Here is a 72,089-nt window from a genome sequence, read left to right on the forward strand (position 1 = left end):
TAAAATAATGAAATACATGGAAGAAAGTATACGTACTAAACGTATGTACCTTGGTCTTGGAGGGGATTTTGTGAACTTGTTCCCAAGGGCAAGAGAAGTAAAAGCAAAAATATGAATGGGACTACATCAAACTAAAAGTTTCTGCACAGCAAAAGAAACCATTAACAAAACAAAATGTCAACCAACCAAATGGCAGAAGATATTTGCAAATGATACCTCCAATAAGGTGCTAATATAAAAAATATATAAAGAACTCATACAACTCAATAATGAGCACTCAATAGACCCTACTCAAAAGAAAGATAAACAATCCAATTTAAAAATGGGCAGAAGACCTCAACAGACTCTTTTCCCAACGAGACATAAGGATGACCCATTAATTCTCTTTAAGTAGAAACCCTGAACGATGCTATAAAACCACTTTCTGGAAGTGAAGAAATACTTTGCATAGCTAGCATCCTCTATAGGACTATGTTACAAGTATATCATGCAAAATGAGGAAATAAAATATTTAATTATGGCTTAAGACCTTCTTTTGCCTCTAGTTGTCGGGCTAGTTTTTCCTAACATGCTGGGTAGTCAGTACAGCTAGATGCCATTCTAGGACTTCTTTCAACCTATGATCCCTATTACCCTTGGCAGCTTCCTTTCTCCTATCTGATTGCAACCAAAGACTTCTAATTGGTAAACTAGAAACAAAATGGAATTGATCAATTCATATAATTAAAATATCCAGAGGTATCCTGGCTACTGCCCAGTCTGTTCCATTGTGACTCAGTTTCTCCATCACTGCTCTCTGCTTTCTTCTCTGTTGTCTGTATTCTCAGATTCTCACTCTGTGAAGGCAGAGATATGACCTAAACTCTGGGCATAGATTTCATGAGTTTAGCAACTTCAACAAAAAGCAAGACACACTTTAGGACTGAAACTCAGGGACTGGTTTAAATGAAGAGCAATCCCTATACACAGGGGAGAAAATGCTCTGTTTGAATCACACGTTCACCTTGAAGCCATAGAACGGAGTCAGGCTCATATCAACCAATCCATGAAGAATGGAGGAAGAGGAATTATCCAAAGAACATTGAAGTGCTACTACCAAAAAAATAATTTCTAAAATGGACACAGGGACATGGGAAGTAAAAACAATCAAATAGCTATCCATTACACACTATTTAACAGGAAATATCTTAGAGTTTAGCCAAATACATGTAATTTTCTACGCTGGTACAAGGGATGGACAGCTATTACCCAACACACTACTGAAGCATATTCTTCACTGTGTCTTCTGTTGCCCCACCAGACCCATTCTCCAACTTTGCTCTTCCCTAGGAGGCTGACTTACATGGATTACAACCACTCTCTTTTCCCCTGGCTTCTATTTGGATTCAACCAATGGGCAACCCTGTCAGTAGATTGGAAGCTTGAAAGAAAGTAAGGTTGGGGTATTTATTCCCCCCGCCCCCGGCTCCCTATTGAAGGGTTTCATGAATCAGCTATAGCCATTGATGTAAGGCTCCTCTCTGCAGTCCTCTCCATAGAGCCTTCTCTCCAGGTCCTGCTGTCGACTCTCTACTCTTGTATCCTCAGGTCTAGGAGTGGTAGTAGTATCCACGTGGCTAATGGTCCCAGGGAAGTGCTCATCCTTTGTAATTTCTTTCTTGATGCCTTGCCCATGTCTTTATAAATATTCCCTTTAGTAAACCTTTTCATAATGCCATTTGAATATGCCATTTATTTCTTGCAGAAATCTGATTAATAATAGTGGTATATATCTACGAATTAGTCATTTGTAGAACTATTGCCTCAGATTTTATCTCTTTTTTTTTAAATGGAATCTAGGAAGAGGTTACCAATGTAGCAGGCCTACCTGATAGTATACCCAAATAATGAGCACTCAATAGACCCTACCTCTAGTTCATAAAAATGATGTAAGGTAGTTTTTATTCCTTCTTATCCACTTTAACCTCTTTTATCCTGGTAAAGTCATCTTTATAAAGAAACCTAAGGATCAGAGACAATGGCAGCTATTGCTCTTCACAGAAGAAAATGAAGGAAAAAGGAAAGAAATTTTCTATCTCCTGTTTCCCTCTCACAGTTTTCACCCTGCAGTCTTCTCCTCCTGTTTTAATAACAGCTAACACTTAAAGAATGTTACTCTCACCCAGCACCATGCTAAGTGCTTTATATTGATTAGCTCATTTAATCTTCACAACAAACATATAAGGTTGGCAATATTTTTACAGATGAAGAAACTAAAGCACAGAGAAGCTAAGGGAGTCACCCAAAATTACCCAGCTAATTAACAGCACAGCCAGGTCTTTCACCCAGGCAGATTGACTCCTGAGTCTATGTTCCTTCCCACACTCCAAGGTTTACTGAGAAACAGTGGACATATAGCATTGGGTAAATTTAAGGTGTACTGTGTGATGATTTGATTTGCTTATATGTGGCATGATTGCACCATACTGTTAGCTAACACCTCCATTATTACTAGTTCTTTTTTGTGAGAATATTTAAGATTTACTCTCTTAGCAACTTTTAAGTATATAATACAGTAATATTAACTATTACCGCCATGCTGTACGTTTTATTTCCAGAACTTATCCTATATAATAAAAGCCTAATATGCTAAGTGTCCAGTCGTGCAGTTGTCCATTCAACCAATCAAAGCATAATATGCTAGTGATATGCTAAGGCCACTCAACCGCTCACTATGACGTGCACTGACCACCAGGGGGCAGCCAGTCGACAGGTCAATCAGTTGCTATGACGTGCACTGACCACGAGGGGGCAAACGCTCTGACCAGTAAGTTAGCTTGCTGCTGGGGTCCGGACGATCGATCGGGTCTGAGCGAGATAGGCTGGACATGCCCTAGAGCCCTCCCACAGTCCCTCCCTGGCTGGCCAACCTCCCATGTCCCTTCCTGGCCCCGATCGTGCACTGGTGGGGTCCCTCGAACTGGCCTGTGCCCTCTCACAATCCAGAACCCTTCGGGAGATGTTGGAGAGCCACTTTCGGCCCAATCCTGCAGGCCAAGATGAGGGATGCCACTGGTGCATGAATTCATGCACTGGACCTTTAGTTCATCTTATAACTGAAAGTGTGTAACCTTTAACCAACATCTCCCATTTCACCGACCCCCAGCCCCTGACAATCACCATTCTACTCTTTGTTTCCATGAGTTTGGCTTTTTTAGATCCATATATATTAGTAAGTGATATTGTGCAGTATTTGTCTTCCTCTGTTTGAATTTATTTCACTAGTATGATGCCCTCAAGTTTTATCCAAGTTGTTGCAAATGGCAGGATTTCCTTCTTTATTATGACTGGATAATATTTGTGTGTGTATATGTGTATAAAACATTTTTAATTCATTCATTTATTGATGGACATAGAATTGTTTCTATATCTTGGTTATTGTGAATAATGCTTCAATAAATATGGGAGTGCAGATATGTCTTCAAGATCCTGTTTTCAATTTTCTTGGATATGTGCCAGAAGTGGGATTTCTGCATTATATGATGGTTCTATTTGTTAATTTTTTAATGAAAACTCCATACTGTTTTCCATAGTAGTTGTACCAATTGACATTCCCACCAACAGTGCACAAGGGTTTTCTTTTTCCTACATCCTCACCAACATTTGTTATCTCTTTGATTTTTTTTATGACAGCCATTGTAACAGCTGTGTGGTGTTATCTCACTGTGGTTTTGATTTGCATTTCCCTGATGGTTGGTGATGTTGAACATCTTTCCATGTACCTGTTAGCCAACTGTATGTCTTCTTTGGGAAAATGTATATTCAAGTCCTTTGCCCATTTTGTCAGATTATTTTTGTTTTTTGCCACTTAGCTGTATGTTTTATAGATTTTGGATATTAACTTTATATCAGATATATGATTTGCAAGTATTATTCTCCAATTCCATAGGTTGCCTTTTCATTTTGTTGATTGTTTCATGTGCTTTGCAGAAGCTTGTTAGTTTGATGTAATCCATTTATTATTTCTTTATTTTGTTGCCTGTGCATTTGGTATCATATCTGGAAAATTACTGCCAAGACCAATGTCATGAAACTATTTCCCTATGTTGTCTTTTGTAAGTTTTATGGTTTCAGGTCTTACATTCAAGTCTTTAATCCATTTCATGTTCATTTTCATGAGTGATGTAAGATAGGGGTCCAATTTTATTTTCTGCATGTGGCTATCCAGTTTCCCCAACACCATTTATTGAAGAAACTATTCTTTCCCCAATGAGTATTCTTGGTATCTTTGTGAAGTATTAGTTTACCATATATGTGAAGGTTTGTTTCTGGCTTCTCAATTCTTTTCCATTGGTCTATGTGTCTATTTTTATGCCTGTACCATACTGTGTTGATTATTGTAGCTCTTTAAGTATAGTTTGAAATCAGGTGGTGTCATGTCTCCAGATTTAAGTTTTCTCAGAATTGCTTTAGCTATTCAGGATTTTTGTGGTTCCATATGAATTTTAGGATTGTTTTTCCTATTTCTGTGGAAAATGCTATTGGAATTTCAATAGGGATTGCATTGAACCTATGGATGGCTTTCAGTAGTATGGAACCAGAGTCTGTGCTCTTAATGGGTAAGCTCTACTATTTCTTCATGAAAAATGGCCAGAGCTGAAAGGGAACTTAGAAACTAGTTACTTCAAATACCTCATTTTACATATTCAACTAAAGGATTTATTAAATTATTGCTGTTTACTATTTATCCTATCCTGGACCAAACTTAGGCATCCCCTCTACTTTATATTATTGTTGAAATAAGACAATGTATAAATGATACTCCCCACTTCATTGGATATCTGTCAATCTCTCCAGATCCACACTCCACCCTAATCCTGCCCAGGAAGCTGACTTATATGGGTTACAGCAATGGGCTCCCTTGCTCTTTGGATTCCAGTCAGGTTTGGCCTGTGGGGTACACCAGAACAGTGAGGGAAGAGAGTAAAGCTGGGGCATTTATTTTAATAAGCTGTATAATTATTTGCTGCTGCTCAAATGACCCCACTTTCATGGCCTAAAATAACCATTTTACTAGACTCAAATTGTGTGGGTTAGGAATTCAGACAGGGCAGAGTAAGGATGACTCATCTCGACCACACTATGTTTCAGGTCTTATCTGAGACTCTAAGGCTCAAGGTGGCTCCACAGCTGGGAGGTGGAATTATCTGAAGACATGTGCACTCACCTATCTAGCAGCTGATATTAGTTATTGAATGGGACCTCAGCTGAATGTTTGGCCAAAATATCTACAGGTGGCCTCTTCACTGCCCTCTTCGCCTGGGTGAGTTTGGGTTTCGGTGCAGTATGGCAGCTGGATTCCAATAGTGGGTGTCCCCAAGAAAGAACGTGGAGGTGGCCTGACATGTTTATGTTCTAGCCTTGGAGTTGCATAGTGCTAGTTTTATCATATGCTTTTGGTCAACACAATCACAAGGTTCTGCCCAGATTCAAGGGGACTAGGGGTGGCGCACAGACCCCAACACTTGATGGGAGAAATGTCAAGGTCACATTGTAAGAAGAGCATGTGGGGTGGGAGAGGTTTTGTGGTCATCTTTGGAAAAATACAGTGGGTCACAAGATTGAGGGTGGGGACTAAGTTTGTAAACATGAGTATAGCTCAACTGGGAAGATGTGCCTGAGGGGGAATAAATACATTGTAGAAAATATGAAACTGTCAAAATAGGAGTATGTTATATACAACTGTTATTCAAGGTACCTCCAGGGCTTTTAAAAAAAATAGATATACCAGTACTTCCTGTGAAAATGAACCAGTAGGTTCTTGACCACACTCTGTGTGTCCTCTGAAACAACTTCTGTTTTCCCTCCGCCGCACTCTCTGGAAAAAATATTTTGAGGACAATATGGGTGGGGAGATCTAGCCAGGAAAGAAAACACTCAGCATTTCCCCTTTTATTACTCCAGTAATCTTGCTGTATTATGCAAATAGGTTTCAGGAGGATAGGAAGGCAGGGTTTGTTTCATCTGGAATAATGCTAGAGAAGCAAATAGTGCTGTTTCCATAAAGATTTTCAGAGGATCTCTGATAAATATGATAAGGCTGAACTCAAGGCTCCAAAAACGTATATAACTCACTCTAGCCATGAAGCTGTAAAAGCAAAAAGAGACCTTAGAACCTGTTTATGGCCCCAACTGATTATTTTTCAGGCAGGAAACAAGAGATGAGAGATTAAGTAGCACACGTAAGGTCTATACTACTAGGTCCTTTGTCATTTATGACAAATTTGAATAGGTCCCAACTCAAACCCTATGCAGTTCTCAGGGGTATATATTTTATTTTTTTAAATACATTTTTATTGATTTCAGAGAGGAAGGGAGAGGGAGAAAAAGATAGAAACATCAATGATAAGAGAGAATCATTGATCGGCTGCCTCTGTGTGTCCCTACTGGGGATCAAGCATGCAACCTAGGCATGTGCCCTGACTAAGAATTGAACTGTGACCTCCTGGTTCATAAATTGACGCTCAACAACTGAGCCACACTGGCTGGGCAGAAGTATATACTTTAAATTAAACTTTTTATTTTAAGGTAATAGTAGATTTACATGTAGCTATAAGAATAATAGAGATCTATTTTCTAGTTTTCCCCAGTGATATTTTGCAAAATGATAGTGAAATCTCATAACCAGGATGGTGACATTGATACAGTCTAGATACAGAATGTTTCCACCACCACAAGAATCCCTATGTTACCCTTTTATAGCCACTCACACTTCCTACTGCCCGCCCCCTTTAACCCTACTCCCTCCTTAACTCCTGGTAAATACAAATTTGTTTCCCATTCTATAATTTTGTCCTTTCAAGAATATTACATGAGTAGAATCATACACCATGAGAGCTTTTGGGATTGGCTTTTTTCACTCAGCATAATTCTCTGGAGATTCATTCAGGTTGTTTAGTGTATCAATAATTTGTTCTTTTCATCACTGGGTAGTATTCCATGGTATGGATGATGGATGTGCCACTGTTTATACATTCACCTGTTGAAAAATATCTGGGTTGTTTCCAATTTTTGTGCCATTACAAATAAAACTGTTATAAACATTATATTCAGGAGTTTTGTGTAAATACAGTCTTCATTTGTCTGGGATAAATGCTCTGGAATGCAATTGCTGGGTCATATGGTAGTTGCAAATTTAGTTTTGTTGTGGGGTGTGTGTGTGTGTGTGTGTGTGTTGTTGTTGTTGTTGTTGTTGTTGTTGTTGTTGTTGTCAAGAAACTGCCAAACTATTTTCCAGAGCGGCTGTATAATTTTACATTCCCACAGCAATGTATGAGTTATCCAGTCTCTCTATATCCCTTCCCCCGCCCCAAGCATTTGATGTCATCACTATTTTTTACTATTCTAACAGGTGCTATCTCTCTGTGGTTTTAATTTGTATTTCCCTAATGATTAATGATGCATGGCATCTTCTCATATGCTATTTGCCATCTGTATGTCTATATATCTTCTTTGGTAAAATGTGCCACAGGTATATTTTTAAGTGTTTAATATGAGCACAGTCTATCCAGGTACCCACTCTTCCACTCACCTTGAGGGGTCTTGTTTGCTAAAGTTCCATTCCCTGGTGTTCACAAAAGAAAACCACCTTACCCACCGGGCTCCTCTGGCCTCTGCCAGCACCTGGAGCATCTCAAACTCTGTTGGACCATCAAAGACAAAGGCTCTGAGACCAATCTTCATGGTTCTCCTTGTGGCTGGCCTTTCTCAACTTTGAGTCTTGGTTTGAAGACTTCTTCAGAACGGTCTCTGACTTCCTCAAGTTGGTATCTTGTAGTTCTGGTTTCCCTCCTTCAGTTTTACTTATCTGTTTGCTTGTCACTCTCTTCGCTGACATCTGGTTGTGAAAAGTCCATTAGGCCAGGGACCTTGTGTCTTTTCTCACTTAAAGCTGTGACACCTGGGCTAAGTGCCAAGTATATAATAAATCTCAGATTTGGTGAATAAATGGGTACATTTCAGTGTCACTTCATCCAGGTTTTAAGTTACCACAGACTTTTCCCCCTTGAATGTATTTTCCATCATTTCCCCTTTTCAAAATTTATATATTATCATCATCATCATCCTTAGGATTAATCTAAGATATACATCAGATTTTATCATGTGAATATCTCAATAGTATAAAGGTCTATTTTATATTTAGTTGGAGTTCAGGCACTAGCATATTAGATGAATATTTAACATGGAAAATTATTATGTAGTATATTTGTGTTATCTGGTGCATAATCCAATTTTATAAAGTAAAAATGTTTATGATTAAGGTATATAGCAATACACACTAAAATAGTGTTATGAGATGAATTGTATCCCCCCAAAATGTATATGTTAAAGTACCACCCCCAAGGTACCTCTAAATGCAACTGTATTTTGGAGATAGGATCTTTAAAGAGGTATTCAAGACTAAAAGATCATGAGGGTCGGTTCTAATCCAATATGACTAGTGTTCTTATAAGAGAAAATATGGACACAGATGCACACAGGAAAGACCATATGAAGTCCCAGGGATACAACTATTTACATACCATGGAGAGAGGTCTCAGCAGAAACCAACCCTGCTGACACCTTGATCTTGGACTTCTAGCCTTCAGGTCTGTTAGCAAATAAATTTCCATCATTTAAGCCACCCAATCTTTGTAATGGAAGCCCTAGAAAATGAATACAAATAGTACCAGCAGAAATGTGTGATAGAATTATGGGAATTTACTGTCTGATTCTCTGCATTTTCTAATTCTTACGAAATTATCTGTAAATTTTGTCACTAAAACTATTTTAATGCTACCCTGCCCTGAGCTGATAGATGAACCTGGATTGAGATGAAACTAATGAGAAAATAATAAAGAAGCAACACGTTGCCGAAACCAGTTTGGCTCAGTGGATAGAGCATCAGTCTGCCGACTGAAGGGTCCCAGGTTCGATTCCGGTCAAGGGCATGTACATTGGTTGCGGGCACATCCCCGGTAGCGGGTGTGCAGGAGGCAGCTGGTCGATGTTTCTCTCTCATCGATGTTTCTAGCTCTCTATCCCTCTCCCTTCCTCTCTGTAAAAAATCAATAAAAATATATTTTTTTAAAAAGCAACACATTGACTAATTAATCCCCCTTTGTCATTAAAGAATCACAGTTGAAGTTAGTTGAGCTATTCAAAGTCTTGGCCAAAGGAAAGTCTGCTGGACAGTTGGTCCTCTAAACAGACTGTGATCATCCAGATGAGAAGGCCTGTACATATCTCTTACCTAGAAGTGGATCTTCCATATCCTCTATGGCACAATGCCCCAGGTACTCTGCATGGGGCTTCCAAACTCTTAATTTGTGAACTAACAAACTGCATACATTCCTTAGTAGTTACTCAGAAACAAATTCCAGACCAGGGCTGCCCCAGCCAAGAGGAATGATGGACAGTGTCTCTGGAAGTTAATCAAGCAGTAGAGTTTGTGGGTCTGACACAATCAACCTATCACCTCATCGGCAAAGTCAGTTTGTTCAGTCATCTTCTTTCACTCCCTTGCATAAATGTATCAGGCCAAGAGTAGCCAGAGATGATTAGATAAAATCTGTTGAACCTAAGGACCTTCATGAACTGGGCCAATCCTCATTTCACAAGGGAGACAAGGACCCCAAAGTGCTCAGAGTAGTGTGTGCATGCACAAATGTGTGTGCAGAATATTTATTGCAGTCCACCTCAATCTGAAGTTAGAGATAAAGAATCCTCGGAGATGTACCAAGCCTAAAATTTCTCATGCTATGAACAGCACTTTGGAGTCCCTCGATAGACCTTCTCTAATATCTCAGAGGGAAATACATCTAAGGGATGTTCCAAAATTAATTGCTTATCACACAACATTGGGCTAGCAGTTAAAATCCTATCAGTACTACATCTGGAAAATATAAAGAGATTAATGGTTGATTAATAGTTGGAGAAAGTTGTACTCTACATGTGAAGTAACTCAGTCTCACAAGTGAATATTGTTCAATAATTACTCTTGATAAATTCTTCATTTCAACATGCACAGATACAGGTACCTGTTTTATGACACTTTGGCATTGATCAAGTAGGGAACAGATCCATTTGAGATCTAGACCTAAAAGATTAAATATTTACTAAAATAAATAGTATACTTCTACCACATATAGCCTAACTCTGAGACATTAACCAAATGTCTGTGCACTAAGAACTTTTTAAGAAATGAAATTGGTAGGACAGTCTTTGCCCTTAAGGGGAGCTCATTCTGGTGGAAGAATCAGACACGTGAGACATTGAGTCAAATATCGGGTCTCAAGGCTGTGATCAGAAACGTTCTGCTCTCCCCAACTAGCTGTTCTGACTTGCTCTGCAGAACAAGTTCTTCCTTGCCCCTGGGAAGAAATCTAGGACAATCACATGACTTTTTGGGGGGTGCATCCTAAATTTAAAGTCCTATGGTCAATTCTAGAGAAAAAAAGGCTTGTTTCAATAATTTATGCCCTGTCAAAACTACAAATTTCATTTAAAGTTTAAAATTCTCCTTCCTCCAGCATGAGCCTGCTTCAGAGGCCTGGACAGCTTCTCCATCTCCCTCCCAGAGGCTCCGTCCCTCCGTCCCCGCTCCCCAGGCTGCCTCTGGCTCCCGTAAGGCTGGATCCTAAGGTGAAGGTGGAGATTGGGGCTGTGCTCAGAGGCAGGAATGGGTTTGGCTGGCACTCAGGTAATCTCACATTGGTTTCCTCAGGCCAGATGTTTGGTGACAGGGCATGCCAGATAGTTTCCTTTACTCTCCTAAGCCACACCTCCCCTTCCCCACTCTGTGCCCTAAGGGCCTGACCACTTTGGACTGCATCAAGGAACCCCCTTGCCCTGTGGCTTCCTGTAGGGTTCAGCCAAAGGCAAGCCCTTGCAGAGATGGGAAGAAAGGAAGAAGACTAAGGAGAGGAGACCTTGTTTCCAGCTCCCCCTGAGGAATTGTCATCCTAAGGCTTTGCTTCCAAGCTTGAAGAGTCACAGCTCATTCAGCTGGCTCTTTCTGTCTCTAGGTTCTGCTAAGGGTTCCCTCCCTTTACCCGTTCCAGCCTCGGGCCAGGACCAATCCCCCACCAGAATATTACTTTATCCATGTGGATTCTCTACACCTTCCTGCACCCTAATAAATAGAGCTTTTACTCAGTTCTCCTCAAGTTTCCATGTTTGCTGGGACCTTGGCTGATACACAGGGGGTACATGGACAACATTGAACAACACCAGGTCAAGACAGGATATGCCACAACCTCGTATGGAACCTGAATGACACCTTTGAACTACACGATGCAGCTGGAGGAAGTGTGAGGAGTGAGAGGGGATAATGAGACGTGGGCAGGATCCACACCATGAAGGGCCTTTCTCCCGTGCTAGGTAATTCTGACAGCAGCAGTAAGATTCATCAGGAGGCTTTGCAGAAACCACGGTGAGAAATGAGAGTTTCAACTCAAAGACAGTAAATAGTGAGACTAAAGAAAAAGGAAATCAAGTTGCTGTTGTTGGGATGTACCCACAATGTTACCAAAGCTGCTCTTGTGGACCAATGAACCCACAAGCATAGAAAAAATTGTTTCTAGAGAGAGAGAGAGAGAGAGAGAGAGAGAGAGAGAGAGAGAGAGAGAGAGAGAGAGAGAAGAGAAAGAGAGAGAGAGAGAGAGAAAGGAGGTAGCTAAATGAAGATCCTGATTTTAGGGAAAGTACAAGAAGAAAAGCACTATCAGGACCATAATGTCCCTAATGCCATGTAGCTAATCTCTACATTAATTCATTTGTCACCAAAAAAGTTTTGCTCAAACTTTAGAGGTTCTTTTCCTCCCTCATGGGAAGAAGATTGCCCATCATAGGATCATTTGTTATAGCAAAGAAAATGGAATTTTTTTTTGTACAGTCAGCTTTGCTAGTCTGCATTTTTATGTGAAGTGAGAAATATCCCAAACTGGAAATACTAAAAGCTGTAATGAGAAAGATTTTTTTCTTTTTGCTAAACAGCATTAATGATTTAATGTTGCAGAGGCCCAGAGCAATAGAGATCTCTCATAAAGTATTTCTAAAGACACCTAATATGTATGTAGACTTGGAAAGAGTTCAAGACAGAAATTTTATGTCTTCCTTCCTCTCATTCTCTGCCTAGGAATTGATATTATTACCTCAAGGTAAAAGAACCTTGTATTCGCATAGTTATTTTCAACTAGTTGCTTAAAGATATTTTTTGTTCTTTCCTACTTTCTGCATAGAGGATTATGATTTTTAAAAATAGAATTCAGGGAGCTGATATGTGAATTTGGTAACATTTTATCATCAATTTTGGCCCTAATCATAGGGCATTAGAAAATTTTCTGGCTTACTTCATTCATGTGGTGTGGTCATTTTGTGATGGAGAAGCAAAAGCCTGTTTGCCTACTTCCCTTTGTGTTGTGGATGTCATAACATTTTCTAATTTTTTTATGAATCCTAACACTAAAGTTTTGTCTTTTCCCCCTTCTAAGTTACTTTGGCACTAACCTGTGGAGAGAGGTCACGGTAGCAGTATCATCCTTCGTTGGGATAATGCTGGCTATCGTCCAACACATGCTACACTTCTCCTTTGAAGGTATCTTCCTAATCTTCAAGTTGACTATTGTATGTAGCCAAATAGAATATGCTTTTAAAATTCAGGCATGTTCCAAGTTGGAATTAAATTAGGATTAGAATAAAAGTTCAAATCATGTACCAGGTTCACCTTCTGCTACTGGACATGTCAGTTAGTACCGGCTCTACTTGCAGCCCGCAGTGAATGCACAGCTATAGGTGATCAGGCTTGTTAGCAATGACCAACTGACCTGACAAAAAGGGACACCCGGTGAAAGGGCCACCAACTCAAGCCATGGATGTTGGCAACCCACCTTTTCATGCCATGCCATGTTATAGGCCAGGTTCTCTCTCAGGAATTTGAACTAGAAATTACACCAAGAGAGGGGGATAAATGGAGGCAGCAGCAGTTCCAAGACCATGAGGTGGGGTTTACTGTTATCAGGATTACAAATCTGTCACCTGAGATAATTATAGCAGCCAGAAGAGCCAAAGCAAAACGCCACTTTTTAAAAATGTATCTCTATTGTTGAAAATATGACAGATGTCCCCTTCCTTTCCCCACTGACCCCTCTATCCCGTACCTACCCTCCTCCCCAGGCCTTCACCACACTGTTGTCTAAGTCTATGGGTTATGAATATATGCATATAAGTTCTTTGGTTAATGCTTTCCCACCTCCTTGAGTCCCACCCCGCTTCCCTCTGAGATTGGTCCATCTGTTCCACGTTTCTATGTGTGAGATCATGTGATACTTGTCTTTCTCTGGCTTATTTCGCTTAGCACAGTGGTCGGCAAACCGCGGCTCGCGAGCCACATGCGGCTCGTGAGCCGCGGTTTGCTGCTCTGTTAACTAATGAGTTTGCCGACCACTGTCATATACTACCCTTTACCTCTTTGCACACAATATGCCACAATTGCCTAATCCTCACAGTTTCCAACTACACGGTAACATCTAGTCTAGTCCAACGGTCGGCAAACTCATTAGTCAACAGAGCGGCAAACGGCAGCTCGAGCCGTGGTTTGCCGACCACTGGCTTAGCATAATACTCTCCAGGTCCCTCCAATGCTGTCTTCAAAAGCAAAAGGCTTTAGTAGATGCTTCTGCATACTACTCCAGCCATCCCCACTCCATAAAAAAATTACAAAGTGAAGTTAGCTTCAGTCAGTCAGATTATCTCACCTTGTCTGACCAACTGCCACCCAAAAGTGCCTCATAATTCAAGGACTCCTTGTATTATATAGTCATCCTACCTTTGGAGTACGGATTTTTAAATATGTGTATAAAACTACATTTAAACATTTAAATGGAAAATTAATGAGAAAATATATAATTAGTAATCATGGCTTCTGGTCAACTCAAGAGATTCACTGTTTTCAAAGCATTCCCATAATTCCAGACAAAAGCAAAGAAACAGCATTTGAGGGCATTTATGAAAAAAGTACAAATGCTAATAAACTCATGTACTCTTCTGTTGGAAGCCTAGAGCGTGGACCACTGTATGTTTTAGGTTCCCTCAGAAGCAGACTTTGAGATTGACTTCAGCATCCAGGATGTTTATTAGGAAGCATCCTTGGGATCCAAAAACATGAAAAGGAGGGGGCGGTCTAGCTGTGATACGGGTCAGTGACAGCCTCAGCCGGCCCCACAGGGAAACCGTACAGCTAGATGGACTCAGATGCCAGGCCTGTCATACTCCCTCATAGAGCAAGTCATTGGATGTGAGCCAGGCTGAGAAGGGACATGACCGTACAATAGGTAGCTCTCTGCAACTGAGATAATCTCTGAAGATCCTCATAGTTAAAGACTATCTCAAAGGGTGACCAACCAGCCCATATCAGGACTGTTCTGATGTTAGCACTGAAAAATACTAGATAAACAAGAATGGTTGATCACTCTATTGTCTGCCAACAGCACTTCAGCAGCTGAGGCAAGAAATCCTTCAGTGAACACATGTGTGTCCATCACAACACCTTTGCTAATTCCCTAGGATTCCAGGAACCTCATGCTGGAGTTCATCCAGTACTGCCAGAGCTGGACAGACGTTAAAAGCTCCTGATGTTAAAGGTAATTGCTATACTTGGATGATCATACCAACAAGACTTGCTTAGAACCAAGGAATGACCATAATATCTTCTCTCCTATCTTTTAAAGAATGTTGGTTACACAAATTCATAGATCATTTTGGGAAGGACACACTGAACCAAGAAAATAACAATACCAAACACTGGAACTCTATCAAGTTACTCTACAGTATAGAGTCTACACGTATCTTTGTCAACAAAGTCTTCTCTGCAGGATATTTCCTGTTCTCTGCTGGGCACAGGACATGCCTCTAAGACCAGGCAGCCTGACAAATAGCAAATACATGTGGAAACAATTATTCTATATCAAAATCTGGGAGAAACAGCTTGTCTCAATGTCAAGGGAGGACAATACTTTCTGGTTAAAATGTGCCACATTCTACAGGATTGTTATTTCACTAACTAGTGGTGTTCCTCACCAAATTTAAGTTTGCACTATTTATGTTGAAGTTATAATAGGGACCAGAGATACAGCTTGACAAAAGAACATTAAACAACATGATTGGTTGAAATGGAGAGACAAAAGCTCTGGCCATGGAGGTAAGAACGCAGAACAGAGCTTGACTCCCCTTCCCACCCAAGCGTCCTTGCCTGACCCTTTCCTCGCCAGCCTGCACCCTCCTCCTCCTCCACCCAAGAAGGTTCTGTATTGTTCAGTGTATCTTCCTGACTGTCTATAAAAGCCAGATGTTAGCAAGTCAAGGAGGCAATACTCATTTAGCAGAAAATATCTAATTGGCCTTCTTGGCAGAATTTAAAATAAAAGTAATATGCCTTCAGGTAAACTAGCAAACCCACATGCTCAAAGCAAATACTTTGTTGATGTATTTAGATTCAATACTTAATAGGCTACCAATAAATGAAACATTTTTATAGCTTTGAGAAGAATACATTTTCAACATTCTTATAAATGTGCTTTGGGGAAATGGAAGCTTAAACAACCTTCTTCTATCAGTCTTAGTAACTATGCGAAGAGTGAACATTTTTGCCCCATTTGTCTCTCAATCTTAAGATGATAGACATCCAAGTAACTTCCCATTGATATAATGTGAGCGCAACTCAAAACCGTACATACACCTGCAATGATGAATCTACAGCGTTCATTAGGTTGATGTATTGGTTGTTGTTGGGTTTTGGCCATACCCTTTCTTTTTCAAACCTGTTGCTTAAATATCAACTTTAATATTAGGACATAAATCCTTTTCAACAAATGTTACCCCACTGCCCATTCTAACTATATAAATAATTCGTTATAATCTCTTCACTGAAAAATGAGCCATCCCATAAGTTGGATCATTTTTTAAGAGATAAAAAAAATGAGTTGTAATTTCATGGATCTGGGGAGCAGTCATTGCTTTTAAAAGGAAAATTAAGCTCTGATATTGTAATTATATACAAAGAAAAATATGGAATTGAAAATACAGATTTTTACTTGGTCAGATTATGAGAAAACTTGAGAGACTATTGAAAACCTGTTTTTTAACAAGGAAAGCAGAGCACAATCATGTCTGAATTCAACACTTTTCTTCATTGACTTTACAAACCTAGTAAAAATTGAATTTTCTAAAAAGTTAATTTTACTGATTGGTATCAAATAATTATATATTGGGAAAAGACTTTTTTCCCTTTTATTAATGTGGCAAATGCAGATACAGTGGTGCCTTCCCCTGCACCCCACATCAGCATTTTGCTTTCTGAGGTTTCATTCAGTTACCTACAGTCAACGGTAGTTCAAAAATATTAAATGGCTGGGCCATGTGGCTCAGTGGTTGAGTGTCGACCTATGAACCAGGAGGTGACAGTTCAATTCATGGTCAGGGCACATGCCCAGGTTGTGGGCTCAGTCCCCACTAGGGGGCGTGCAGGAGGCAGCCAATCAATGATTCTCATCATTGATGTTTCTATCTTTCTCTCCCTCTCCTTCCTCTCTGAAATCAATAAAAATATATTATTTTAAAAAAATGAAAAATTCCTGAAAAATACAAGTCATAAGTTTTAAATTACAAACTGCTTTTTAATGTAATTATTTATAGCTATAAATGTCCCCCTTAGCACCACTGTGTCCCGTAAGTTTTGATATATTGTGTTTTCATTTTTTATTCATCTCTAAAAATTTTCTAGTTTTTCTTACAATTTATTTTTTGGTCCATTTGTTGTTTAAAAGTGTGTTATTTAATTAATTTGCACAATTTTGTAAACTTTTTCATTTCCTTTATGTTATTAATATCTAGTTTCATCCCATTGTAGTCAGAGAAGATGTTTGTATGATATCTATCCTTTTAAATCTATTGAGACTTAATCTGTAGCCTAAAGTATGGTCTATCCTGGGAAATTTTTCCATGTGTACTTAACAGGGATGCTGTTTGGTGGAGTGTTCTGTATAAGTCTTAAATATAGTTGGTTTATTGTGTTACGTCCTCCATTTCCTTACTTATCTTCTGTCTGGTTGTTCTATCTCTTATTGTGTGAGGAGTATTGAAGTCTCCAAGTGTTTTTGTAGGACTCTATTTCTCCCTTTAATTCTGCCAGTGTTTGCTTCATATATTTTGATGGTCTGTCATGTAAATGTTTATAATTGTTATAGCCTCTTGCTGCATTAAACCTTTTATAATATATAATGTCCTTCTTTGTCTCTTGTAACCTTTTTAAATTTAAAGTCAATTTTATCTAATAATAGTAGAGCTACCTCTGATGTCTTTTGGTTGTTATTTATCTGGAATATCTTTTTCCATCCTTTTTTTAAAAATATATTTTATTGATTTTTTACAAAGAGGAAGGGAGAAGGATAGAGAGTTAGAAACATCCATGAGAAACATCGATCAGCTGCCTCCTGCACACCCCCTACTGGGATGTGCCCGCAACCAAGGTAAATGCCCTTGACCGTAATCGAACCTGGGACCTTTCAGTTCACAGGCCGACGCTCTTTTTTTCCATCCTTTTGCTTCTTTTTTTTTTTTTAATCTTTATTGTTGAAAGTATTACACATGTCCCCTTTTTCCCCCATTGACCTCTCCCATCCTGCACCTGCCCCTCATCCCACCCTATTGTCTGTGTCCATGGGGTATGCATTTGCTTTTAACCTGTTAGTGTTTTTTTTTTATCACAGGTGATTCTCTTGTAGACAGCATATAGTTGAGTCATAGGATGTTATCTATTCTGCCAATCTCTCTCTTTTGACTGATTGGAGAGTTTGCATTTAAAATAATTACTTGTAAAGAGGGTCTTTCAACCTTTGTGATCAGAAACAGCAGTCAGCAGAGCACAGACAGATCCCTAGTACTTGGAGGACAAGGTTCTTCGTGCTCACTGTTGCTCCTACAAGCTGTGTGCAGCTGCTCCAGGAACACATACACAGCTGCCTGCATGTGGTGAGGGGTAGGGTGGGGTAAGGAAGAGCAGCTGCTACTGTGCTAAGAGCTGAAATTGGCCAAATTAATCACAGTTTATCTTCTATGTCTTCTCTTAGAAGTTGTAAGCCTTCAACAGACTCCCGAGTTCCAAAATAGTTGCATCACACAGATCCTGCCAGGGCAGTTGTTGTCCAGGTGGGGAGACAGATTCCTGGTGCTTCTTACTCTGCCATCTCCCCAGAACGCTTTCTCCTGGTAAAGTTCTATTTAATAAAGCATTTTCCAAAACTAAAAATAAACCATGTTCCCTTTCCATTCAGACAGAACTAATTCATCACTTGGCACTAAGCAAAAATAATGTAAAACTTGTTATACATGCTGTCGAGTCCAAGCAAGTTGAGCAGTCTTATGTATACATACAATGTAGACACAGCTCGCTGTAATCATATCAAATCGAAGCCCATTGCTTGTTACCAGTGAGATTGGTGTTAAATTACAAAACACAGAGGAAGCCAAATGGAACCTCTGATTGGAAGCAGCGTGGATGTCCCAACAACTCACTGGGCTGGAATCAAGTACTGACTTTCTCATTCCAAGAAGAGGCAATCAGGAAAATAAAACTGGGACCAGTCCAGCCATGCAATTGCTTGCACTCTTCCATTTAAAATGTGTTGCTTAGCCCTAGCCAGTTTGGCTCAGTGGATAGAGAGTCGGCCTGCAGACTGAAGGGTCCCAGGTTCGATTCTGGTCAAGGACACATGCCTGGGTTGCAGGCTCAGTCCCCAGTGGGAGGTGTGCAGGAGGCAGCCAGTCAATGGTTCTCTCTCATCATTGATTTTTCTATCTCTCTCTCCCTCTCCTTTCTTCTCTGAAGATATATTTTAAAAAATAAAAAATAATAAAATGTGTTGCTTAGTAAGTACTGATGATGGAAGTTGAACAACTTAAAGAAACAAATGTTTAGGTGGCATAAGTTGTCTAATTCTCTTTAATCAGCAAATAAGAGCATGTACTATGTGGTAGACACTGGAATATAAGAGAAAATAAGACAGTTTCTGACCTCAGGGATCTAACAGGAGAGGTGAACATGTGAGCAGAACCCGGAAGAAGGGGCCTTTACGAGTGAGGATGGCGTTTAGGGGAGAGCTTGTCAGGAAAGTCTTACTTCCTAAGAATGGTAACACTTGACCAGAGCTTCATCAAGTTAAATATTCCAAAATTAAGGAATTGAAAAAGGGTAGTGTTTTAGGCAGAGGAAATGCATATTTGGGGAAATGACAAGCCTTTGGGTATGACAGGAGCAAATGGGACAAACAGAGGTGTGACAAGAAGTGATGCTGAAGAGGCCCTCCTGCAATTAGACCCCAAAAGGCCTTGCAGGCATGCGACAGAGTTTGGGCCTCATCCTGTAGACAGGGGTGAGATGGGCTCTGGTTTATGTGCAACTCAAGGCAGGCTAGCTATTACTCACCTGCTCTCCTCTATCAAAGAATGTGGCTGAAAGATGGGAGGGCATGATCCCACTCAAAATCTTTTTAAAGTTATTTTTTAATATATTTTTATTGATTTCAGAGAGGAAGGGAAAGAGAAAGAGAAACATCAACGATGAGAGAGAATCATTGATCGGCTGCTTCCTGCATGCCCTCTACTGGGGACCGAGCCCACAACCCAGGTATGTAATAGAACCAGGGACCCTTCAATCTGCAGGCCAATGCTCTACCCTATGACCCAAACTGGCTAGGGCCCTTGTTAACGTTATTAACAAAGAAAGAATAAATGGCTAAAAAAGCAATTGGCTGAAGATTTTAATTATGTATTTTAATAATAAATTACTTATGACATTACACAGTTACTCACAACATAGGCCATGAGTATGTATTTGAGGGAAACTGTTGCAATGGCTGGGAAAGCATAAAAGGGACTTCATAGGGGAATGAAGTGATAATATTTGGGTGGTTCTGTATCACCTACCATCCTCAGTCTTATAAATTGTGTTTCCCAGGGTGATCCTGAGCAAGGCGGTGAAGGTAAAACTGATCTCGCATCTCTTCTCCTAACACCAAAGAAGGATGACTGTGAGGAGGAATCTCCCCACTTCCCAGCCCACCCAGACTGACTTTCTCTGCTCTCCTTCCCTGCCTCACCCAGGGACACATAGATTTTTCACCCACTTTTACTCTAACGAGAGAATGAAAATTTTCAATCCCAATGCACCCATTAGACAATAGCAATAGCCTCTGCCCTGCAGAAGACCGTCACTTTGAAAAGAATCTACTGTGTGATAACTCAAGACATCCCTGATGTTAGGACATCAGTCACCAAAGCTGCCTGATCAGGGAATATTATGTTGTAGGAATGAGACTGGTGTACCTTGGGAGGCACTCTTCCCATGGGTCCTTACGAATAACGCTCCATCCTTGAAACTGTTGGGTGTTGGTGCATCCAGTTCTTCTTCTCTCCACAGCCTCCAGGCCTGCTGGCCATCCTCTGTGCGTGAGTCGTAGGCTTGGAGCCAGCGAAGCGCTGGGGTTCTCTTTAGGCATTCACATGTGCCAGAGGATGTGCTTTTTACACATGGTGAGCAATCAATCTGGTGAAGTGTCCTCCTGAAGCATCCAGAAGGGGCCAGGGTGGGATCAAGAAGTGGGAGGACAGGAAATGTGGAGGCGGTGTCTGTGTAGAATGAGATAAATGACACGCACTAAAAGTTCCGATAAAAATATCCTCATGGGAATGGGCATTTGACCATCTACTTCTCTTCATTTGCTAGTCAAGAATGGGAGGTAGCAGATGGCGGGGCTAAACTATATGCAGAGCCCCGATCTTCAGAGAGGCATGCACTGAAGCAAAACGGAATGCTGGATGGTGTGCTCTCTTGAAGGAGTCCTAACTTGCGTGTCATTGTATTTTAAAGAATCAACTTTTTTTTTTTTTTTTTAGTTGTATCTGTTTAAGGTGAGGACAACACACAGCTATTTGGAATCCCAGATCCATAAAAAGCTCACTGCTTCATGTAGTTGCCATATTCTGGACTCTAGATGGGAAAAGCCTTGAAACTCTGATATATTGTGACATTTGGGGATTTTTGAACTCTGTTTCTAAGTTACACAATAAGCACTATTAAGAGTCATCCATCAAAGTAAAGATGCCCCAGGGACCACCAACTAAGTAGTGAACTGTCTCTTGATCATTAATTGTATTTGTTTCATTTCGAAACTTTTTTTAATTTTTTTAAAACCCAACAATGTTTCTAAAAGTGTTTTCACAGAACTCAAAAACCAAGAAAAGAAAATAACTAGTTTTTCTCTTGCTACTCATAAGCTTCAAACCACTTAAAAATCAAGCTTGTTTTTTAATGCGTTAAGTAAAGCAGGGTGGCTTTGGAAGGGAGATGCAAAGATGACTCTATTGGTTAAACCAGTGGTCGGCAAACTGCGGCTCACAAGCCACATGCGGCTCTTTGGCCCCTTGAGTTCTTAGCAAAAGCCAGCTTAGGAGTACCCTAATTATGTTGATAACAATATACCTACCTATATAGTTTAAGTTAAAAAAAATTTGGCTCTCAAAAGAAATTTCAATTGTTGTACTGTTGATATTTGGCTCCGTTGACTAATGAGTTTGCCGACCACTGGGTTAGACTGTTGGTTCATCCTAGGCTTCCTGTCCCTGTGTGTTTCTAATAACTAAAAAATGCCTAGATTTAAAACATTGTACAAATTGTGGTCACTGAACTCTTCAGATTCCAGATGTATGCATGAAATCTCTTTTTAGTCAAGGACATTTATACCAGATTCAGTTTAAGCATCTTCCCAGATTTTCTCACCTCCACTCTCAACCTTGTTCAATGCCTCCTACTGCTATAGCATCAACTCCAAATACCAGCCGTTTTCTCATCCTCTCCTGGGGCACAGCTTCCATGGTGTTGTCATAGCAACACCTATAGCAGCACCACAGCCAAGGTTTGACTTAACCAGACCCATGTAGGCTCTGGCTTACCCAGCAGGTGCTTGGAGTGGCCAAGTACTGTAATTCAGAAGTGTGGATGAATTAATGTTCCCTAAGAAAATGTTGACCACTGAGAGACAGAGGGAGGTGACACATTCTCTCCCCTTCCTCTGGATCCTCCTCCACCAGAGGTTTCTAAGACCCAGTGACACCTTTCATGCGGCCTTTTCAGAGACGTCTCCTGTGTCCAGAAATCAGACGTCACCATGTTTTTATGAAGTTATAACTTGCTTAGTAATGTTTTTCTTTGCATTTCTTTCCCTATTTTCCTGCTTCACTTCCCTTCCCTTTCTCTCACTCTTACTGCCCTAGGAGTGCAACCTCTAACACCATGTTTGCATGTAAACTTTGCCTCAGACTCTGTTTTCTAGGGCTAAGGCATTTATACTTTCTGTGTTCACCTTAAGTTTTAATTAAGAGCAATTTATTTATGTATTTATGATGGTTATCAACTTATTATCCCTGGATTCCTCCAAGATGGGAATCAAGACAGCACCCAGTCCACAGTATTGCGGGAGGAATAAATTAAGTCCATTGCTGCTTAGGTCTTTGTTGAAGCCATTGCACCACCAAAAGCACTGCTTCTCGAAGTCCTGAAGCTGACGGGGTAGCTGGAGGGAAAACAAGCCTGGTGTTCCCTTCCAGCCCTTTGAGAACCAGTCGGCACTGTTTTCTTCTCCTGCAGCCCAAGGGCAGAAGCTCCCAGTCAGGGATGCCCTGTAGGAGGCTGATGGATTTGGATAAAGTACCACTTGGTCTGCCTTTCTTCCTTAAATTTATGTGTTTTACCAAGAAGTACAACTTCAGTTTCAATATGGGAAATATCAATAGCTACAACCTACGTAAACAAAGTTCTTAGGAGTCCTCAATCGTTTTTAATAGTGTAAAGGAACCCTGAGACCAGCTCGTTAATAGATATCTCCAGGGGCCTCGCATAATACCTGCAACAAAGAAAAGGCCTGGAGCAGACTTCTGGTGCCCACGTCACCGCCCCTTAGCCTCCCCTGGCTATCCACTGTTTTCATGGTGCTTTGCAACTTGCAAATAGCTGGTAAAGAGGCAGATATGTTGAATGACCGTGAATCGCTATGTTTGTATATCTTCTTGCTAATAACATGAGGGATATTTTACTTCGAGAGCCTAATGCATTTGTATTTCTAACCTCCTGCACTGTAGGACTTCAGTGTTCTTAATGCTATTATTTTTCTTCTAAAGGGCTGCCAGCATAAATGTGCCACACTTGAGCTCCATAGCAGACTGAGCTGAAAGGGCATATGTCTTACATCTATAGTGAAACATTTGGTGTTTAGGGAGCAACGAACAGAACTATTACGCCGAGTGGAGATTGAGACTCCACTCCCATTTAGGGGTATGATATCATTTTTAAACTTTGATATCTGCCCCATAAGAATTTTTTTCTTCCCAAGATTAGGTAGAAAGAATAATGCTTCAGAGTTTGATATGAATAATACCTAATTCTTATTTTCTCCTTTTTAAAAGTTTTATCTAACACATTAGCACAAGTGAAGTCAAATGGCATTAAAACTCTAAACCATAAAGTATACCAAATGCTAAAATCATTGGCACATAAATCTGGCTAAGATGTGGCACTCCAATAAGCTTTCCCAATAAGCTTCCTGGTGTACTAATACCAGAAAGTGTACATATATGTCAAGTTGCTTTCAGCAACAAGTATCAGAGGTACTGATCTGAAAGTGGCAAGCATTTGGAGTGTGCTTTTCTCAAGAAATTCAGAAGTAGCTGGTGTGTTTAACAACATCATTGAGAATTATGGTATTTTCTATCTGTCTTTTCTACCATCCTCAGATGTGGGCAACATCTGGAAACTCCACGTGTCATATCCTCACATGACAGAGTCCAAGAGCAGAAAGGGAATTCCAGAGTATCTTCACTGGTCTCTCTCCTTTTCCATAATTTTCCTCTATCTCCTTCATCATAACTGGGTCACTTAGCTAGGTGCCAGGAGGCTGGGCAACTGAGTATTTGCTATATTCAGTCTCAATTGAGAAAAGAAACAATAGAGGAGGGGATTGCACACTAGGCAGGCAACCAATAGTATTTGCCACAAAGGCGTATTCATATTTGTTAAATGGGGGATATGGGAATAGATGGTCAAGAAACAGACTAGAACACTGACATGGATGCTGAATATGCTTACAATGATAGGAGAGAGGAGACAGAAAATATGACCTTCTCCAGGTTCCCAAGTCTTCAATAAATCTGTGTGCATTTGAGATTTTAGATGAGTTTTGTAAGATGATAGCAATAATGACAGGTGTTATGAGTTCCTGAGGAAGGTGTTCAGAATGGTTGAAGATCTATGACCTGGCTATGGACAGGGTTTTGTGCCAAATTTTAAGATCTTCTGGGAGAATGGGTAGGTTCTCAAGTGAGTCCAAGAAATTGGCATCTCCAGGTTTCAGTGAGTATAGAGGTTGTCTAGCTTTCTGTGAATATGTAGGAAAGTTTATTTATAGGAAAAATGAAAGTTACAGTTGGCAGTGGAAATAGTTGAAAGAACAATATCAGAAAGAAGATGTGTCTTAACCTTTTGCACTCGTATGTCGAGTGTGACTCGACACGGTTAGCATTAGAATAAAGGAATCGAGAAAAAAGCAAGCAAGTGCAAAGGGTTAAAGGGTGGAGAGACAAGCGGGAAGGAAGGAAATTTGGATAAGCACATGAGCAAAAATCAATTTCCTGCAAGGTTTCTACTCCTGGCAAGAATTCAAGAGAATGAGAAATCAAGATAAAGGGGAAGCTTATGATTAAATTTAAGCAGCTCTGTAAGTTATGACTCTAGTGTCAAGTAAACCAATTTTAACTATTTTTTAAGTGTGTGTGTGTTGTGGGGGGCGGGGGGCGATGTTGAATAGACTCTAAGCTTAAGAAGTCAGCTGGGCCTTTGAAAGTGACAAGAATCTAAGTCTGATAGACTGCCAAAACTTTCCCATCTCTGTTTCTACACATTCAGATACTTTTCTCTGCTCTCCTAGGTTATTGATGGAATACAGCCACCCCACACTTCTTAAGGTTACATGTTGTATTTTCAGCCACCCATTAACATGCTAACTTAATTCCATGTCCTTTGAGAGGGTCAGATGGGGTCAACCAACCTCAACTAATACCAGGGAGACAAAATCTATACTAATAAAAGGGTAATATGCTAATTAGAGCAGATGTCTTCCGGATGTCCATCCGGACAAAGCCACAGCGGCTTCGAGGCCCAGGCCTCAGGCAGCAGTGGGCTCAGGCAGCCATGAGCCCCAGAGGCTGCGAGGCCCAAGGATCAGGCAGCCGTGGGCTCCAGTGGCTGCAAGGCCCAGGGCTCAGGCCTCACAGCCGCCACAGCCAGCAGTGGCAGCAGCAGCAGGGTGATGAGGGCGGCACCTTCCCCTGATCGGCCTGGTCACCTCCCACAGAGGCCAGAGACAGCAGCAGCGACAGGGTGATGGGGGTGGCGCCTTCCCCTGATCAGCCCAGTCGCCTCCCGCAGAGGGAGGCCAGCCTGCAGCTTAGGTATAGAAAGGACCCATTTGGTCAAAAATATAAGGGCCTCACAGAAAAATCTGTTGGTTTGGGTATAGAGAATTCTGTCCCAAAGACTGGACTTGTGGGGGTGGAGAGGGCTGGAGGGGAGGGCTAGAAAAGTCTTTACTCAAGGTCCCTGGGCCCATTCTGCTCGGAAGCCTGTGGGTGGGGGAGATGTCCTAGAAATAAGTGCTTGGGGATTTTTTGGTTTGGGCATACATCTGTTTGATCTAGAGGTCAGCAGGGCCCCAACAGGAACATCCAAACACAAACAGCCTTGCAATCTGCAAGAAAGAACTTTGCATAAGGAAATCTGTTTGCTAGCTTCAGCTCTGCCAGGAGTTAAGTGTGTTTCTTTGGGCAAAACTCTTGAACCCTCTCAGGATCAAGCCCACATTTCTTAAGTTTCCATTTTATACTTCTAGTCAAGAATCTCAGGATCCTCCTTTAAAAGTTGGGGCAGATAGACCTTGAACTGTCCAGTACAACAGAGCACTCTGTGATTCTCTGGCTAGTCTACTGGTCAGAAATATGGTCCTCTCAGAGTCTTCATCTCAAGCATTGCTAAGGGGCCATGGAACTCTGCTAGCAAGACTCCTCAGGATTCTCTTACCCTCTCTCTCCCACAGCTTAGCACCCTTCTAACATGCCAAGCAGTGAGGACATAAGTGGTAGCTACTGTACGCACCAAGATGGATGATCTAATCACTTGACAGGGATGGGCCCATAAGTGTGATCTTGCCTTGCTTATTTTAAAAGAGGAAAGAGGCAGGAAGGATTAAAGCAGGAGGATAATAGGGGAAGAAGGAACATTATGTTCAGAATAAGGCTTAAAAATCCACCATAAGCCAAAGGGGAATCCCACTCTTTTTGCATAAACCTAGTTCCTCTTTTACATATTTGGGAGGACGGTGTAATTAGCTGAGGATGCTGAACAACCTCAGTGGCATTTGGAAGTCCCCTCTGGCCCCCATTTCAAAAGGAGGCTCTGAATTTGGTTCAAAGTCCTGACCATAAATGTGCTGACTCAGGCCCTGGATGCCTTCTGTCTGCCAGTAGGAACGGGGACTCTTGGAGGTACCCATTAGCAGGAAGCCTAATTCACTTTCTGGTAAGAAAACTACATGGAATGACCCTAAATTTTGGATTGTATAGGCATGCTCAGGTGATGGTCTGTCAACTCCTGGTTGTGCAGTTGAACTTCTGCCTCAGTATTGCCACCTCTTTGCCAATCAAGAGTATATATCCTCATTTTTTAAAATGTGTTAAAACACCAAAAAAAAATTCAATGAGTCAGACCAAATGCTCATAAAATAAACCTTGCTTGAATTGCTATCTAAACATTCAAAATTGCATTAACATAACATAACCTAAGTTCCTACACCATATCATATATGCCCAAAGGCTAATGGAGAACAGCAAAGAATTAAATGTGCTTCCAATCTATTGAGAAATTAGAGGAGGAAAATCTGTGAAGAGAAATTGATTAGTTAGGTCAAGGCAACCTAAAAAGGACCCATATAAACATATTAGCCAGGTCTTCTGCTCTTTTGACATTTCTCACCCACCTTAATAGGCCCAGCACTTTTTCAGGAAGTTTCTGCTGAGATTTGACCCTTATTGTAAGTCTGGTGGACAGGAGTTAGGTGAGGGCAGGTGTTGAGGAGGACATGTTATGGGGTGACCCGCAAGAGACGACCACCAGAGACAGAGATCAAAATTTATGAGCCTTTATTAAGCTGGCCAGCGACTACAATTGCAGCACTTCACCGCGGTAAAGGCCGAACTGCAGTGCAGACCACAGGTGTTACAGCAAATTTATACTCAGAATCCAAAAGAGGGAGTTAGGACAGTTACAATGACAACCCAAAGGTTACAAAAGTTATTTCAGCCGTTTCCAAGAAACTCAGGGCACAGGTGCAACGCCTGGGCATGCTTGGCCAGAGCTTGAACCGCCACCTCCCTCTAAACTCCAACCAACCCATTGTTCAGTGACCTACTCTACCTCCCTCTGTCCCAAGGCATCCTGCCTCCAGGCAACGAAGGAGCTGTGCAATGTTTGCAGCCCAGAACAGACAAATATTTTATCAGGCATGTGTCTAATTTGAGGTTTCTACATGGTCTTCAAGGAAGGGAGTGAGCTCTACCTTCCAACAAGGGATGTAAACTACTTCTGCAAGCCCAGAGGGCTCTGAGGGATTATGAGATTCAAATTTCTCAAGCACATCTCCCCAGGTTTCCCCATTTCCAATCTCAAGGTCTTATTCCTTCCCTATTAGAGCCAGAATTTGGTAGATTCTCTTTTTTTTTTTTCTTAATCTTTATTGTTGAGATTATTACAGATGTTCCTCTTTTTACCCGCATTGCCCCCCTCCACTCCACCCAGTTCCTGCCCTGCCCCAGGCCTTCGCCATCCTATTGTCTGTGTGCATAGGTAATACATATGTACATATAAAATCTTTGTTTAATCTCTTCCCACCCCACCCCTACCCCCCTTCCTTCTGAGAATTGTCAGTCTGTTCCATTTCCATGCATTTGATTCTATTTTACTCACCAGTTTATTCTGTGCATTAGATTTCTTATTTGTTTAAGAAATCAAATCTTATTTGATTTTTAGATTCAATTGTTGATAGGTATGTATTTGTGGCAATTTTGATGTTCATATTTTTTATCTTTTTCTTTTTTCTCTTCCTCTTCTTAAAGAATACCCTTCAGCATTTCTTATAATACTGGTTTGGTGGTGATGAACTCCTTTCGCTTTTTCTTGTCTGTGAAGCTCTTTATCTGACCTTCAATTCTAAATGATAGCTTTGCTGGGTAGAGTAATCTTGGTTGTAGGTTCTTGCTATTCATCACTTTGAATATTTCTTGCCACTCCCTTCTGGCCTGCATAGTTTCTGTTGAGAAATCAGCTGACAATCATATGGGTACTCCCTTGTAGGTAACTAACTGCTTTTCTCTTGCTGCTTTTAAGATTCTTTGTCTTTTACCCTTGGCATTGTAATTATGATGTGTCTTGGTGTGGTCCTCTTTGGATTCCTCTTGCTTGGGACTCTGTGCTTCCTGGACTTGTGAGTCTATTTCTTTCACCAGGTGGGGGAAGTTTTCTGTCATTATTTCTTCAAATAGGTTTCCAATATCTTGCTCTCTCTCATCTTCTGGCACCCCCTTAGTATGAATGTTGGTATGCTTGAAGTTGTCCCAGAGGCTCCTTATACTATCTTCATATTTTTGGATTCTTTTTTCTTTTTGCTCTTCTGGTTGGGTGTTTTTTGCTTCCTCATATTTCAAATCATTGATTTGATTCTCAGAATCCTCTATTCTATTGTTGATAGAATGTATATTATTCTTTATTTCAGTCACTGTATGCTTAATTTCTGACTAGTCCTTTTCCCTTTTCTTTTCTTTTTTTTTTTCTTTTTCTTTTTGGAGGTTTCTAGAAGATTCTTGAGTAACCTTATAACTGTGGTTTTGAATTCTATATCCAGTAGTTTGCTTTCTTCCATATCTTTTATTTATGACATATTTTTTGTCTCCTCATTTTGGCTGCTTCCCTGTGTTTGTTTCTATGTATTAGGTAGAGCTGCTATGTCTCCTTGAGTTGGTAGAGTGGCCTTGTGTAGTAGGTGTTCTATAGGACCCAGTGGCTCAGCCTCCCCAGTCACCTGAGCTTGGAGCTCTAGATGCACCCCATTGTGGGCTGTGTGCACAGTCTTGTTGTAGTTGAGACTTGATTGCTGTTGGAGTCACTGGGAGGAATTGGCCTCCAGGACAATTGGCTGTGAGGACCAGCTGCAGCTACAGTGGGAAAGCTGCTGTGCAGGAGATACCCCTATGGAGCAGGACTCGCTTCAGTGGGGCTTTGGTGCTCACTGAATCTGCCCCTTGATTGCACTGCTTGTGGATGTGTAGAGTTGTGATATGGCATGGTCTGACACTGCCCACTGGGTGCACTGGCTCTTGGGTCTTCAGGGAGGTGCACAGTCAACTGCTGGCTGGGGCCACCCAGCAGGAGCTACAGAGAGATCTGCAGATTCCTCCTCTTTGTATGAGGTTTGGAAGTGCCCAGATGAAGCCCAGCTGTGAAGCAAGGCAGGCTGGTGCTGATGTCAAGTCTTGGGCCTTTTATGATAGCTTCAGGGCTCCCTGATCCAGCTGCAGCTTGTCTGAGAGATTTTAGCCTGAGCAAGGATAAACTATTCATATGCAAAAGCTGCTGCACACAGCTTGGGTGGGGTTGTAAACTGGATAAGGCGGGGTCTTAGGGAATCACCAGGGTGGAGCAAACAGAAATGGCTGCCAGTCAGCTCTGCAACCGAGGAGGTCCCAGCACAGGAACAATGATCCCTGCCAGCACCTCCATCTGGAAGATAGCCACCCCCGAGTTCCTGTCCTGATGCCAGACAATCCAGTTCCTCCACATACGTGTCTGGGTTCCCCAGAGTCTCACCCTGGTACTGAAGCTCAGAGGAAACAGGACCTTGTAAGTTCAGTTCATGGTGCCGGCCTTTTAAGAGGAACAGCTAGGTCTCCAGCAACCTCTGTGAGCCCCAATCCACACTAGTTTTCATAGCCCATAGTTCTTACTGCCCATAGAGACACCTTTTCCCAGCTCTGTGACCCTGGGCTGGGGGGCTGGGGTGAACCTGGAATCCCTTGTTCCTCCAGGCAGCCTCCACAGAGAAGATCGCCCTCCCAATTAAAAAAGCGGCCCACATGGGTGCTGGACCAGCCCGTTCTGCACCTCCACACCTCCTACCAGTCTCAATGTACTTTCTTCTTTACCTCTCTAGTTGTAGGACTTCCATTCAGCCAGCTTTCCAGTGGTTCTGGATGATGGGTGTTCTGTATTTTAGTTGTAATTATGAGGTTGTTGTGGCAGGTGGTGAGTACAGGTATTTACCTACACCATCATCTTCAAATCTCTGGCATAGGATTCTTGACCAGGCTGGGGATCCAGCCTTCTCTGAAGTTCCACTTTGTTAAAATTAACTCCTGTGTCTGCTCTTAGGCTATAGATTTGAGAATAGTGTGTGGCAATTGAAGCACCTAGTGTACAAAATTTAAGGAGGCATTCATCCTCAAGGTCATGCAGGTACTGACCTTGCACTAGTAAAACTCAGAGTGTAAATACCTCCTAAAATTTTGCTCCCAAGATATCCTAGCCCTGATCCTGTTCATCTCTCTTCCCTTAAATGGTCCATTTAACATGCTGTCAAGGAGGCCATTTGACTCTTACCTTGTTTTAAATCATTGATTAATATATCTGAGTCTGTCATTTTCTCTCTTTAAAAAATCAATATCACTTAGAAACTATAAGGATTGTAGAATGCATGTTTGTTGCTCTTTCCACCATACTTTTCAAATGTCCAAGTCACTGCACCAACGAGAACTTCCTCTTCCAACTGTACTGCATTTCAATTAGTTTTAGCAATCACATAGTTCCCAGCATGCCAGGGACTATCACTACTCCACATACTCATAGCCACACAGCTCGTGAGCAATCCAACTTCAGAATTCCATCCTTAGAGTCTGCTTCCTTTACCAACTATCTTAATATGGGTTCACTAGAAACAGATCTAAAATGAGCATTCTTAAGTGATTAATTGCACCTAGTGTACAAAATGCCCACATTCCCCCGAACACCCTAAGGATGAGTGCTCCCAGGAAAAAGACAATGAGAGAAGCAAGATAGAGCAAATGAAAAAGCTAAGCAAGAATGTGATCCCACTGGAATTCTGAGGCATAAATTGCACCATAAAACCAGCTGTATCTCAAAGCAAGGTGGTTGGCCTCTAATGTCCTGAGCTAGCCATTGGCCAACGTCTGGCCCAGATGAGGATGTGGGTGGAGGGAAGGGGGTATTCTGCAGCCTCCCACAGGTATCTATTTGCCCAGAACCTTTTCTCTGGAAAAGGAGCAGCTGTGAGCTGTTATTGGCCAAGATTTAGAGAACCTGGGGGATGGGTGCACTAGCTGGTAAAGGGGATGCGAGTAGAACATCAAGCACGTAAGGAACACCACTATACACCTTAAAGACATATCTGTTTGACCAAAATGGAAGCTTTCTGTTATACCTGGACAACCAGCTGTTGAGTCAAGGAACTTACTTTAGGCTAAGCTCTATCATTAATGGAGGGCCACTTTAGCCACTTTGTGCCTCAGTTTCTAAATTGGTAAAATTAAAAAGAAAGTACAGCAGACTCAGATAGTTTTGCCTGTGATTTCTAACCTCATTGTTGTGATAAGTGGAATAGGTGTGCTGTAGCATCTCAATTACTAAAACTGTCATCTGTGGTGAGTTGGGCTGAGATACAGGTTAAAGAGGATGCACTGGCTTACGAAATGTATAGAGATATCAGGACAATGATAGGTTTGGGGACCATGATGCTGGTTGGTTATTAAATGTCACTGATACCCTCAAAGAAGAAAATGACAGGTTCTAGTCAGCTAACTACCAACTCTGTTACAATCTGAAAGCTAGAGGGTATCTCCAGCAACATTTAGAGAGATTGTTTATTGAAGCTTGAGGGAAGACTGTGCTGAAAATCAGTCCCAGTACCTGACTGTAGAACAGAAGAATCCTAATAATAAAGAGCTAATATGCTAATTAGACCCAACAGCAGAACAACTGCCCAGACAGTCTTCCAGATAACCTTCCGCACAGAGCCAGGGCTGTGAGGACTGAGCCCCTTTCACAAATTTTGTGTATCGGGCCTCTAGTCCAGTGGTCGGCAAACTCATTAGTCAACAGAGCCAAATATCAACAATACAACGATTGAAATTTCTTTTGAGAGCCAAATTTTTTAAACTTAAACTTCTTCTAACGCCACTTCTTCCAAATAGACTTGCCCAGGCCCTGGTATTTTGTGGAAGAGCCACACTCAAGGGGCCAAAGAGCTGCATGTGGCTCGTGAGCCGCAGTTTGCCGACCATGGCTCTAGTCTATCTATATAAAAGGCTAATAGGCTGAGTGTCCTTCCCTCTGTCCAGGTAATGATGTTAAGTAGCAACACCTGGCTTCCTCTCCCTAGCGATGACTAGCCTCCTTGCAGTTTCTTCAGCTCAGGAATACGACTTGCTTTATACCCAGGTAGAAACTCTTTATCCTGTAACCAAATGTCTGTGAAATGTTTTCCTGTGCCTCTTCTCATTTGATCCTCACAGAAGTCCTGGAGTAGGTAGATAGGAGACTCAGTGGAATCCTATATTCTTTTCATTAGCTGGAAAATGGATATTTAGAAAGCTTATAAACTTGACCCAACTGAAAAGAAGTAAGAAATGGTGGACCTTGAAAATGACTTCAGGTTTTCTCACTGCACAGAATATAGTCAAACACTGCTGCAGCCCTAGCTGGTTTGGCTCAATGGATAGAGTGTTAGCCTGCAGACTGAAGGGTCCCTGGTTCGATTCTGGCCAAGGGCACATGCCTGGGTTGTAGGCTCAATCCCCAATAGGGAGTGTGCAGGAGGCAGCCGATCAATGATTTTCTCTCATCATTGATGTTTCTATCTCTCTCCCTCTCCCTTCCTCTCTGAAATCAAAGAAATATATTTTTTTTAAATAAACACTGCTGCAGTTAAATATTTTACCCTTTGTTCTCCCTGTGTGATCTACAATAATGATCTGCTTCGTGTTGATATTTACTGCTGTGTTGCTGACAATTACCTGAAAGAGTAGTTGGAATGCTTCACTGGGCTGGAAAAAGTTGAGCTAAATCAAAAAAGCAAGTTTATTCTATATCTATAAATGGCTAAGTTGAGTCACCCCATGCACCATACATATAAAGCTCTCGCTGGCGCCAATCGCACGCATGTGTTTCCATCTGTCATTGTTGATCGTGAATTTGGTTGACACTTCTATTATAGAGAAAGGGTGAATAGCGATATTAAAATATTTCTTCTAATTAATTTCCTTTCAATGTGCATGAATTCGTGCACTGGGCCACTAGTTAAAAATAAAGCTGAACTCACAGTCCCAGCTAATCTCCTGCGTTAAAGTCTGGCCCTATAAGAAAGGAGTGAGTAAAGACCTATGATAGGAATATCTCGGGGGATGCATTTAAGAACCTTAAATGCCCACATTCCCCCGAACACCCTAAGGATGGCAGAAATGTCCCCATGTCCCCTTTCATAACAGCCTCCCACTACCTGGAAATATGAAAGGTCTTACCTAAAGCTGACACCTTGCAAGATGATATTTGCCCTTCTAAATTGTTTATCCCATCTCCTCTAGACCACTAATGAGGATCAAGAGCCAGCATGGCCTACTTAAGAAAGTACCACCCATGCTTCAGGAGGAAAAAAAGTGATTCACCAAAATAGTTTCAGAACCTGGCTAATATGCACTGGCAGGAATGGAGAGAAAATGCCTGGAAATGAACCTGAAGGGTGCTGGAATGGGACCCCCCAGGGAAGGGGGGAAGGAATGAAGTATAAGACTGTATAAAGGAAAGTTTATTGATGAGACCGTCTGGATGGTACTCTCCAATGACTCAGGACCTGCTCCACAAGTCCTAATTCACTGTTTGGATGACTTGTGGGAGCTTGTGCCACTTATTGAAATGGAGAGAATGGGATAGGGCATGCTTCATATTTCAGAATAAATATTCCTTCTTCTTTATTCTTGAACATTTATGCCTAATGAGGTCCAGGATCCAAGTATTTTTGGACAGGTTGAGGTAGGTAGGATATAAGAGGTCAGGGAACACTGACAGAATATTTTCACAAGCTGGGGAGGTACGTAGGGGAGTGATAATGTATTAATATTTTATTTCTGTAATACTCATTTTCTGTTGCCTCCCCCAGGTTTATTTTATCATATAATTACAGTTTATTAAGGAAAAAAATAGTCAGTTGCAAATTGTAAATATTGACTCTTAGCCAAGTTCCATCACACAGACTACTAGAAGTGCATATTCTAAAAGGGAAAAGTTACTCCAAATTGAGCAATGTTCTCTTCACACAGGAAGAGGACCAGTCATCTTCCTGGACAGCACAGGCTACTGGGGAGAGAACAGATGGCTTGTGCATTATTAATCCTGCAGGGCAGAGGAACACTGGAGAATGGTCCAGAAACCATTGCTTACTAGACAAAACACAGAAGTACTTCAAGCAGTCTGCCTCCCCCGCCAGCTCTTTTAAGACTCCTTTTCCACTGGACCCATGATGTCCTGATTTCATCCAGGAGAGGAATAGTTCCTGTTTAACAGCTGGGAGAAAAAAACAAACAGTCCTCTGCATCAGCTGTAGGCCAGCAATCACTAAAGACTTAGGTTTACACTTAGGAGTGGTGGGCCATACAAGAAGCTCAGCTTCTAGAAATCTGTATTTAGGCATTCACATGCCTAACTTTCATGTCTGTAGGTCACACCAGATGTGAGGAGGTTGGGGGAGGGATGAGCTCCAGCAGGACAACCCCCAGTGAGCGAGGGCACTTCAAGTCCTGTCCCTTTCAAGATTTCTCCACTGCATGTGGTGCAGAATGGTTGGTTGTGGGGTTTTTTTAAATATATTTTTATTGATTTCAGAGAGAAATGGAGAGGGAGGGAGAGAGAGAAACATCAATGATGAGAGATTCATTGATCAGCTGCCTCCTGCACACCCCCCACTGGGAATTGAGCCTGCAACCCAGGCATGTGCCCTTGACCGAAATCAAACCTGGGACCCTTCAGTCTGCAGGCCGACGCTCTATCCACTGAGCCAAAACGGCTAGGGCCAGAATGGTTGGTTTTTAACTACTGGGTTACTAGGAAGAGATTCAAACACCTCCCCAAACCAAACATTTGTTCTGACAAAGTAGGCTCTATACCCCTGTTGAAAGTCAAAGGTTGTTCTAAATGTACCCTCGATTGCACACACTCCTGTCCCCAATGGGATTAATAGCTCACATTTCTCACAGCCCTATCAGCCAGCACTCACACTATTTATTCTCTGTTATGAAAATGAATATTGGCACACTCATTTGCTAGAACTAGAGCAATCACGGACTAATATACCCATTGGTGACCACCCAAAAATGCAGCAGGAACTTAGAATTGCTACTTAACCAGAAACAGATGACATTGCGAGGCATATTCAGGGGCTTGGAGATGCTGTTGGTCCCACTCTATGTGCCCCTGAACACTTCCAAGCTCTTCGGCAGCTGCAGTGGACAGCCTTCCTCAAGCATCTACCTGAGCTTTTCTGTCTGAGGGTTTTCTCTGGTGCTAAATGCCCCTAGGGTTATCCCTCAGGCGATGACGGATGGAAATCAGTGGAGAAATGCTGCATCTCATGGTAAGACAATCCTGAGGCTTATTGTCAGTAAATGCTCAGAGTCCCCAGAGGAACTGAGCCTTATTTGCTCATAGTGGCATCCTGCTCAGCTGCATTGGCTTTCTTCCTGTGGGTAGGCACGGAGATGCCATCCTGATCCAGAGAGTCACTTTCTTCAGGATCTAACCTGGTCCCAGAATCGTCTCACCTGAGGTCCTGCCTTTCCTGGGTATCTCACATGTGGTGACTAAGTGAGACCAAGGTGGGGCCATTTTGGTCCCATGCAGGATGCTGCTGATGGGCAATATTAGCTCCAGAGCTCCCTGCCAGGCTGGCCAGGCTTAGTCATGGCCACATCATGGTGTGACTGCCCCTCCTGCATCCTCTTCCCTCCTTTTACTGATGTCAATCCCTAAGAAACATTTTGACCTCAAACTTTGTTTAGAACCTGCTTCTAGAAAAGAACAATCTACAACACATTCTTTCCTATCTCCCCACTCCACTATAGCTCCTGGGTCCACAAATAAACCTCCTGCACTCAAGTTTGACTATTTGAAGGAGACTCAAACTAGAACCAGAAAGAAAGGAGAATAGTCCTTCCTTGATCTCAATTTTTCTTTCCATGCTGAGGCAGCACAGTTGCCAAAGCACCCTTGGCTTCTCTCTCACCACTCATTTCCTCCTCCCTGAAAGGGCAATCGGGGCATGTATAGCCCAGCCTGTTCCTTTTTTTATGGGGGAGAATGAGACTGCTCACAGAAAATGTGCTCTCCTCAATTCCTGCCTGCCATCAGTTTCCAGAGATAGCTCATGGCTACGAGTCCTGTAGTGGTTACTGTTGTTTTGCTGTCCAAATGTCTATTTCTGGGCTTAGTTTTTGGAATCCCACTGGTCTGTAGATGTAAATCACATTCTTCAATATCTGGTTTATCAATAGAAAAGACAGTATTTTGGCTACCACCTGCTGACCTTTGTCCGTGTCTATTTTGTTTAAGAATGCAGGCAGGAGGAGAGAACCAAGATGGCAGCATAAATAAACACCTGTATTGGCTGCCTCCCACAACCACATCAAAATTACAACTAAAATACATAACAACTATCATACAGAACCGCAGGAAAGCTGGCTGAGTGGAAGTACTACAACTAGAGAGGTAAAGAAGAAAATACATTGAGATTGGTAGGAGGTGCGGAGGCGCAAACGGGCTGGCACCCGGGTGTGCCGCTCTTTTAATCTTTTAAAATATGAAGATAGGTAAGGAGCCTCTGGGACAACTTCAGGCAGACTACCTCCCACTTGCTCTGAGCTCCAGTGCCAGGCGAGACTGGGAGGACCCAGACACATACAGGGAGAAACTGGACTGTCTGGTATCGGGGCAGGAACGTGGGGCAGCTTTCAGACGGAGGTGCTCACAAAGGTCATTGTTCCAGTGCTGGGACCTCCCCAGTGCAGGGCTGACTGGCAGCCATTGCTGTTTGCTCCACCCTGGAGATTCCCTGAGACCCCGCCCTACCCAATTTACAACCCCATCCAAGCTGTAGCAGCGGCTTTTGCATATGAATGGGCTGTTTTTTCTCAGCCTAAAACCTGTCAAACAAACTTGCAGCTGGGTCAGGGAGCCCCAAAGATATCAAAAGAAGGCCCAAGGCCGCACCATCAGCAGCCTGCCTTGCTTCACAGCTGGGCCTCCCCTGGGCACTTCCAAACCTGATACAAATAGGAGGAATCTGCAGATCTCTCTGTAGCTCCTGCTGGGTGGCCCCAGGGAGTGGCTGACTTTGTACCTCCCTGGAGATCCAAGAGCCAATGTACCCAGTGGTCAGTCAAGACCATACCATATTACAACTCTTCACATCCATAAGTGACAAAAAAAAAATCCAAAAATATGAAGATAGTTAAGGAGCCGCTGGGACAACTTCAAGCATACCAACATTCATACCATGGGGGTGCCAGAAGGTGAGAGAAAGCAAGATGTTGAAAACCTATTTGAAGAAATAATGACAGAAAACTTCCCCTACCTGGTGAAAGAGATAGACTCACAAGTCCAGAAAGCACAGAGAACCCCAAACAAGAGGAACCCAAAGAGGACCACACCAAGACACATCATAATTAACCTTTTGCACTCAGATGTCAAGTGTGACTCGACACGGTTAGCATTGGTAGCAGCTTGTATGTCGAGCCACACTCGACACGTAGTTTCACCGTGGGGGGAAGGGGGATTTTTGTCTATTTTTCCAGTATCTTTTTTCTTGTTTTCATTAGCATGAAAGGACAAGTAAAATGTAAATGCCGTCTCAACTGATGCCACCACCTAAGCTTATCTTTTGCATAGGCAGCAATCTTGAGTAGGAGGGTCCAAGGCATGAGTCATTGCATCATGCCTTTTTGAGCTTGCATCATCTTCCCTTAGTAAAGAACCTTCCTTATCTTTTCGTCTCCTAGGTTTGTTTAGGTTTCTATTAGCATATCACAGATGTTGTCATGACACAGGGTTTAGTTGGATGATTGGTTTGCCCCCTAGCAGTCGCATGTTCTGAGTGAATTTCCCCTCCTCAGGATGGATAAGTTTTCCAAAGACATAGAAAGCAGTGATGATGAATTTTACTTCGAAAACGAAGAAAAAAGTGAAAAATGTAATAGTGACGAAAGTGAGTTCTCCGAGGATGCGAGTGGAGATGATGAACAAATCGCTGGTCCTAGTGGAACTACAGAAAGGAAAAAGTCCCTTGCTTTGCCCAAAGATCTGGCTAAAAGTACTGACAGTGACAGTGACATTGAATTCATAAAGGCAAAACAAAGACGCACAATTGTTTATTCAAGTGAGAGTGATGGAGATATAGGTGATATCATTGAGAATTCGGGTATAAGACCCAGTGAAAGTTACGTTCCTAGGGGAAAACAGGAAAAAGAAAAGTGGACATCTACATCTGTGAATGACAAAGAGCCTAGCAGAATCCCTTTCTCCACTGGTCAGTTACATGTTGGACCTCAAGTTCCTTCTGGATGTGCCACACCAATAGACTTTTTTTCAGTTGTTTTTTACTGAGACGTTGATAAAAAATATAACGGATGAGACAAATGAGTATGCTAGGCATAAAATTAGCCAGAAAGAACTATCCCAGCGATCCACTTGGAATAATTGGAAAGATGTGACGATAGAGGAAATGAAGGCTTTTCTTGGTGTAATACTAAATATGGATGTATTGAATCACCCCAACTTGCAGAGTTATTGGTCCATGGATTTTGAGTCTCATATACCATTTTTTTCTATCTGTTTTCAAAAGAGAAAGGTTCTTGCAAATATTTTGGATGTTACACTTGAAAAACAACCAAAAGTCAAGTAAAGATTTGAGAACAAGAACCGAGAAGGTAAACTGCTTCTTGTCATACCTTGAAATGAAATTTAGGGAGATATTCTGTCCTGGAAGAGAGATTACTGTTGATGAGGCTGTTGTTGGTTTCAAGGGAAAGATACAATTCATCACATATAATCCTAAAAAGCCAAGAAAATGGGGTATTCATTTATATGTCCTCTCAGATTCAAAATGTGGTTACGTACATTCATTTGTCCCTTATTATGGAGGATAACATCTGAAACGTTGGTGAGACCTGATCTCCCTTTTACTAGCAGAATAGTTTTAGAGCTTCATGAAAGATTGAAGAACTCAGTACCTGGTTCTCAAGGTTATCATTTCTTCACTGACAGGTATTACACTAGTGTCACTCTTGCAAAGGAATTGTTCAAGGGAAAAACACACTTGACAGGGACAATAATGCCCAATAGGAAAGATAATCCACCTGTTATCAAACATCCAAAGCTAATGAAAGGAGAGATAGTGGCTTTCAGGGATGAAAATGTAATGCTTCTTGCGTGGAAAGACAAGAGGATAGTCACAATGCTCAGTACATGGGACACTTCAGAGACTGAGTCTGTGGAAAGGAGAGTGCATGGTGGTGGGAAGGAAATAGTTCTCAAACCTAAGGTTGTGACCAACTATACAAAGTTTATATAGCTGATAATATAGCTGTTATATATTGATATATATAATATATATATTGTTGATATAGCTGATCACTACACAGGCACATACTGTTTTATGAGGAAGACTCTAAAATGGTGGCGTAAATTGTTTTTCTGGGGGCTTGAGGTCAGTGTTGTAAATTCCTATATATTGTACAAAGAATTCCAAAAAATAAAAAATGAAAAACCGATAACGCATGTGAAATTTATTAGGAAACTAGTACATGATCTTGTTGGAGAATTCAGAGATGGTACACTAACTTCCAGGGGTAGATTATTATCCACTAACTTAGAGCAACGTTTAGATGGAAAGCTCCATATAATCACACCTCACCCTAACAAAAAACACAAAGATTGTGTTGTTTGTTCTAACAGAAAAATCAAAGGAGGAAGAAGAGAGACGATTTATATTTGCGAAACATGTGAATGTAAACCAGGTCTTCATGTGGGTGAATGTTTCAAAAAATATCACACCATGAAAAATTATAGAGATTAAAATTACTCTTTGAATGTATCAATAATTTGAAATATAAAAAAATTCAAATAAATAAGTTTTATGAAAAGAAACTCCAGTTTTTTATTCTACTGCCGTGCTTTGTAAAATCTGGGGTATTTAAAAAATTAAATCCTGAGTAGAATAAAGGGATCGAGAAAAAAGCAAGCGAGTGCAAAGGGTTAAAATGCCAAGGGCAAAAGACAAAGAGAGAATCTTAAAAGCAGCAAGAGAAAAACAGTTACTTATAAGGGAGTACCCATACGATTGTCAGCTGATTTCTCAACAGAAACTATGCAGGCCAGAGGGAGTGGCAAGAAATATTCAAAGTGATGAGTAGCAAGAACCTACAACCAAGATTACTCTACCCAGCAAAGCTATCATTTAGAATTGAAGGTCAGATAAAGAGCTTCACAGATAAGAAAAAGCTAAAGGAGTTCATCACCACCAAACCAGTATTATATGAAATGCTGAAGAGTATTCTTTAAGAAGAGGAAGAAGAAAAAGGTAAAGATAAAAAATTATAAACAACAAAGTGACAACAAATACATTTTCTATCAACAAGTGAATCTAAAAATCAAATGAATAAAAAATCTGATAAACAGAATAAACTGGTGAATGTAATAGAATTAGGGGCATGGAAGTGGAGTGTACTAACAATTCTCAGGGGGAAGGGGGTTTGGGGGGGTGCGAAAAGAGATTGGATAAAGATTTTATATGCTTGTATTCAGTACCTATGGACGCGGACAGTGGGGTGGTGAGGGCCTGGGGTGGGGTGGGAACCGGGTGGAGGGGAGGGGAGCTAAGGGGGGGGGGGGGGGGAAGAGGGATAACTGTGATAATCTGAACAATAAAGATTAAATTTAAAAAAAAAAAAAAGAATGCACGCAGAAAAAAAAAAAAAAAGATAATTTGTTAGGTTCTAACAAACCCCCTTCAGTCACCTAGAGTGCAAACTCCAGCTCTGTTGCATGTTATCTGGGTTGTATCCCAGCAAAGAGAGTGTGATGACCATGGAGGTGTCCCACTCAGATGTTCCATTAAAAAACCAGCTGCAGCCCTAACCGGTTTGGCTCAGTGGATAGAGCGTCAGCCTGTGGACTGAAAGGTCCCAGGTTCAATTCCAGTCAAGGGCATGTACCTTGGTTGTGGGCACATCCCCAGTAGGAGGTGTGCAGGAGGCAGCTGATCGATGTTTCTCTCTCATCGATGTTTCTAATTCTCCCTTTCCCTTCCTCTCTGTAAAAAAGCAATAAAAATATATTTTTTTAAATAAGAAAAGAAACCAGCTGCAGAGAACAGAGCTGACTGGCAACCTCCACAGCCGTTTTTGGATCCACCATGGCATTCACTCAGAGGCCAATGGGGCTGGGGCTCACCCGGCCAATGAACACATCAGGAGTTCTAAAGCCAGTCAGTCCTCCTGGATGCTGGTTTCATCTCACAGGCAACTTTGGCTTGAGGATTCCAATTAGCCTGGTCACAGATTTCTCACTTCAGGTCAGGGCTCTTCCCAACCAACCCTTTCTTCCCTCTCTCCTTTCACAGGTGGCAGACCTTCAAGAGGGTCTGAAGTCCCTCACTGCCTACCCTTTACACTTCATGGGCATCTCCCTGTTATCTTTCATGTCTAATCCATCCTCGTTGTGTCTCTTGGAGGACCTGAACTGATACAGAGAGTACCTTCCCAAAGCGGAGACATAGAGGATCAGTGGGGTGGCGCTCCTTCCTGTTAGAATCCTGTTTGTGTGGCCCATTGTAAAGTGATACCAGAATCTGGCCACCCATGTCTTAACTGCAGGACTTTTCATTATTGTACATTTAGTATGATGTTAGCTATTGGCTTGTTATATATAATCTTTACTAGAGGTCCGATGCACAAAGATTTGTGCAAGAATGGGCCTTCCTTCCCCTGGCTGCCAGCACCGCCTTCGCTCCGGCCGGAGCTGCCTTTTTGCTCCAGCCCGGAGCCGCCTTTCCACCTTCCCATGCTGCCCAGAGGCCCGGAGCAGCTAGGGTGGTGCGGAACGCCTGCATCGTCGCCATGGTGATGACACAAGCATCCCACCCCGCCCCCCGCTGCCCGGCGCCTGCGTATGCAAGTTAACCCACCATCTTTGTTGGGTTAATTTGCATACTCACTCCTGATTGGCTGGTGGATGTCACGAAGGTACGGTCAATTTGCATCTTACTCTTTTATTAGTGTGGATTAGTATGATGTTAGCTATGGGCTTGTTATATATAACTAGAGGCTCAGTGCACAAATTTGTGCACCAGTGAGGTCCCTCTGCCTGGCCTGAGGGATCAGGCCAAAAACGACTCTCCAACATCCTCCCCAGGGGTCCCAGATTGCGAGAGGGCGCAGGCCAGGCCAAAGGACCCCACTGGTGCACAATCAGGGCTGGGGAGGGACGCAGGAGGTTGGCCAGCCAGGGAGGGCTCCAGGGCATGTCCAGCCCATCTCACTCAGTCCCGATCAGTCAGACCCCAGCAGCAAGCTCACCTACTGGTCAGAGTGTCTTCCCCCTGGTGGTTAGTGCACGTCATAGCAACTGGTCAACTGTCTGCCCTCTGGTGGTCAGTGCACATCATAGCGACTTGTCGACTGGTCAACTGTCTGTCCCCTGGTGGTCAGTGCACATCATAGCAAGTGGTTAAGAGGCCTTAGCATATCATTAGCACATTACACTTTGATTGGTTGAACAGCCAACCAGATGACCGGACACTTAGCATATTAGGCTTTTATTATATAGGATCTTGATTATGTTGAGGTACATTTCCTCTATGTCAAGTTGAGAGCTTTTGTTATGAATGTTAAATTTTGGCAAATGATTAATCACATTAATCTGTGGGTGCTGAACCATCCTTGCATCCCTAGAATAAATCCCACTGAATCATGGTGCATGATCCTTTTAATGTGCTATTGAATTCAGTTTCCTAACATTTCTTGATGATTTGTGCATCTATGTTCAGCAGGGATATTGGCCTGTAATTTTTCTTGTTCAGTGGTGCCCTTGTCTGGTTTGAGGGACAGGAGTGAACTGGAGAAAACATACTCTGTATAAGGGCCAGCTACTATTCCCTGCCATTGGAATGTTGCCATGTGGATTTTTCAAAAGAAGGCAAAAAGGCAGATTTTCTGTTAAAATTTCTGATTTAAAAAGTCTGGTGTGGGACAAACCCAGTATATCTGTAGACCAGACCTGTCTCTCTGTCCTATGATTTATACAGTATGTTCATATTCTTCTCTGTCACAAAAAGCCCTGGGAGGTCTTTTCATTTTTTTCAGATGAGGAAATTAAGGCTCTGAACAGTGGTTTCCTCATCATCACCCAGTTGTGGATGAGACAGCTAGAGCGCAAGCCCTTCTGTTCTTTTAGGTTCCTTGTAGATTGAATCACACAGGGTCCTCCTTCCCTTCTAATGGGAGTATGGACAACTTAAGGCAAGAATAATGTGGTGAAAGTTTAGCGCTGCCTTCAGAAAAAGCCTGGGTGTTTTGTTGTTGTTGGTTTGTTTGTTAATGAGCAGTTAGTACTACTCCAGTTAAAAATAACTGAAAGAGGCCCTATAGAAGAGAAACTATAAGACTTCCATGTGGGACTGTGGGAACCCCTTTCACTTCCCGCGTGGTTCAGGGTTCCGGTTCAGGGTTCGGGTTCTGGAAAAGGCCGCACACAAATGAAAGAGACCAGAAAAGTATTAATTTGGCGATGTTGGGGGCCAGGCGGGAGCCCACCTCTAGTGGGAGGACTACACTGCTCTGGCCTTGCCATCCCGTTTATTGAGGCTACAGGAAACACCCATAGCCCTTAGGCAGGAAATAACAGAAATATACATAAGACAAACAGAGGTGGAGGCTGCTTCAGCTAACAATGCCTCAACTAAACTGAGCGAACTAGCTCTGACCTTTCAGAGCAATGAAGGTTGTTGACAATGATCAGTTTCCGGCATGGGACAGAATCTTAAGGGGGAAAAAAGTTCAGACCCCAGTTAACTAGGCCTATAAATGGCTCAACATGGTAATGACCCTTTTCAAGGCCTGTTTAAGATGGTCCTCAGGAATTGGGGGATTTAGGACTTTAATTAATATAATTTATCTTGGCCCTGGCCAGGCAGCACAATTAGTTAAAGCATCATCCCAATATGCTAAGGTTGTAGGTTTGATCCCCAGTCAGGGCACATACAAGAATCAATCAATGGAGTTTCTTCAAGGACTCACAGGCTTCAGCCCACTCATGGATGTGGACTTTGAGGACGTGGCCATTGCCTTCTCTCAGGCAGAGTGGGGGCTCCTTGATGATGCTCAGAGACTTCTGTACTGTGATATGTTGCTGGAAGTGTTTGCACTTGTATCATTCGTAGGGATATGTATGCTATATCCAGATCCATGGCTTTCACCTCTGCCACTTTCCTGATAAGGACCTTGGTGAATTCCTGTGCCAGGTCCTTGGCATAAAATGGATGATGTGGAGGCCTATTCTGGGCACAGTGTATCTGTAGGAGATTCTCATGTTAGGGCTTCCAAGACAGCTCAAGCCACCCAGAGGACCCATCTGTGTAAGCCATGCTTCTTAGTGCTAAAAGATATTTTGCACCTGAGTAAGTTACAAGTGGTTTACTTTGCGAAGAATGTTCTTAAGTGATGCATGTGTGAGAGGCTTGTGTTTCAGTGCAAACCCTCACCAGCAGCAGAAGGATGCCAGTGTAGAGAAGCTCTGGAAAGAAGATATGGAGAGTGCCTCGCTTGTGACGAGTTGCTGCTTCTACTTATCTGGGGTGCCTGAAGCTAGTACTGAGGTTGGGATAGACTTCCCAGCCATCTCAGGGCTTCTCCCGCACCAGGCCACTCTTTTTTTTTTTTTTTTTTTTGATCAATTATTTATTTATTTTAAAATGTTTTTAAGACTATCTTTTAGAGCAATTTTAAGCTCATGGCAAAATTGATGGAAGGTACAGAGATTTTTCCATATAATCCCTGCCTCCCCACATGCATAGCCTATCCCATTTCAATATCCTCCACCAGAGTGGTACTTCTGTTACAGTTGACAGACCTACATGGACACACCATAATCACCCATAATCACATTAGGGTTCACTCTTGGTCTTGTACATTCCATGAGTTTGGACAAATGTATAATGACATGCATCCATCATTATCGTGTCACATAGAGTATTTTGATTGCCCTAAAAATCCTCTGCACTCTGCTTTTTATTTATTTTTATTTTTTATTTTTTTATTTTTTTTTTAAATTTCTTTATTGATTAAGGTGTCACATATTTGTCCTCATCCCCCCATTCCCATCCCACACCCCTCCCCATGGATGCCCCAACCCCCTGTTGAACTTAACCATTGGTTAGGCTCTTATGCATGCACACAAGACCTTTGGTTGATCTCTCCCCCCTCCCCCCACCCTCCCCTATCCTCCCTCTGAGGCCCGATAGTCCGATCGGTGCCTCCTTGTTTCTGGTTCTGTTCTTGTTCATCAGTCCATGTTGTTCATCATTTCCCCTAGATGAGCGAAATCATGTGTCACTAGAGATATACTTATAAGAATTGAATGTGCGACGAGCAATAATAGTTATGCTGACAGGCAAATGAATCAGTCTGTAGTGAGTTTCTTTCTGGACCAACAGTTCTTTTGAGACCCAATATCAATGTCCACCAGTTCCTTATGAGTACATGTCGGCACTGACCCCTCAGCTCTGGATGGTGGACAAATGGTGGTAATGCAGGTCCGACTCCCTCTGGTTTGGTCTCGGCCGGACCCAGGGGCACGGCCTCACCCGGACCCGGGACCCAGGCTCACCCGGATCCAGGGGCCCACGCAGGCCACTCTTAACACTGAGGAGCCGCACATTAACAATGAGCTTTCACAGGAGTTTCTCAGTGGAAAAAGACATCACCAGTGGGTTGAATGTGAAACAGCTGTCAGCCAGAAACAGAAAGTTGCTTATCAGAAAGGTCTCTGCTCTGGAGATATGATTTATGAGAATAATAAATGTGGGAAAGTGTGTATACAAATCTTTAACCACCTTCAACATGGGAGAGTTCACACTACAGAAAAGCCCTACGAGTGTACTGATTGTGCGAAGGTCTTCAGTAAAAGCACTGCTTTCATTAAACACAACAGAGTTCACATTAGAGAAAATCAGTATGAGTGCAGTGACTGTGGGAAATCCTACAGTGAAAGGTCTGACTTCACTAGACACCACAGAGTTCACACTGGAGAAAAGCAATATGAGTGTAGTGAATGTGGGAATTCCTTTAGTCAAAGGTCTGATTTAACTAGACACCACAGAGTTCATACTGGAGAAAAGACATAAGTGTGCAGGAAATGGTTTATTTTTCTCACTTAATATAAGAACACTTAAGGGGCTCTATGAGATCCTTTACATGAATGTAAACCCCTTTTATGAGAACATACACTCTGCTAGATTCCTCATAAATTTGAGGTACAAGTGAGGCTTGAAAGAGCTGCATTGTACTTGCTAACATGCTTAGAACTATGACCCAAATGATGTCACTGTGACTGTTGGTCGCTGAAGAGATTTCACCTCTAACACCTGGCTCACCTGAGGAGTGCGCACCGGTCACCATCCCTGGTTAATGTATTCTGTGTTCTCACTTCTGCTTGGAGTAATTATGGTTCCTCCAAGCTGTTGGCAGTATCTTCATTCGTTTCTCTATGACTAGAAAATGGGCCTGACCCAGGATTCATCCAGAGCACCTCTTCTCAGCTAAGAAGTGCTACCTGTTTCAGAGACATACTGGTACTCACATTATGCTTTGATAATGTAATTTTGGGGATTCTTATTCACCAACCTGCAAACCCTTGCTCTCCTGTGCTCTGGCTTATGATCTTTTTGTAAGGTGTTTTTACATTTGTACCTTTAGTTTTGGTTTGATTCACTGCCACAGATGATTTGCAAACACAAATGTGATCTTTCAGCATATTAGAGATGAATAGATATTGTGTTTATCCCAAATTTCAAATGGTTTGGAAGGGACAGCATAATGGCAGGAAATCACTTTTTGTCCAGTATTGGCTTATTATTTATTGCGGCCCAAGGCCTTGAAAGAAAAACCACCTGGTTTTGTTCATTTAGTTTGCAGCCTCGATTATTGGTGAGGGCAAAGGTCACTCTGAAGAGGAAACCTTTGCTCCGTCTCTGAGACCAATATGAATCATGTTCTCTGTTCACAGTATGTATTACATAAGCCTCCTCAATGTTTAGGGATCCTGCTCTCCACGTACTACAAAGGAGCCATGTGCCAGGAAGTATGAAATTTCATAGGCTGGTGTCATTTGTTGTAAGTCTCTGAGGTGGAACCACGATTAGAACAGAAACACTGTTTCAATAGTGAGTGGGAAAGACTGCAGTAAATTAGATAAGTGCCTCTTCTGAACGTAAGGCCTCAAATGTTCCAGAGCCTGTGTCTTGTGTGACCTTTATGTACAGACATTCTCAGGACCTCCAAAACTGTTTCGTGTAGCTGAAGTCATTGGGGGGTAGAATAATCTAATGGTATTGTATATTCCCTGGCTCCTCTAGGGTGTTCACATAAGGTAGTTGCTCAACAGGCAAGAAGTCAAAGCTAGAGGAAGGATGACCCTGTAATCTGTCCCAGGATGTGTCTTTTGTAAGTACTCAGCATTCCTCTTGAATTTGATGGCAATATTTCTTTTTTAAAAAATATATACTTTTATGATTTCAGAGAGTAAGGGAGAGAGAGAGAGAGATCAATGATGAGAGAGAATCATTTATCAGCTGCTTCCTGCATGCCCTACTGTGGGGCTCGAACTCACAACCGGGGCATGTGCCCTGACCGGGAATCGAACCGTGACCTCCTGGTGCATAAGTTAATGCTTTACCACCTTGCCACACCAGCTGGGCTGATGGCAATAGTCTTCACTGCTTGCCAGTATTTGCTGCCACTGAGGCTAGGCTGGTCCTCCCAGGAAATGAGGAGAGGGATGGTCGTGTCTATATAGGGTTGCCATCTTAATTTTCTAACAACAGAGGGATAGCTAGGATTTATATGGAACCACATTCCAAGGCTTTACTTGGGTATATGTATAACTGATGAGCAAGGAAATGCACTTTCCTAATGTGCACTATTGGGTGAGGTTGAACATATGGATAAAGCTGAGAAACCGTCACAGGTGAAATAGGCTTCTCTGTTGCCCACATCCATGTTGGGGAAAAGTAGGCTTATTGTTGTGAGTATGCCAAACACACACATAATTCTCCATTTCATTTAACTATTTTATATATTTTTAAATGTATTTTTATTAAATTTTGAAAAGACGGGAGAGGGAGAGAAACAGCAATCATCTGCTTCCTGCACGACCATTCCTAGGGATTCAGCAAGGCATGTGCCCTGACATGGAATCAAATCAATGGCTTTCACTGAAAGTGATCACACCCAACAAAATGAGGCACAGTGGCCATGGAGAGTTTATATTTGTGCTGTTATTTATTAATCATTGTATTATTTTCAGTACCAGCAACTCTAAACCTGCTTTTACCTTTCCTTATAATCTGTCTTCTGCCCTTCCCATCCCTAAGTACATTCATTCATTTTCCTTCCTTTACAAGATTAGTTCATAATTTTCATAATGTTATAAACACTGTTATATGTGTATTCTTTAACAAATACGGGACTCTTTCAGGCTACACAGCTAATTTGAGGTTCAACACTAATGCTTATGTGAAAAGTTAATTATTTTTTATTGTTGAATAGTATTGTGTTCTGTAAATAACCAATTTATTGATCTATGACTTTTTTGTTATTTCCAGGTGTGAGGTATTATAAATAAATTTTCTGGGAATATTGGGTTCAGTTCTTTAAAAAAAAAATAATCAATCAATGAATGCATAAATAAGTGGAACAAAAAAATCAATGTTTCTCTTTCTCTCTCTCTCTAAAAATTTTTTTGAATGTTTTTTTTATTTTATTTTATTATTTTTTAATCCTCACCCAAGGATATTTTTTCCCATTGATTTTTAGAGTGGAAAGGAGAGGGAGAGACAGAAATACTGATGTGAGAAAGACACATTATTTGGTTGCCTCCCACATGCCCCTGGACCAGGGCCAGGAACCTGCAACCAAGGTACACACATGCCCTTGACCAGAATCGAACCCAGGACCCTTCAGTCCGCAGGCCTATGTTCTATCCACTGAGCCAAACCAGCTAGGGCTAAATGTTCTTTTATTACAGTCTTTGTCATGAAGTCTATTTCATTTGATATAAGTATTGCTCCCCCTGATTTCTTTAGTTTCTATTTTCATTGAATATCTTTTTCCATCCCTTCACTTTTAGTCCTTACATCTAAAGTGAGTCTCTTAAGGGCATCATAGTTGGATTTTGTTTTTGCATCCATTCAGCCACTCTAACTTTTGATTGGAGAATTTATTCCATTTACATTTAAAGTAATTATTAATAGGCATGGACTTACTGTTGCCATTTTGTTAAGGCCTTTATTCCTTTCTCCTTCTCTTGTCTCTTCCTTTGTAATTTGATGATTATTCTGTAGTGGTATTCTAGAATCCTTTTTCTTTATCTTTTGTATGTCTACTGTATGTTTTTGCTTGTGATTACCATTAGGCTTATATAAAACATCTTATATTTATAAAAGTCTATTTTAAGCTTATGCATTTAATTTCAAATGCATAGTAAATCTCTGTATTTTTACTCTTCTTCCCACTCCTTGTTTATGTTTTCAATGACACAATTTACATATTTTCCTTGTTTTCATAACAAATTATTGTAGTTATTATTTTTACTTTTTATATTTTAACTAGAGGCCCGATGCACGAAGATTTGTGCAAGAATGGGCCTTCCTTCCCCTGGCCGCCAGCACCGCCTTCGCTCCGGCTCGGAGCCGCCTTTCTGCCTTCCCACGCTGCCCAGAGGCCCGGAGCTGCTGCAAGCGTCCCGCCCTGCCCCCAGCCGCTCGGCGCCTGCATATACATATTAACCTGCCATCTTTGTTGGGTTAATTTGCATACTCACTCCTGATTGGCTGGTGGGCGTCACAAAGGTACTGTCAATTTGCATCTTTCTCTTTTATTAGTGTAGATCTTCATACTAGATTTATAAATAATTTACCCTCTACCAGTACATTAGAGTATTCTGAATTTAACTATATATTTATCTTTACCAGTGAGGTTTATACTTTCATATGTTTTCTTATTACTAATTTGTGCCCTTTCAGTTTAACTCAATAAGTCTCTTTAATATATCTTTTAAGGCTAATTTAGTGGTGGTGAACTTTTTCAGCTTTTGCTTATCTGGAAAGTGATTTTTGGTTGTCAGTTTGTTTCTTTCAGCATTTTTTATATATCATACCACTCCCTCCTAACTGCAAAATTTCTGCTGAAAAATCTGCTCATAATCTTAAAAGGTTCCCTTGTATGTAACAAGTTGTTTTTATCTTGCTTTTAATATTTACTACTTGTCTTAACTTTTGTCATTTTAATTATGTTTTTTGGTATGGGTCTTTTTCAGTTTATCTTATTTGGAACTCTCTGGGATTCCTGTATTTGAATGTGTTTCCTTTGTTATGAAATTTTTTCGGCCATGATTTCTTCAAATAAGTTTTCTGCCCCTCTCTCACTCTCTTCTCCTTGTGGAACCCCTTATATTGTGAATGTTGGTCTATTGGATGTTGTCTCATAAGTCTCTAAAGCTATCTTTTTACTCTTTTGCATTTTTTTCTTTTTGCTATTCTGATTGGATAGATTTCTCTACCCTGTCTGTGAGTTTTCTGATCCTTCCTTCTGCTTCATCTAGTCTGCTCTTGAATTCCTCATTAGAATTTTCCCCCCAGTTCCCTTATTATATTCTTCAGCTTTGTGGTTTCTGTTTGATACTTTTATCAAACAGAAAAGTCTCTTTAGTGACATTCACACTTTGTTTCCACATTGTACACCTGATGTTGGTGACTATCTTTATAACTTAATAATATCTTAATATCTTTGAACTCTTTATTTGGTAAATCTCTTAACACTTTATCAGGTAAATCACTTTTATTAAGGTCTGTTTCTGGAGTCTTTTCTTTTGTTTGGAATATATTCCTTTGTTTCTTCATTTACCTCGAGTCTCTGTTTAAGAACATTAAATAAAACAACCACTTCTCCTAGTCTTGAAAAAGTAGCCTCATGGCATAAATATCTTATTGGCCCTAGTTCTTGGTTGTCCCAAAATTTTGTGATTGTCCAAGCTGCCTTCTTTATGTTATTGGCTCCCACTAATTGAAGGTGTTCTAAAACCTATCAGCGTCCTAAAAGGAAGAATCTCAGTCAAAACCTGCATGCCAGCCCTGTTGAACAGCAGCACTTGAAGTATCAAATAGACCTTTTTCAGAGAAAGACTGGGAGTTGGGTGTTTCTGTCCACCCCTTCTTCACTGAGCTCTGGGAGGATAGCTGGTTAACAGCTGGTGATTATTTTTACAGTCCTGTGGGAATGGATAACACAGACCAACTTGGCCACTGGAGCCAATGGGTGCATTTTCTTGCCAGCAGCCACAAAAGCTGGGGCTCCAGATGTGTGTACAAGCTCCTTTCAGGGAAATACATTCTCTGACACAGAGGGAGAATGTGAATATGGCTCTGGATGTTTTCTGGTGTCAGGGATGGATAGCAGTTGCCTCTAGATATGTGTTAAATTAGGAACCTGACCCTCAGGCTTTAGCTTTTAAAATATGCAAATAATCCTTTTTCAGTGAAAGACTCTTTTGCATTGCTGACTATTCCCTCTAGGGAATAGCCATTTGGATTTGTCAGAAGCCTGTTACGAACTGTTTCTTTGTTTGATATAGTCTGGTGGGTTTCAGGGATGCAAGCTCTATTGGCATTCAGAATTGGGTATGTTGGGAGCCCATCCCTCAGGTGGACGTTTTAAAAGTTAGGGTTCTAGATGTTGGGTCCAAACCCTTCACTCCTAAGGGGAAGCTGGGAGTCGGGGAGTTCCCTTTCAATTGAATGGCACTGAGCCAGGGTTGGAGTTTATGCCAAGAGTATGTCACAGCCTGTCCTACCCATTTTGATGTGGGTACTTTTTCTCATCCATTCGATGTGTAAGAGTCACCCAGTGAGTTTCCGAGTTTCTTTCAGAAGGAATTGTTCCATGTTCAATGTGTCTGTGGGAGGAAGTTAACTCACGAGCCTTGTATGTTGCCATCTCAGATTTTAACCCTCTGCACAGTGTGCTAGTTTTTTAAGGCAGTCTCCCTCCGCCTCTCAATCAGAATCACAAGATAAGCTTAGCTCTCCCCTACAATTGAGGCAAAAGCCACCCTTTTAAATAAAAAAAAAAAAATAGCAGTTGTTGAGGGGAGCAAAGACAGGATACCCACCAAGATTTATTGACTCCTACAAGACTGAAAAGAAAGTTTAGGGGGGAAAAAGACCACCAGCCAAGGAATCATGGCAGGCTCAAACAACAGAAAGTATACCAGCATATTATAAATGCCGGGAAGCAGAACCTCAACGGATTGGGATAATGCTCCGGAGTATGGCAGGTTACATCTATTTTTATACATTGCAATCAAAGGAAGGGACATAGGTGGGTTACATGAAATCCATTGGTGATAGACTAGAAAAGCTGGAGAAAGCAAATCGGGGGAATCCCTGGGATTGGATTAGAAGTAAAATGATAGACACATACTTAGGTGGGTGCAGGGACAATTAACATGATAACAATGAAGGGATTTGTGGTATCTGTCCTGGTGCTCAGGCACACAAGGGGTCCAGAAAAAGGGAAGTTACAAGTTACCCAAACATTTCAAGGGTATGTTATCATAGATGCAAAAAGACAGATAGGCTCAGTTAAAGTAAAGGTTGACCTTGTCAGTGAAGATACCAGTCTAGGATGTAACTATCCACCATAACTGCTTTTAGTTAAAGTTTAATTTCAGACCATCCTTTGTGGTTACTTTAGGTCTCTGAGTTTGGCAAGACCACCATTCAGACCTTCCCTGAGCTTGCCAGGTTAGCATGTGTCCCCTTTAAATGGAATTTCCCTGAGGTCAAGAATTATCTTCACCTCTGGTCCCTTTTTTCATAACTGAATGGTGCCTTACTGTGGTTTCATAGCTTATGGTGTGTTTTTCCCTTGCTCACTTTGTTAAATTATAGGATTTTTTGTAAGTGACCTGTATCCTAATTCTAGAGCCTATGTCTTAGTTTGGGTTTCCCTAAAAGCAGACCCAAGATAAGGATTTGAGATAACCTCCTAATAAACTCTCTGTACCCAGGAAATAGGAGTGAAAAAGAAGTGGAGATAGGAAGAGCCAATGTGAGGTGCAGTATTGAACTCTATCTTTCACCTTTGGAAGGATCTGTATACTTCTCAGACTTACCCTCAGGAACAGCTCCTCAACTCTTCTAGGCTGCACATGGAAAAGCCAAGTATACCATAAAAGGTCCAGTGTGAGCACACTGCCAGCATGAATGAGACTAAACATCTCCTATAGGTGTAAATGAAGTCATAGGTGGCTGAAGGAATGTACCATGAGCATCTGGAAAATGCTTTGGACACTTTCACCCAAAATCTAAACATTCAAAATAAGTCATTCTTTTGATTAAAGCCATTCTCTTTCAACAGAACATGATGCACACAAGATGTGAGCTGCTCCAATGAGTTAAGGAATCAGATGGAGTTCAACAGGTTGGCAAGTTAGGGGATACCTGAGAACAGGGTATTATGAAAGTCAAACACTAGAGACACTTGATAACATGTTTTATCCAGATGTGGTCCCACCATAGGGCTTTCCAAGGTTACCACTAGGATATCTCCTCAAGTCACTAGTTCCATTTCTACTGAAAAGTTCTTTATGGCCTTGGGGGCTGATTATTTTGTTTCATGGGCTGGCTCTCTGCCTAGTGATGGCTCCTTTCCCAGAGGTTTTTCTATGTGTCTGTCACCCATCTGGCTCTGTAACACAAATATCTAAGGAAGTCAACATCGGTTTTGTATCATGAAACTAGGAGAAAACAGAGCCCATGATGGGCCCTGCAATATTTTGGATAGACATCAGGAATGATTCATGTTCTACATTTGGGTATCTGGAGGGATTCCTGTTGCAGAACCACCAAGCTTGTAGGGGGAGATGGAACACTACTTTCTTCAGTCCCATTACCCTGAGCAATGTTCTGTATGGATGGAACAGAGCGGGTCTGTTCACCTTGATTCTCTGATCACCATCGGGTACCTCCTCACAAAGGAGTGCTCCAGAGGTTTTACTAATGTTCAAAATTCTATAGCTTAATGTATAAACCAATGGGCACTGAAAGAGCACCTAGATACAATTCCTACTTACATAAACTGGATTGTAAATGATATATGGACAAGTTCACTGGGCTAAATCAGAAGTCCTGGGATCCAGAGCTGGTCCAACTCTCAGAGTTAAGGTATCTTGGGCAAGTAATTTACTCATATGCTCCAGATGAGGTTGCTGATGATAGAATGTGCCCCAGTAAGTCACTGGTGACCAAATAGAATTACATAAAGACCTTTAAGTATAAACCAGTATTTTAGTGTTTCAGTATCATATTTGATGACCATAGACCAAAATTATTGAAACCTAAGACCATAAAATGTTTTTAATAAGTAAAAGTATCCTCTCTAATAAAAGAGTAATATGCAAAGTAACCATCACTCGGCTACATAAGCCATGCCCACCAGCCAAGCCACGCCCACCAGCCAATCAGGACGAGTATGCAAATTAACCCCAACCAAGATGGCTACCAGAAGGGAGGCTTGGGTTTCCCCAGCAACAGAGGAAGCCAAGCTTTCCACACACTCTGGCGGGCCCAGGCCTCCGCTCCAGGCTACAAAGTTTCAATTATAGAAGATATACACAAACTCCAACAGAAACGGCTGCCGGCCACGGAGCGAGAAGGAGGCTTGGCTCCACTCCAGGCTACAAAGTTTCAATTGTAGAAGGTAAATAAATTCCAGATACCAGGGCCTCCGCTTGGGTTGCCAGGGGGTGTGGCTGGCCTGCAAACCACCACAGGCCCCTCGCTCAGGCCGCCCCACGCCCCAAGGGAACCCCCACCCTGATCCAGGACACCCTTCAGGGCAAACCAGCTAGTCCCCACCCATGCACCAGGCCTCTATCCTATCTAATAAAAGAGTAATATGCAGATTGACCATCACTCCAACACACAAGATCAAGATAGCTGCCCCCATGTGGTAAAAGATCCTGCCCCCATGTGGACAAAAGATGGCCACCACAAGATGGCCAGCAGGGGAGGGCAGTTGGGAGGGACCAGGCCTGCAAGGGAAGGCAGTTGAGAGGGACCAGGCCTGCAAGGGAGGGCAGTTGGAGGCAATCAACCCTGCAGAGGAGGGCAGTTAGGGGTGACCAGGCTGGCAGAGGAGGGAAGTTGGGGGCAAACAGGCTGTCAGGGGAGCAGTTAGACATCAATCAGGCTGGCATGGGAGTGGTTAGGGGGTGATCAGGCTGGCAGGCAGAAGCGGTTAGGGGCAATCAGGAAGGCAGGCAGGTGAGCAGTTGGGAGCCAGCAGTCCTGGATTGTGAGAGGGATGTCTGACTGCAGCCGGACATCCCCCGAGGGGTCCCAGATTGGAGAGGGTGCAGGCTGGGCTGAGGGACACCCCCACCGCCCCCATGCACGAATTTCGTGCACCAGGCCTCTAGTATTCAATAAGTATTTAAAACTACTGTTTTATAAATATAAACCACTATTCTAATAAGTTATCTTCTTAGATATTTTATCTTTTGACAAATTACCAAAGGTCACTGGGTTTAGGAACCAAAGTTGCTATGGTAATACTGATTTGGGTTATTTTCTTTCTGTGGTACATTGTATCTCATCTCACAAAAGCCCCCACTACCCCACCACACACACACACACACACACACACACACACACACACACACCATTTCCATGAAAGTAGATCCCAAATCAGTACATGTAAGCTAGGGACCATCATGCTTTGGACAAGATACACAGGTGGGATTGCTGAACCACTGTTAGGAACATCCCTCCCAAGGCAGCTAAAAGAGATCAGGTCCCTTAACCTGAAAACAGAGATCCATGACATAGAGACCATTTGTGTCTTGCTCACCTGCTACCAGCTATGCTAGCTCAGTATATGTTTGGAGCATAATCTATGTTTAGTGCGAGAGGGAAGGTCAACAAAGCCATAAGCACTAGTGCTTTGAAGTGCAATCCCACAATCTCCCCACTAACAGAACCAGTCTTTTCCTCTGGCCTCCCTGGTGTTGTTTCTCTTCTGGACCTATACCTGTCTATCCAGCTCTTGCTTCTTTCCTGGCTTGTCTGTGCTCTGCTTTAGCCTTTCAAGATCTCTTCCTTTTCTTGAGGTCCTCTTTCTGCTAATCAGCCTCTGATTGGGTCACTTAGCTTAGCCTGGCCATTCTCCTCTCAAGAACTATCTTTATCCATAGTTGCAGAACTCAGAGGTCCTCCTGAGACTATTTGAGACAGTCACTGCTGGTTTTCTTCAAAGAAAGCCCTCTCAGAAGCTACCCAGTTTTAACTTCATCCAGCCAAGGTGCCTCAGGACTCAGTGAATGCTGCTGTGTAATTAGACACTGCCATCTCCTGGTCAAAGCACTGAACTTTGTCCCAGCTGGTCTGACCCAGCAGTTCACCTAGGACTTAATTGTGTGCACTACCCATCTACACTGCCAGTCAGAATTAAGAGTTGCTCCTGACACCCTGCCCCGCTTCTTCTAAGGCTTAAGACTTAAGAGTGTTAACTGTTGCCCTGGCCGGTTTGGCTTGGTGGATAGAGCGACAGCCCTCGGACTGAGGGGTTCCAGGTTCGATTCCAGTCAAGGGCACATGCCCGTGTTGCGGGCTCAATCCCCAGTGCGGAGCGTGCAGGAGGCAGCTGATCGGTGATTCTCTCTCATGGATGTTTCTATCTCTTCCTATTTCTTCCTCTATGAAATCAATAAAAATATATTTTAAAAAATTGGAATCTATTTAAAAAAAGAGGGAGAGGGTTAACTGCTAGTGCTGCCCTGTGGTCCTCTATCTTAATCTAAAGTCCACACCTCCCTCAGAGTCCAAATGCATCTTGTCCATTGAGGAACATCAACTCTGGATCCTGTACCTCATTATTTTGTCTTCAACTTTAGTTGATCAAATGAGTCATCTGAAAGGGATCTTAAAAGTACTGTCTTGATTTTGAATACATACCTGTCTTCACATGGACTTCTAAGCAGTCTCTCCTAGTAACCAAGTTTAGTTTGGGTTTCTATACAGTAGCTTCTGTAGTTATATGTCTGAAGGATAAGTCCACATAAACATAAAGTCTCTTGTTAAGTCACTAATCTATTTGGTAGATGGACTGCAGCAGGAATAGAGTCTACTTTCCCAAAAGAGAAACTGGCCACATGACATGTATCAAAGCTAAGGAGCTGAGACCAACTGTGCTAACTACCCATTCTAGTCTAAGTGTAAGCCAGCTGACCCTAGAGATCTTCTCCCCTCCCATTCCTCATTCCCAGTCTCTACTGGCACACAGGATCCCCTTGGATGGAGCTAGATCTTGTCTGCAACATTTGCCAGAACTTAAGGAATCACCAGCTTTGCTTTAGGAATTTCCTCAGGATCACAAAAGGGAAAGAAAGATCTCTGGCCAAAAAATATCTGGATATCAGAGGACAAGTATAGTCCCTGAAACCAAGCAGGCCTTCAGGATTTAAAGTAACTGCCAGAGGTAGGTTTCTGGAAGTGGGTAAAAAGAACCTGTAGCCTAAAAATGCATGGAGCTGTTCCAGCCTATAGTTGAGTATTTAGTTTATTTGGGACATTAAAAATGTCTAGCTTGCCTATTGAGCCTTCAAAGCTACTGTGTACAAAAGAGAGATGGAAATTCCTCTGGATCAGAGGCCTTGGTTACTCTGATTAATTACTGTAATGTTGAGTATTAACTTTACCCCATACTAATTTGATCTCTTAAGTAATGGATAAACTTTGAACAAGCAAAAACAATTCTCTATACCCATACCAGAGGTTAATTTCAGATGTGTGCTGCCTCTTTCCAAAAGACTAATTGAAAGAAGTGATGTTTATGAAAAATTGACTGGAGGTCATATAGCACATCCAGATCTTGTTATTCCACATTCCATCCTCAGTTTGAACAGGACCCTCATGTACTCGGGTGATATTTTCTTGGCCTCACACATAATCACATTTGCTGTGTTATGTTTTGGTATTGCGCCTTCCACTTTCATCAAGGGATGCTAGAGAAACACGGGCTAATGAAATCCATCATTCTCTTTGTTCCAGGAACATGGAAGACACTGCCCACTACAGCCCTCAGCTCTTGCTCTACAAAGTCCCTCATGAAAATTATCTGACAACGTTGCCTGCTAGGAAAGGCTGTGTGTCCTTTGAGTAATAGACATTGATAAGAGTATAGTTAACTGTCTCTTCTAGTACTTTGCCTATCAGGAACTGAGAGCCTTATTTAAATAAAGGTCACAGGCCCTAGCTGGTTTGGCTCAGTGGATAGAGTGTCGGCCTGCAGACTGAAGGGTCCCAGGTTCGATTCCAGTCAGGGGCACATGCCCAGATTGTGGGCTCGATCCCCAGTGTGGAGCATGCAGGAGGCAGCCAATCAATGATTCTATCTCATCATTGATGTTTCTATCTCTCTCTCCCCTCTCCCTTCCTCTCTGAAATCAATAAAAGATATATAAATAAATAAATGTCACAGATTTAGGCTCCAGTGGGAGGGCATGGCTTATCTAGCACTGAGGGGGTTGTTTCTGAGGTGGGGAGGAGACCCCAGACCCAGAAGGCTAAAATATCCTGCTCTGGGCTGCCCAGAATGAGATCTCAGTCCATTGAACTTCTGAAACTAAGTACAGCCTTCATTTTTTAATTTTTTTTTTTATGAAGCTTTCTCTGCCAGCCCATGAAGTTACTGAACTTCGGGCTGATGTAGGGTAATCCATTGAAGTCCCCAGCTTACAGCTATTCTTACATTTCCTTTAAAGGCCAAGTTACTGACCTAATTCCCACAGGCATTTTTGTAAAAAAAAAAAAAAAGGTAGGGGAGAGGACACTTGCCTTCTAGCTATTTGTAATGGTACCACCTCTCATGTACCCTGGAATGACTATCTCAGATTTTCCCACTCCAACCTCTTCACCTGGCCATTGCAAGCTGCTTCCTTCCATTACTGATCCTGATGGACTCGTCACTTGTCACTGCTGAGCAGAGCCCTTTCTAGTGGTGACCTCATTGATGTCCCCATCTCAAATTCAGGGAGGCAAGACTGATAACTACATGTCGAATATGTTAATCTTGCCACTCAGTAGCAGGGTCAGAACTCAGACCTTCCCCCTTGAATTTGGAGGCCTGTCCTAGCTGCTCGGGAAGGGGTAGTTCTACAATGCCACTGTTGCCAAGAGGAGACTGGGGGTTCCCTCTTATTTCTGTCTTTTTCCACATAGAGTTCACCCCACCAGCAAACCTCTCCGACCTCCTCACCATCCCTCATCCAAAACCACATCTCATTTCTTACCCCAGGGTTAATGTGGAAATGTCTTTCCCTAATCCTCAGGACTCATGGTGTGGTCTTATAGGATTACTGTGGTGTGGTCTTGTGGCGTTAGTGGTACGTTGGTATATTTCCTTAAACCTAGGTCATTCCACATTTGTTTTGGTCCAGTTGTTATCCTAGAAAGGATCTTCTAGATATGGGTCAGGATTTCAATAAAACAGAACCTGTAGTATGTAAATACGTTCGTGTAAATCCAAGGTGATACTTCCCATGGTATGTCATAGTATCAAAATAGTATGTGATTTTAAAGTTATGATTGCACCAACTATGATTTAAAGCTTTGATTTTGATCACAATCTTCAAACTAGTATATTGACATAGTAAACAATCCTAATGCAAGAATGAACAGTATCAATCAGCTTCATGGTCTTGATGCCAATGATCCCACCCCATCCCCCACCCCCCAACCCCACAGGAGGGTATTCTTCCAAAGCTGTCCCATGTCTATACAATTTGATTACTGATATTAAAATCCTATATATTTATAATGAAATTTGTGGATTTTTCTGCATTAAGGTCTAACTTCAATATCTTGAAATGAGATATTTCCTTAGCAGTAATAACTGACATAATTATTGGCAACCAGCCTGCAAATCATACAAATATTATTTATGAGCTACTCAGCTGTGATAGCACCATCATTTTACACATCCTTTGCCTTTTATAGCAGTGCTCCTGATTTCATGTTTTGGCATACATTTCCCAGAAAATTAAAATCTTTAACTTATCCTCAGGGCTTGATGATTAAATAAACAATAATTATAAAATACATGTGATTAATACAGTTCATACCAAAGAGAATGCTGCTCATCTTTATCTGGAATCACTTTAATGTTTCAAGTTATGTAATATAAAACAATAACCTGGGATGTCATTTTTTTCAACATGTTGTTACTGCCTGATTAAATCCCAAACAAGTCACTAGATTTCAAGAGATGCCAGATGATGATTAAAAGCAACCCCCACTGTCTGATGAATTCCACAACTAGGTTAATTTGCTCTCAAAATACATGGGCATAGAACCCTAATTCCCCCAAAGCCAAGTCAATGTGCAGCTGTCATCTTGCCCTTGGCCTTCCACACACCCTCAGGCAGGACAAGCAGGGAAGTGAAGTGGCTCAAAGATTCTGTGATGGCCTTGCCAAACTCTTAGAATTGCTCTCAGCTTAAGAGTCCATGCAACCTTAAGAGACATGCATTTCAGCCTGATGGCCTGTCAGCCTCACCTGGCTCCCACTCCATGTTCTGATAGGCTTTTTCTCTAATAAATTTCTTGCCTGTTTAATCCTGTCTATCTTAGCATCTGCTTCTCATGTGGTACCAGAGTAGTCCCAGAAAAAAATACAATAGAGGAACTTTCACCCATTGCCCACTCTAAATCTAGTGGGTGGAAAAAAACCCATCCTGGTAGATGGGGCACAAATAGAATCTGTCATAAGATGCTGGCTTCGTTGGTAAAGATTTCACCAAAAGAAGCCTGAAAAAGCCCTGGTAGAGGGGAATGCTGCAATGCAGTGATGCAGGCTTTTGAAAAATACAGAGGGAGCAAGACTACAAAGACAGTAGAGATGATTCCTTACTGCAGAGCTATACTTGATGCTATGCAGGGGGAGGAGAGAGGCTGAGGACCATTAATAAGCAGTTTGTGGGCAAATGTGAGTCTTACAGCTTCTGTAGTAGCCTACAAAGAGGTCTGCCCATCTCAGGCAGTAGAAGGGCAGACACAGCTGAGCAAGTCTGCAGAGGAGTCACAGAGCTCCAGAGACACTGGAATGCACAGCCAAGGTATTTTCGTTATGCAAAAGTCGGGCTTAGCAGGGAAGACCTGGGACCTTAAAGCATGGGATCTGGACATCTTGATGGATGCCCACAAAAATGTTAACTCTACAAGACCCTCCACCTTTCCTAGGAAGAGCTAGCATCGTCCCTGTGGTGGAAGACACTGCAGAGGTCTCTCCACCAGAAAACAGCTGCCCCCAAACCCACCCGGCACTACCTCTCACTTCCTTTCCTGGTTTCTAGGCTGGTGACTAGAGTTAAATCTCAGCATAATCTAGTGGATGCTCTGGGCCTGGCAAGGGAGGAAAAACTATAAACCTGTTGCAAGAATTAGCTAGCATGTACCACCAGAAGTTAGGGGAGTACACTTGGGTTTGGATTTTGAGGGCGCCTAATCAAGTGGGGCTAAAATATAAGCCTAGAAAACCAAGAATTCATTTATTTCAGGGCAATTTTTTTGAGACACTGAGTTTAATACACTGGCAAGGACCCCGGGGAATGGAGCAAACTTGCTGCTAAGAAGGCAATTAGAAGCCTATAAAAGGTGATGCCAGAGGAGAGGGGCTTAGGGGTATGGGTGAAAAAGGTGAAAGAATTAAAGAACTACAAATTGGTAGATACAAAATAGTCACAAGGATATACTAGTAAAGTACAGCATAGGGAATATAATCAATAATATTGTAATAAGTATGTATGATATATTGAGAGGACCACTTTATAAAATATGTGATTATCTAACCACTATACTGTTCACCTGAAACAAATACAAAATAATATTAAATGTAATCTGTAATTGAAAAATAAATTTTAAGAAAAGGTGATGGGCCCCATCAGCAGAGAAGTGGATTAGAAAACTATGGTACATCTACACAATGGAATACTACACTGCTATAAAAAAGAAGGAATTCTTACCATTTGCAGCAGCATGGATAGAACTGGAGAGTATTATGCTAAGTGAAATAAGCCAGGCAGTGAAAGAAAAATACCACATGATCTCACTCATTTATGGATAATAAAGAACATTATAACCTGATGAACAAAAAGATAGATACAGAGGCAAAGAAGCATGGAACAGACTGTCAAATTACAGCGGGAAGGCTGGGGAGTGTTGGGGGGGGGGGGGGCGGTAAGATATCATCTGAAGGACTTATATGCATGCATATAAGCATAACCAATGGACACAAGGCACTGGGGGGTGGGGGGTAAAGGCCATGTGCCGGGGGGTAGGGGAGGCCAGGGGAAGTTCAATGGGGAAAAAAGGAGACATGTGTACTACTATTTGTAATACTTTATACAATAAAAAAAGAAAAGAAAAGGTGATGGGCAATGTTCAGTGAAATGAAAAAAGCCTGAGTTGCCTATCCATAGAGTAGAGGAAGGAATATAGAAGCTAAGGGAAATGGGCATGTTGGAACAGCCGGTACCACTGACGCCCTACAAATGTTATTGATACAACAGGACACCAAATCTTTGGTTTATCTCTTACCCTCACCCATATGCATATGCCTTACCAAGGCCTCCAGAGTATTAGCCACTTTTTGGCTCATTTAGTCAGATTACCACAATGTTATCTATATAGCGGGCCCATGTTACATTCCACAGGATGTCCTTCTGGTTCAGATCTCTCTGGGCCAGAATGCAATCTCCAGCTGCCACTGTGACCATGCTGCTGATTATCATGATTGTGCCCACTTGGCTTCTGATGGTTCACCTATCACCTCCTTCTACTGTTTCAGATTCTGATGATCCCCTTTGCTCGCAGTGGTCCCAGGCCTTAGCAGCGCCTTCTACTATCAGCTTTGGCCTACAGAGAGCAGCACCACTGGACTTCTCAGAGATGCTGACGCCCCCCTTTCATCAGCACATTACTCGTGGCACTGGTAGGCCATGTCTTCTTCATGCCACCATGTGGAGAGGTTTAGGGCAGCTAGACTCTTCCAAGGACTGACATCATCTTTCTCCCACTCCATCATATGGTCAGAAGGACCCGTGTTGCCTTAGGTGTGACCTGAGCAAAACACACAAGTGCAACAGTGATAAATGACCTGGGGGTTTGGGCTACCTGCTGCTTTGTCTTCCAGCCCTGTTCGTGCTTGATCCTGGATGTACCGTTCCATCTGACCATGGGTCATTGCTGAGCCCACCCAACCTAACAAGTTTGGGGTTCTGATTTAAGCCAATTTCTGAAGGGTGGTATTGGCTACATAGTCCTTTGATATACTGTGCTCAGATGCTCCAGATTCAGGGGTGGGACCTTGTTGGAAAGAACAGGCAGTGTACCTAGTTCTGCCTGTGATGAGTGGGTAAATTCAATTTGGGGTACAGTATTTACAAGTCTTTTTTTACCAACAATCAAAATTATATTTCTCCCAACAGCTTTATCAGCTAAAAAAAAAAAAAAAAAAGGAGGTATTTTGATCTTCATGCCACCAACTCTTACCTTATAACCCACTCTGTATCTGTTCTAAACCTAGGTAAAGAAGAGTGGTTGGAAAAAAAAAAAAAGAAGAGTGGTTGGTATTCATAGGGCCCTCCCTCAAACTCCAACATAGTCACCAGTAGTAATGAAGTTAAATGCTTTCACTATAGCAACATTTTGGGGTTTGGGGTGTGAAAATTAAGAGAAAATGTTACCTCATGTGAAGCCACAGCCCAAATGGCCTGGGTTCAAAGGCCTGGAGAAAGAGCTGACACGCAAATTAATACACAAGACAAATATAAATTTGGAAATTATGGGGGAAGCCAGCTGTGTACTTAGTTCAAGGGACTAAGCTCCACTGAATCTCTGCACCCATCTTCTTTTTATTTACTAGAATACACAATTGCCTTTTAGGAATGCAAACAGACATATCAATGGTAATGTTTAGTAAACAGTAAAAGGATCAACAGGTTAGGGAGGTTGCCTTCGGCCATTGAGTCAGCAGCAGGTAATAAAATGCAGATATTCATCCCTGTGAATATCAAAGCCCCATTCAGCCTGCTGACCAAACTTCTCCCATTTATATTATTGTTGATCTTGGCTTCCAGCAATCTCAGTCCAACAGTAACCTTGTGTATCCATTCAGAGTTCAAGTACAGACAATTGAGCCTATTTCTTCTCACTGAGGACATAAGAAAGGGACTTAAAAGAGTATCAAATGGTTTATAGAATTGATGGAAAACTCTAGAGTCAACTTCCAGGTATGAGGCCTAAAGCCACAACACATTTTTTTAAATTGAGATATAATTGACTTGATATTTGTATATATTGTGAAATGATCACCACAATAGTCAACATCTGTCACCATATATACTTTAAATTTTTTCTTGTAATGAGAACCTTAAAGATCCACTCTCTTAGCTACTTTTAACTATGCAATATACTGTTATTAATTATACATTGCATTATGACTCATTCATTTTATAACTAAAACTAGAGGCCCGGTGCACGAAATTCGTGCACAGGTAGGGTCCCTAGGCCTAGCCAGCGATCAGGGCCAATTGGGGCCTTCCTTCCCCCGGCTGCTGGCTGCTAGCTGGGGCCTTCCTTCGTTCCACGCCACTCCCTGGTGGTCAGTGCACATCATAGCGAGCAGTCAAACTCCCAGTCGGTCAAACTCCCAAGGGGACAATTTGCATATTAGCCTTTTATTATATCGGATGTTTACACCTTTTACCCTCTCTACCCATTTCTTACCCACCCCCCACAGGTCACATCAGGCAACCAGCAACCTGTTATCTATATCCATGAACTTGGGTTTTTGTGTTTGTTTAGGGCAGTAATGGGCAACCTTTTGAGCTTGGTGTGTCAAACTTCGCCAAAAAACTGAGCATAATGAACAAGAACAGAACCAGAAACAAGGAGGCATCGATCGGACTATCGGGCCTCAGAGGGAGGATAGGGGAGGGTGGGGGGAGGGGGGAGAGATCAACCAAAGGTCTTGTGTGCATGCATATGAGCCTAACCAATGCTTAAGTTCAACAGAGGGTTGGGGCATCCATGGGGAGGGGTGTGGGATGGGAATGGGGGGATGAGGACAAATATGTGACACCTTAATCAATAAAGAAATTAAAAAAAAAAACTGAGCATAACTCGGGTAGTGTGTCACTTTGAGGAAAAAACTAACTCCAAGACTCTAGTCGCAAATGTTTCATTCTCAGGAGCAGCAAATGTTTCATCCTCGGCATGCGGCCGCGTGTCATCAGAAATGGCTACGCGTGTCAGTGCTGACACGCATGTCATAGGTTCGCCATCATTGGTTTAGGGGATGGAGTTGTTTTAGAACTCACATGTAAGTAAGATCATATGGTATTTATCTTTTTTCTTTCTTATTTCACTTAGCATAATTCCTTCAAGGTCCATCCATGTTGTTGCAAATGGCAAGATGTTATTATTCTTTTATAGCTGAATAATAGTCCATTGTGTATTTTCTTTATCCAGTCATCCATTGATGGACATTTAGGTTATTTCCACAACTTATTGTTGTAAATAATGCTGAAGTAAAGATTGGCATGTTATTTATCCTTTTCATATCAGTGTTTTTGTTTTCTGTGGATAAGTTCCTAGAAGTAGAATTGCTGGATCATATGGTAGTTCCATTTTTAATTTTTGAGGAATCTCCCTACTGTTTTCCACATGTCTGTACCAATTTATATTCCCACCAACAGTGCATGAGGGTCCCCTTTTCTCCACACCCTTGGAAAACATTTGTCTTTTTTGTAATAAAGCCATTCTAACAGATATGGGTGATATCTCATTGTAATTTTGATTTGCATTTCCCTGATGAATAGTAATGCTGAACATCTTTTTATGGACCTGTTGGTCATCTGTATTATGTCTTCCTTGGAGAAATTTCTATTCAGATTCTCTGTCCATTTTTTAATCATATTTTTTTTCCTTTTAGGTTGAATGAGTTCCTTATATATGTTGGATATTAGCCCCTTATCAGACATATGCTTTGTAAATCTGTCTCCCATTTAATAGGTTGCCATTTCATTTGGTTGATGATTTCCTTTGCTGTGTAGAAAGCTTGATGTAGTTCCCCTGGTTTATTTTTGCTTTTGTTGCCTTTGCTTGTCAGGTTAAAAAATCATTATCAAGGAGCTTACAGCCTATGTTTTCTTCAAGGATTTTTGTAGTTTCGGGACATTGCCTGCTGATTTGTGAAGTGGTCACTATAGCTGCTAGCTACAGAGCCAAGCTGTTTCTGTAAAACTGTTTTTCATGGATATTGAGAGCATATTGGCACTTAACACCTCTGCAGCTAAGCTAGCTGGCAAAAGGAACAAATTTAGGTATAGCTTATAAATTTGATTATATAAAAACACATTTCAGAGGGGCCGATTTCTCTGTGTAAGAAGCTGCTGCAACATTAACTTTCTTTAATCTCTAAAGACCTTTTTGTTACCCACTACTACATTTTGTTTATTCATTTATTTTGTTGTTTAGAGCATGCAACATATAAGTGAAATTGTATGGTATTTTTTTTTCTCTGTCTGACCTATTTCACATAACATGATATGTGATGAGTTTTTTAAGCTCTGCCTTTATTTACACATTTTTCTGAGCCCAATTCTCCTGTTCCTGGTAATTTCATGAGCTGCCCAATATCCTCCATTGAGTTTATTTTCTGATTACAGGGGCCAGTGGGCCATTTTGTTTTTAAGTTGAATGTCATTTATGTAGACAATCTTTGAAATTGATTAGCCATGGATCTGCTGGTATGGACATTTCAAACTGTCACATTAGTGAAGTTACAGTGAAAAAAGGTAGGGGAGAATTTTAGGAGTGAGGATGGTATTAATGTGCCACTACACTATTTGCCTTTGAAACAAAAGCATAAAGATTAGCTCAATATATCTCAATTACTGTATACAGTACAATCAAAATAGAGATCATTTATTGTGTGTCTTTGTATTGGAAATGAATTGCTAGCAACCTTTTACATTAGTAAGGACCAGGATTCATGCTTTGAACTCTATTCTTAACCTATTACTTACTCAGGTTTAAGGTTCATAAGTTTTGACTGCTCTCACACTGTGCTGAAAAGAAATTCAGAATCATAAGTATTAACAGTGGGCCTACATGCCTTTTTTGTCCCTGCAAAAGTGCCTGGGATATGGATCTCATATAAATCAGGGAACCTTGAATCAGACAAGAAACGGGATAACTACCAATTTCCCCATCTCTTGGCTGACAGTTGTCTCCCAATTAGTTTGAGGCTGCACAGAACTTGGACCCTGGAAAAGTTTCAGCTGGCGTCGTTTCAATCTGTAAACCTCTCAGATCTATCATGTCTCGTTCCATAGTTTAGGCCCTCATCACTCATCTAGACAATTACAGCAACTTGAGACAAGATTGGAGGCAGAGACCTAGTTTATAACAGGGAATAGGCCTTCTGTGATTTGGTTCCTGCTTACTTTCCACTCAACTCCTGCCAATCCCAGGACAGAAAATAGACATTTGCCTGGTCATACCAATTATTTTCAAAACACTGAGCACTTGTACATGCTGTTTCCTAGAATGCCCTCACCACTTGATAAATGTCTACTGTCTACTCATTCTTCAACTCTCAACTCAAGTATCTCCCACTATGTAAATCTTCAAGTGGACTGTTCACCTTCTCTTGCAGCCCTATTTAGCCCTATCTCTACTATAGAACATTGGTTTCCTTGTTGACTCTCCCACTATTCCTAGTTCTTTCATATCCCTGTGTCATCCTGCCAACAAAAATATCCCTGACATTTAAGGACCATACTTAGAAAGAGGGACAAGATGAAAATGCATGGCAATCACTGCCCACGCTTTCAAACATTATTCTCAAAAAATCTATCAATCACATTAATAAAGGAAGAGTCCCTGCTTCCTTGTTATGGATATGAACTGAAAGGCTGGAGGGCATCATAAAAACTGTATGACCACTTTACAGTTTTGAATCTGGCCTTAGATAAATTTCTGCCCTCTGTCGTCAGTTCCTTGAATTAAAAGGATTGCACTGCACTGCTGGTAATCTTCCTTTTGTTGAAATGTTTTTGAGGTAATGTTAATAACAAATTTCAGATGTACAGCATTATAATTTGATATCTGTAGACTATGTTGCATGCTCATCACCAAAAGTCTAATTTCCATCTGTTACCATATATTTGACTTCCTTTACCCATTCTTGCCTTCTCCCTATGCCTCCCTTCTCCTCTGGTAACCATCATTCTGTTGTCTGTATGAGATTTTTTTGTTGTTGTTAGTTCATTTGTTACTTTTAAAAAATATTCCACATGAGTGAAATCATACAGCTTTTGTCCTTTTCCATTTGACTTATTCCATCCATGTTGTATCAGTGGAAGTATTTCCTATTTTTTATGGCTTAGGAGTATCCCATTGTGTTTGTATATATATACATACACTGAATGAACAGATTATTATGATCTCTGAACGCATAATAATCTGGCCACTCAGTGTATATCCTATATAATAAAAGGCTAATATGCAAATTGTCCCCTCGACCAGGAGTTCAACCAGCAGGCAGAGACCAGGAGTTCGACCAGCAGGCAGACAGGCCGGCCAACTGCCCATGTCCCCTCCCCCTGGCCAGGCTGGCCGGACCCCACTCATGCACGAATTCATGCACCGGGACTCTAATATATATATATATATATACACACACTCACACACTGAGTGGACAGATTATTATGCATTCAGAGGTAATAATTATCTGGCCACTCCGTGTATACGTGTGTGTGTATGCCACATCTTTATTCATCTGTCAATGGTCACTTGGGTTGTTTCCATATCTTGGCTATTGTAAATAATAGCACATATAATAGTGAATATAAGGGAATACATGTCTTTTTGAATTAATGTTTTCTATATTCTTTGGATAAATATCTAGAAGTGGAATTGCTTGTATTTCTATTTTAATTTTTTTTTTCTTTTAAAAGTCTCCATACTGTTTTCCCTAGTGGCTGCACCAATTTACAATCCCACCAATAGTTGAGGGTTTCTCCTTTCCTCAGCATCCTCTCCAACACTTAATTATTTCTTGTCTTTTTATAACAATTCTGAGAGGTGTGAAATGATATTTGATTGTTATTTTTACTTGCATTTTCCTAGTAATTAGTGATGTTGAACATCTTTTTATATGCCTGTTAGCATCTCTGCGTCTTCCCTGAAAAATGTCTATTCAAATCCTCTGCCTGTTTTTAATTGTTGTTGTTGGTTTGCTATTGAGTTATATGAGCTGCTTATATATTTTGGATATTATTTCTTTGTGGGAAGTATGTCATTTGCAAATATCTTCTCCCATTTGGTTGTTTGTCTTTTTGTTTTTTCCTTTGCTGAGCAGAAGTTTTTTGGTTTGATGTAGTCTCATTTGTTTATTTTTGTTTTTGTTTCCCTTGTCTTTGGGGATCAAATTCACAAAAATACCTCCGAAGTTGATGTCCAGAAGCTTAGTGCCTGTGTTTTGTTTTATGTGTTTTACTGTTTCAGGACTGGCATCCTTTAGTCAATTTTTAATTAATTTTGTGTATGGTGTAAGATAGTGGTCTAGTTTCATTATTTTACAAATGGCTGCCCAGTTTTTTTCAACACAATTTATTGAAGATATTTTCCTTTCTCCATATTCTTGGCTCTTTAGTTAACCATATTTGTGAAAAATTGCATTGGGATTTTGACAGAGATTGCACTGAATCTGTAGATTGCCTTAGGGCTGTGGTGGGCAAACTGTGGCTCGCGAGCCACATGCGGCTCTTTGGCCCCTTGAGTGTGGCTCTTCCACAAAATACCACGGCCTGGGTGAGTCTATTTTGAAGAAGTGGCATTAGAAGAAGTTTAAGTTTAAAAAATTTTGGCTCTCAAAAGAAATTTCTATCATTGTACTGTTGATATTTGGCTCTGTTGACTAATGAGTTTGCCGACCACTGCCTTAGGGAATATGGTCATTTTTAACAACATTAATTCTTCCAATTCATGAATATAAAATACCTTTCCATTTTCTTGTGTCTTCTTAAATTTCAACAGTATTTTGTAGTTTTCAGTGTACAGGTCTTTCACCTCCTTTCGTTAAATTTATTCCTATGTATTTTATTCTTTTTGTTGCAAAAAATGGATTACTTTCATCTTTCTGATAACTGTAAACTTCCAACGATGGCCACAAGATGGCAGAAAAGGATAAATCATAGGACAGCCAACACTAAGACTCAGACCTTTAAGAGATCAACCAAAGGACTTGTATGCATGCATATGAGTATAATCCATGGACAGTAGCGGGTGAGGGCATGTGCTGCGGTGTGGGAACGGCCAAGGAGAGTTCAATGGGTGGGGGAAAGGAGACTTATGTAATACTTTAAACAATAATTTAAATAAATTTTTTTTTAAAGATTGTATAATTCATTCTCTCCCCTTGAGTGGTCGAAACTACTGTTGTTGGGGGGGAATTTAGGGGTTTGATGTCCCTGGTTTGTGAGGATTGGCCCAAATGTCCCCATACCAATATTTAGAATCCCATTCCTTATCAATACTCTCATACAGGGATGGGAAACCTTTTTTCCTGCCAGGAATATTTATAACATCATTTGCAGGCCATACAAAATTATCAACTTAAAAATTAGCCTGCTATATTTGGTCAAACATTTAACTCCTCCTTAATGCCTTGGCAGAGCCAGACCAAATGATTTCTCGGGCCGGATGTTTCCCACCCCTGCTCTAACAGAAGTGACACTATGTAGTAGGGAATTCTGTTTGCACTGGGATTCAACCACTTATAGGTTGTGACTCTGAGCTGGGTTTTAGAAGTCTTGGCCTTGCAGCCACAGCAGATGAAGGCTTCTTTTAGGACGTACATGAAAGTTTTCATGTTGTTTTATACAAAGCTTTGATTGGGAATTTGAATTCCTGAACTCATTGTTTTCTTTTTCCTTTCTCCAGGGCCATCAGAAGTATCTAGCCAACCCTCTTACACTTCTTCATTAGACAAAAATGTGCTACAGTAGCAAATACCTGCTCCTCCAGGACCTCACTCTCCATGTGTAGTTGACTAGTTGTATTCAGAGGCACTAGTTAGCCATGACTGGAGCTGGCGAGGCAAGTTCAACATCCACAGGGAAGGCTGTCAGGAAGGGCAGACGGAAACTCAGGTACAGCTGAAACTGCTGTCCGGGGGTAGGATTTCTTCACCAGAGAAGCCCCAACTCTGCTCCTGAAGGACTCTCAATAAATTGAATTAGGCTCATCAGATTGTCCAAAATAATGTCGCTTACTTAAAAATCAACCTATTGTGGATTTAATCATATGTTACCTTTACAACACCTAGATAAGTATTTTATCGAATAACTTAGGATTGTAGCCTCACCAGGTGAGCACATAAAAAATTACCATAATTGAAGAATAGAGAAA

Source organism: Cnephaeus nilssonii, assembly GCF_951640355.1.
Source record: "Cnephaeus nilssonii genome assembly, chromosome: 1".
NCBI lineage: Eukaryota > Metazoa > Chordata > Mammalia > Chiroptera > Vespertilionidae > Cnephaeus > Cnephaeus nilssonii.